The 72,089-nt window shown below is 35.3% G+C and overlaps 2 protein-coding genes and 1 non-coding gene across 3 annotated transcripts; all 3 read left to right on the top strand.

Moving 5' to 3' along the window:
* The first annotated feature begins 18,709 nt into the window (after positions 1–18,709).
* On the top strand, positions 18,710–24,671 carry BSK2 (BR-signaling kinase 2). The gene is made up of 10 exons (XM_016331221.3): positions 18,710–19,219; positions 19,410–19,639; positions 20,404–20,539; positions 20,900–21,033; positions 21,234–21,339; positions 21,848–21,933; positions 22,482–22,670; positions 22,766–22,927; positions 23,524–23,637; positions 24,161–24,671. Exons 1-10 carry the CDS (start codon positions 19,132–19,134, stop codon positions 24,410–24,412), a joined length of 1,497 nt encoding a protein of 498 aa, XP_016186707.1. The 5' UTR covers positions 18,710–19,131; the 3' UTR covers positions 24,413–24,671.
* A 16,088-nt stretch (positions 24,672–40,759) lies between these two features.
* On the top strand, positions 40,760–40,867 carry LOC148576211 (small nucleolar RNA R71). The gene has a single exon (XR_015904540.1). It is a non-coding gene; the product is annotated as a small nucleolar RNA R71 (small nucleolar RNA).
* Positions 40,868–66,927: 26,060 nt separating this feature from the next.
* Positions 66,928–68,145, top strand: LOC107605239 (uncharacterized). Its single transcript, XM_016307046.1, has one exon. It carries the CDS (start codon positions 66,928–66,930, stop codon positions 68,143–68,145), a length of 1,218 nt encoding a protein of 405 aa, XP_016162532.1.
* Positions 68,146–72,089: the final 3,944 nt, after the last annotated feature.

The following is a 72,089-nucleotide window of genomic DNA, read 5'->3' as shown; positions in this document are numbered from 1 at the left end:
TTTAACAAGTGGAGAGGACGGAGGTCATGAAGAAGAAGAAGTGATTGAAGATCTAGAAGAAGTTAAGTGTGAGGTGGATTCCAAGATTATTGAACCTTCTTCTATTGAGCTTGAAATTGACGTTGAGGAGGATAATGTACAACCTCCAAGGCATAGTATGAAGGATGAAAGATTGGAAGAGGTTAAGCAAGAAGCAAGCTCCACCATTGAAGATGATTCCGCACTAACCAATGTGCCTTTTGAAATTGTTGAACCTTTCTCATTGTGTTGTGAAATTGAGGATAAAAAGGACCATGCACAACCTCTAACACATGACTTGAGAATTGAGGAATCTATAGAAGAATTTGGTGAACAAGGAATTGAAATTGAAGATGCTTTCCAAGAGGTGGAGGTAGTCAAAGAAGAGCACAAGGGAGTGGAACTTGCAAGACCATTGGAGACATCTCTCCCTAAGCCATCACCATCTATTACATCATTCAAGTGAGTAAATTTCGTATCCCTAAGCTTTATTATCCCATTTGAATATAGTTTTCTTGAAACGGATGGTCAACTTAGGGCTCTTTGTGGCTTTAAGAGCAAAAGGGAGATGGTTAGTGGTTGGAAATACCATTCTAGGTTCATTGTGGTTACTTCATCAAAGTTCAAGTGCAATGGTTGGTGTTGTGCTACATTGAATGGGTATAGGAAGATGCTTTGGTGTTTACTTGAGAATTCGGATCACTTGCCACCCAATTGAAATTGTCATGATCAACTTGAAGACGGGTGTAAAAATAAGATTTGGGATCCTGGATTACAAGACGAAGAACAATTTTGGGAGCTCTTGACTTGTGTGGAACTCCATCAAAGTTTGGTGCATTTGGTTGGAAATTCTGACAATTAATGAAAGTCCAAGCATTGGTGAAAGTTCAAGGATGAATTCAAGCACAACCTTCCTAGATTAGAGCTCTCCATAAGTCCAACTTAAGGACAATAAACAAAAATGCTAGGTGGGAGACACCCCACCATGGTAACCTCTTTCCATTCTCTTGTATATATAGTTGATGAATGAATTGAGTTGCCATTGTTAGGTATTTTTCTCTCTTTATATTACTCTTGTACATATTGCCTTATGTGTTAGTTTGTTTGGTTAGATTTATGCCTTAAGTTGTAGGTTAGTTGTTTTGAATTTCATCTTTGTTTGATTCGTCTAGTGGAATATTTGTTGAAAATTTTTTCAAAAAGAGTTAAGGATTTTAATAAATTTGAATTTTGGTTAGTTTTTAGAAATATAAATAGTGGGTAGGAGAGCCATGTTTCTATTTTATGCTTCTTTAAAAAAAAGGCCCTACCACGCGTACGGTTGGCCCACGCGTACGCGTGACCCCCAGAATTTGAACGTGCCAAGATCGTGCGTGGACTGTACCATCACATGGTCCAAACAAGAAAATGTGCCAGGATCGTGCTGGCTGGAAGCGGGGCACGCAACCCTTCTCACGCGTATGTATGCCCTACGCGTACGCGTCACCCCATAAACCTGGATCATGATTTTTTTATGCTGGGATTGTACTGCCGCATGGTCCGGACAGAGAGTTGTGCCAGGACCATGCGGGTACTGTGCAAAGGGCACGATGTGCCCTCACGCGTACGAGTGACTGATGTGTGCACGTCACCCCCCATTTCTGCCACTCATGCGTACGCGTGAGTCACGCGTGACCGCCCCCTGTTCACATACTCTCCTTTTTTTCTTCTCTTCTCTCCATGTTTCTTCTTCTTCTTCTTTTCTTTTCTCCTATTTTCTTCTTTCAACCATCATCCATCACCACTATTTACCATCCACCATCATCTCCTTTAGTTAGTTAGTTAGTTACTTAGTTAATTAGTTAGTTAGTTAGTTAGTTTAATTTTCTATTTTGGTGCTAAGTGTTGGATTATTGATTTGATTTGTTGTGTATTGCTGCTGATTACTGGTATGATGCTATTTTGGCATCGTTTTTTTATTATTCATTGTTGGATTTCTTTATTGAGGTTACAATTTGTTACTTGGTTTTGAATTCTTCATGCTTGACATTTGTGAATACCAAGTGCATTTGAAATGCCTTCAAAGCACTCTAAATATTTTGAATTATATGATTTGGCCACCATGTATGTGATTTAAATTCTTTAACTTTGACTAGGCAATTTTTTATGGATGTTGTGTATTTATCTCAATGCATTGTGTTGCTTGATCATATGCATCCATATGTTATGCTTATGCCTCAATGACATGTTAATCCTTAATTGTTTCACTATGTGCTCTACACATACTTGAAACTAGTCATTTTAGCATAATGCTTCGTTTGTGAAATTGGATTGTAAGCTCACCTAAGGGCATATTTTTTGAAATTCTCAAACTATATGGACCATGCTTGCTATGTGATTGATTTTGCCTTATATCTCCCTTTTCCTAAATTGCATAGCAATCATGTGTCCCACTTTATCTCAATTAGGTGATGCGAACAAAAATTTAAAGTATGTCATTGATTGATGTGTGAGTTCCATACTTTCTTTGGTCCGTTAAATTCTCTTGCACATCAACTAATTTTCATTCATCATCCATTTCACAATTGCTTGATTCTTGCTTGAATGTTTTCTTGCATCTTTATTACTTGTTTGTTTGTCTTAACTAACAAGTTTCCCTAAAGCATTTCAAGCACACTAGAATGACTGAAGTGTATGCTTCTTTTGTGTAATTGTGGCATAGCCTTTCATGCTAATGTGTGTGTTTTAAACCGCCCGCAAACTTAGAATTCACACACTTATTTCATTCATGTCACACATTGATTAACTCACTTCATTTTAGTGATCATCACTTCATTCCAATAATCTATGCTTCCTTGCGTTTTCATTTACTCGTCTTACTATCCTATTTTCTATCTTTCAGGATGACCCACCATAAGCAAAAAGGGAAGCGAAAGAAAGAATATGCAGCAGCCGGTTGATCCACCATTTGAAGGTGGCAATCCGTGTAGTCGCCGTACCCCCTTGCTCATCTTTGAATGCCCGAGGACGGTGCAAACTTTTAAGTGTGGGAAGATCGTCCGACCAATCAGCCGAGTTTTGGGTGAAAATTTCTAATCCAAACACTTTTATATTTCATTTATTTTTCTTCTATTACCATGTCTTTTAGAATTTTTAGTTGCATTTTCTTAGTTTGCATATATATAATAAGCTTAGTCAAAATAATAAAATTTTCCAAAGAATTTATCTATAGGGCACCCCAATTGATTTGAGTAAAAAAATTAGGGTACTTGCTTGAATTATATATTGTGGAACATGTTTTTGAGCTAAGAACACATAAGCATGTGACTTTTGAGCCTAATTGTGTAGTTGCACCATATAACCACTATTTTCATTCTTGTGTATATTATTCTTTTTCTATGATTGTAATCTTTGATTTGTTTGATTCTTTATGTCCATTATTTGGTTTATGAATGCATTTATATGATTGAGACCTTTATTTCATTGAAGCTCACTTACCCAAATAGCCTTACCTTTTTATCTACTATTGTTAACCAATTTTGAGCCTATTTTAATCCCTTTGTTCTTTATATTAGCACATCACCACTCCTAAGTGAAAAATAATAAATGTCCCTTGTTTGGATCTTTGATTAGTTTAGACTAGTGAGAGTGTGTATCATTTAAGTATGGGAAGCTTGGAAACATTGGTTGAGATAAATGCGTATTTTTGTTGAAAATATTGGGAATTGGGTACATACTCATGCATTAAATGTTTAAACCATATGCATTGATACTTTTGTATATATTTTATTGTGAAAAAAAGAAGAGAAAAATAAAAAAAAGAAGAAAGAAAAAAAGAAAAAGAAAGAAAGCAATAAAAAGAGAACAAAATGCCCCAAAGTAAAGTAATAATAACAATGCATATGTGTTATGGTTGAAAAGAATACATGAGTATGTGGAAAAAGTGAGAATTATGGGTAGCTAGGTGTTGTATTAGAATTGTATAGGTTGTTATATGTGTTTGGTGAGAGCTTAGGTTAATCAAAGATGCAAATTTCAAGCTCACTTAGCCATATGCATCCTTACCTTTACCCTAACTCCATTACAACCCTGAAAAGTCCTCTTGATATTTGTATGCATGTATTGAATAATTGTTAATTGTTAGATGAAAAACAAATCTTAGAGATCATGATTAGAAGAGAATTGAGTGGATCAACCCTATACACTTGAGCGATTAGAGCGCATACACATATCCGGTAAGGGGTTCGATTGCTCAATTCTATGTTTCCATCTTTAATTATCTTTTCTATTGTAAGTTGTTAAATTCTTTTCAATAACTCAATTCAATTGTGGATTTGATTTGATTGTGATTGCTTTAACCCTTATGTTCATACATGCTTTCTTGGAAATTGATTTATTTTGACCAAGTAGTTGCATGCATTTAGATAGGTTGCATATAGATAGTTACTTCATTTGAATAAATGTTGATACCCCTCTCTTGTATCTTTCTTGGTTTAGCATGAGCATGAGGACATGTTTGGTTCAAGTGTAGGGAGGTTGATAAACCCTCAATTTTGTGGTTTATCTTGTGTTGAATTTAGTAGATTTTATCAACTTATTCCACATTTATTCAATAAAATAGCATGGTTTTGTGAATTTCTTCTAATTTATGCATAAGAGTAAAAACATGCTTTTTAGGCCGTTAAATTGCTAAATTTAATTCACTTTAATTCCATTCGATGCCTTGATGTGTTTGTTAAGTGCTTTCAGGCTTAGAAGGCAAAGATTGGATCAAAGAAGTGAAGGAAAAGCATGCAAAGTGGAGAATTCATGAAGAAATGGGGATTTGGTGAATGCAAGGCCACGCGTATGCGTGCCTCACGCATACGCGTGAGGAAGGAAATTCGCCAGGCCACGCATACACGTGACCCACGCGTACACGTGACCCACGCGTACGCGTGATACTTGTCATGTGACCTCATTAAGAAAATACGCTGGGGCAATTTCTGAGCTCATCCAAGCCTAAATCCAACTCATTTCTGAAGTATTTGAGGCCAAATTCAAGATGGAACAAGGGAGAAGCAATTAGATTAGTGTAGAAACATGTCTTAGGGTAATTTTCTAGAGAGAGAAGATCCTTCTTCTCTCTAGAATTAGGGTAGATTTAGATTAATTTCATCTTAGATTTAGGTTTTGCTCTTGCTTTAATTTAGTTTTCCTGTAATTTCTTGTTCTTACATCTTTGTCTCTTAGTCCTTCTTGTTAATTTCCCTCTTTATGTCACTTTTATGTTTATGAACTCTTTTTTATTTTCACTTTCTTTAATGCAATTGATGTTTTTTTATGTTTCTTATTGTTTAATTGAGTTCTTATTATTGTCATCTTGCATTTGGTAGTTTTAGATTTTATATTTCTTGCAATTTAATATGCTTTTCTTTTATTGCACACCAAGTGTTTGATAAAATACTTGGGTTAGTTTTAGAGTAGATTTTGAGCATTCTTAGCTTGAAAAGAGAAGTTTAGTAATCTTGAGTCATTGATACCCAATTTATATTGGTGATCTAGAATTGTTAGTTAATCTTATTTGCATTGATGCTACTTATGGATTGGGGTTAACTAGGCCTAGTTGACCTTCTTTCGATGTGAAGATAACGAAATGGGCTTAGCTCTTTTAATTATTGTGTTATAGTTAATGACTAGGATAGAAAACTTTGATTCTCAATCATTGCCATGAATGCCTCTTTAGTAGTTGTTATCTTTATTCCTTGTCATTTAAATTTTTTTCCATTTAATTTTGTGCTTTTTATCATCAACCGACTTGATCTCATAACCAATAATTGAGCACTCGATTGTAATTCCTAAGAAGAACGATCGAGAGCAATATTCTCGGTTATTTTTATTAGATTGAACTTGTGACAACCAAAATTAAACTTTGATTAAGGTTTGTTTGTTGGTTTAGATATATATTTCGACAAGATTATTTTTGTGTGAAAATTCTAAACCGGCGATAACCTTTACATCACATGCTCCCAAATAGAAATTGAGAGATTTGCTTTTGAGAATAGTGTATACTTACACTATCTACAAAGACAAATATCTTTTCTTTGTAAATTCATCATTTTCTTTCACAAGAAAGAATAAATAAAATGTGAAAATACAATTTAATGTATGATTTATCTTTAAAGTTAATTTTCTTATGAAGTTCATAACTCAATCATTTTATTAATACATTTATATGTAACGAGTTTAATCAATTTTGATCTTACTTGCATTCATATGATAACTATTTTATTTATTGTACATATATTATAATAGCACAAATTTATTTATTGATACTTTGAAGCTAGAAGGACAAACTTAAAAGTAAATACATTCAAATATAAATAAGTAAAAATATATATTAATATATTGAAAATCAAAACATGCAACAAGAAAATAAAATATTCAATATTTTTATTATTGATCAGATGACCAATATTTTTTTTAGCATCTTTAAAAAAATTAGATACATCGTAATGAATTGTGGTAAAAATATCTCCTGAGATAAAGTTAATTTCAATCTTTTGCAAAGATACTTGGTAAAATTCAACTAAGTGCTTTATAACAAGTATGTGCTTAATGACCTTTATCACCACAACAATGACATATGTTTTCTATATTCTTATTATCCCATTTTTTTCTTTATTATCCCACATTTTTTTCTTATTAAAGAATTTTTTCTTATCTTTATCATATTTGTTATCAAAATCAAGATCTTTATTATTTTTGGGATTACAAGTAGTTATACTCACTTCGAAAAATGAGACAAAGCCAAATGGGTGAGTTTCGTTATTTTTCATGAGCACACTACAAGATTTCTGCTTATTTATGGATTTTTTTGTGAAAATTTTAAAAAACCTTCCTAACATATTTCATTTATGAATATGAAACCCCCATTGATTAATGCTAGTTTAAATTCCTAAGCCCAATTGCCCAAACAAATAGTCAGTCCCTAACCTATTCTGATTAAACCTAAATAAATTTCACTCCAAATAAAAACTTATCCAAAAAAATTAGAAGAGGAAGAAGAGTGAAATCTAATGAAATCCTAGATCTACTCTCTTCCACCGTATTCATCTCTTCGGCATTGTCACCATCAAGTTCACTGTAGCGTCTGAGATCACAGGGAGAGTAAGCTCGTCGCTACTGCTATTCATCGTCGCTATTGTCATTCATGTCCTTGTTGTTGTCACCATCAAATTTCTACATTAATATGTTGTCTCCTTCATCTACATGCAATAACTTTAATTTTGAGATTAGAGAAAGAGTGTGTTCGTAGCCACAGCCAGTGCCACCATCAAGCTTATCCATAAACGCGTTTAGTTTTTTCTGCAATCACCCAAGGTCAATTTCTATATGTTCATTTTTTTTCATTGTTATTTATTTAACTCAGTTTGGATACTTTTGTTTTTCACTACATAGCATGGTTAGAATTTGATACGAAGAGAGATCGCGGCGGTGGTAGTATGACGGTAGTGAAGCAGAGAATAGTTTCTCAGAAGGTGCAGCAAGTGAAGAAGAGTTGGCAGGTTAAAATACACTTTAATTGTTTGATTTGATTCTAGTTGTGTGCAGGTTTAAGTGTTTTCTTTGTATTAAAAAAAATATAAAAAGCTTTAATGAAAGTTGTAGTCATATCATCTTTGATTGTTTTTATTCTGTTGCAAATGAGTAACTTCACAAAAGAAGAGATTCTTTCGAAAAAGTGAGAAACATTATTTGAATTCTGAAATAGCAATTATAGCAGAACCTAAGTACGTGTATTAATTATAGGTCTATAAGCTAGAAGGATATGTACTTAGTTAAAGCCCTTCTTCTTCCACTTGTAGCATACTCTAATGCTTTATGCTTACACACTTACATTATTATTGTTGTTGTTAATTTATTTTCTCTCTTTGTTTATGCAGTGAGAGAGAGTCTGCTGCTTGGAGGTGCTTTATTAAGAAGAATAGAAATAGAGAACAGAAAAAGTTTGTTGAGAAGAGCTTCTCAATAAGCTCAAATTTTTTAAATTAATTTATTTAAAAAATAGTGCATAAATTAATATTCAAACATTTTTTTTGGATAGGATCATACAAATTATCGGTGACCAATGAAATTGATAATGCTTCCATGCAGAAGAAGCATTATTCTGAGTATCATCAATTGATTTTGGATAAGATATCTGAGATACTGAATGTATTAAACATTTGATGCCTTTATTTGCTTCTTTATATTTGTCTTTTGATTGAAGCTAGTTGCAATAGATCATAAATAGTGTATAAACTTTTGTTTCAACAGATTTTAAAAAGTCTCTTTTTTGAAATTCATGTTCAAGAACTATTTTTCTCACAGCTCAAAGGTAGAAAATTCTATCATTCTCTAATCACTGCTAAGGTATTTGTTTTCTGTGAGAAGGAGAAGGAGAAGGAAAGGTGCTAGAAGAAGAAATAAAGCACGAAGGAAGGTTCCAAAGAATATGTGTCTTCTGCAGTAGTAGACCTGGATACAAATATGCATTTGGTGATGTTGCTCTTGAGCTTGGTAAATTGCTGGTAATTTTTATCATACTATATTGTTTACTAATTCATTATTATGAATATACTTGTTTTTTCTTCTCCTTTAAAGAACTTTTGCATGTGTTTTATTTATAGTTGTTGTATTCAAAGGTTGAAAAGAATATTGATTTGGTTTATGGTGAAAGAAAATTAGGACTAATGGCTTATATACTATTATATACTATTTTTATTGTAATTTTTTTTTAACTTTCTTAAACTTCATTTGTTTATCTTTCCTAAGTTAGAGTGATTCCTAAAGTTTTGTTGCATTATGAGGTACAATTCTATCTTTAGTTATTATAGGATCATGTATATGATTTTTTGATCCGAATTTTTGTTTATGAAAAGTTTATGCTGATCAAATCCCTCATTTAGATATCTAAAAAAACTTTTAAAAAAGTGAAAACAATTACAAACATGCATGAAAGAAAGTCAATAATGACTAAACATGCTGATGCATTCATAACTCTTCCTGATACATTCTTTATTAGCATAAATTACACTCTTCTTTTCTATTATAGAGATTTTCTAAAATTTAATCAAAGTTGTATACTAGTCAGGAGGTTATGGAACAATGGAAGAGTTGCTAGAGGTTATAGCTTGGTCCCAATTGGAAATACATGATAAACTAGTAAGACTATTTTCTTTATCTACTAGATGAACTAATATATCACTAAACTAAATGAAAAAACATGTTCAAATTCTTCTTTTTCAATAAAAGGATCCTTTCTTATTGAATTTGAGATGTGGATTTTTTAAGTTGTTATAGAATTCACATATTTAGCTTCAATAGTTATATTATATATGTCTGGTGTAGAATAATAGTGTAGGTACTATAAAATAATAGTCCAATTCCCTAGTCTTTTTTATAATGATATAATTGGAAGTAGTCTATTAAAGTGCATTAAGGCTAACTTAGTATTTATACACTACATGATTTTTATTTATTTGTGGAGGTTTTTTCTCCTATTTGTGGAGGTTTATAACCCCCACCAAATAGTTTGTGGGAGTTTCTAAAACCTCAAAAATTTGAGGTGCCACGAGGTCTTTTGTGGGGGTTTTTAAAAACCTCCACAATTTATTCAGTGGGGGGTTTTGTGTGTGTTTAGTGGGGTTTTATATTAGGCTTTTGTGACAGTCTTAAATCACTTTTGTGACAGTTTAAAACTCCCACAAATTAATTTTTTAATTTAAAAAAAATAAACTATTTTGTGAGATTTTCAAACCTCCACAAACCCTATAAGTATTTTCAAACCTCCAATAATGATGCAATCTTGACAATAAGGGAGAAGAAAATAGATGCACAAGGATGAGATTGATCCTAAGTTATCATTAAATAAAACACAAACAATTAACAGAGTGAAAAGTACATCTATTCGATGATATTCTAAACAATAAAGATGAGATAATTAAATAGGTAGAATTAGATCAAACTTGATTAAGCAACAACAATATAATACCATATTTTTTATACATCAACTAATAACTAACTGATACAAAATTTGATCTTTCTGAAAAAATTATGAAAATATATATATTCCAAAAAAAGGGTGTTAAAGCAAAAACTGGACATGATGCCCAAACTGACCTGAGAACTAAAAAAGAGAGTACTCCTTTATAAACTTTTCCAAATCCTCCTGTGCCAATTACATTGCTTTTGCTGAATTTTTTAGTCGCGTGTTGCAGTTCACGCTATGAAAATCTTCTCAGTTGCCAAAAGGAAATTTGGCTCTCATCTTCACCTGCAAATTTCATAAGGTACTTAACTTCTGTTATAAGTTTTCTAGATGCCATCACATTTATGATGCTTTGAAGGTATCTAAAATCATTCATATACATATAAGTATCATGTGCTTGTTTCATTTCTAATAACGTGGATCAAGAGCATGTAAGTAATTTTAGTATGTGAAAATTTCATTTCTAATAACGTGGATATGTGAAATTTTACAAAGAAGTTTCTTTCAAGTATCATGTGCTTGTTTCATTCTTTCAGGATGAAATTATCAGCATTTCAAACTTTATTAGCATATAAATTTGTGGTTTACTTATTATTAATGTGTGCTATAAGAAAAGAAACTTGCATTGAAGGGAATGCTTTTTTTTTCCTTACCTGAAACATAAAAAAAGACATCAGTTTTATGTCTGTGCATGTGATTGTATCTATATACAAAGATAGCCCCAAGAATTATCAGTGCAAATAAACCACAACTTGCAAAAGCAACAATCTTTACAAGTTTTGGTTTGTTGGTTGAACCTGCAATAAGTGGGAAAAATATAAGCACCTCTTCTTCTTTCTTAAACATTAGTTAAAGCTATGTGGACAAAACATAGCAGTTTATGCAAACAAACCAGGAAGTGAAGGTTTAGAAGCACAAGGCTGATCCAAGCTAGAGCCGCAACGAAGAAGTGTGTTCGAAAAACTGAAAATTAAAATACAATAAAAATGAAGATTAGAGGGACATTAAATACAGAAATGACAGAAATTATTGCAAAATCTAACCAAAAATTAGTTTAACCACAATGCCAATCATGCTCTGACAACAAAGAGCAATCAAAATTAATCAAAAACTCATTGTCATAAGTATAGTACTCCCTCTATATCCATGTACATTGAGTCACAGGTATACCAAAATCCAAAAGTGATAGAATTTTGGAATTCAGAGAGTAGCAACAAGCAAGTATTAACACAAATAATACATTCCAAGAGTGTTCCGAAATATTGTTGAACTAATAAGTCTTTTTTTCTTCATATTTTTTTATTAATTCACAACAACCAAAACCAACACCTAATATAAAGAGAACTAAGTGGCTAATCAACCAACTCTAATATTATTGAACACAAACTAACAATACATAATAAAACTCAGGATCAAGCTCTTCTAAAGTGAGGAAGTTAGTAAAATAAAAAAGTGATAGCCTAATTCCCCTTGAATCCAAGTAGTGAGACTCACACAGGATAGAAATTACAAATTTAACAATGATTAACCCCTTACTTTATCACGTTACGAATCTCTAGATGATCTACAATTGGCACAACTGCACAAGAAAGAATATAATGCAATACTAAAATTTAGTGACTCTAAGTTAACCCTAAAATCTAGCTCACTAGACCAGAGATTCTTCCATTCTTTTAAACCCTATTATCATGGCAATGTAGCACTTCTAACATAATAATAAGAATCTTAGAACAAAATAAAACAAAGCATAAGCTACAGTAATATAATTACATCACAACTAACAAGACTTATAAGAAAATAGAATACGAAGAATAGAAAATAATACGCATAGGAATACCTTGTGAATCTAGAGATAATTATTGTCAGATGCTTTAGACTTGAAAAGTACATATGCTTTAGACTTGAAAGTCGGCCCCAAGTAGCCGGGACAGAACCACTGAAATTATTGTCAGCAAGATTAAGATATTCGAGGCGCGTTAAGTTGGCGATGTAGTCAGGTAAAGGGCCTGCAAGATTGTTGTCCTGCAACTCCCTACATGTAGAAAGAGTATCCCACCAGGTTACTTTTATGTACCAATAAGTCACTAACATTTGATCAAACACTTGGTGAACACTTTATATATGAACAATAACATTTATAGCATACAGGAAAATGTACTTGAGATAAGCTATGGTAATCTGATTCTTGGATTCGTACAATATTAGAATTATCAAATCTCATAAAAAAATATGAATCTATGACAGTAACAACATATTAGTATTTCAATTTGGCAATTGAGGGAGAAAGTGTTCCAGAAAATCCTTTTGATGCCAAGTTCCTGCAAGAAGCAACTAATGCATTGTCAAGGGGACCAGCACATGCATGCCAAAGTTCCGAGTCTAGAACTGGCTTTTCCTCTGCAAAAAGACCACTAATAGGAGGCCGATGAGTGTGGCAAAAATCATTGAACTCAATAGCTTTCTCAAGACTAATATCTGTGAAAACAACAGCCTACAAAATAAAATATATACAAATACTAATATATCAAAATAAACTAGATAGAGATGCATTGATAATGGGAAATTCAAACAACAAACTTCAAATTAAATAAGAAAGAAACCACAATCAGTATTTATGTTTACTTGGCAACCAAGATCTCCTAGTCCTAATATACGCTCGTCATTAGTGACAACAAATTGAGTGCTCTTCTCTAGCCAGTTTTTCAGTACTTCAAGGATCTAGCCTCTGTAGAGTCTCAAACACTTAGTATCTCTTCTTATCTTTCTTTCTTTCTTTCTTTTTTTTCACCTCAAAGGCTAAATGATGAAACAAAACAATAAATACAAATAAAAAACCATACTTCACTTTCAATATGATGTATAGACACTGCGGTCGACGAAAAATACTTCCATATTTCTAGCAGGCTTCTCCAACAGTTGGAGTGTAAACAACAAGAAGCAGTTCCTCTGCAGTTCCTCTATGTTATCAATCAGAAGCTTATAAAATAGCCTCTCATTCCTCTCCTGAAAAATGACATCAGTGCAATGTCACATGTAAAATGGTGAAAAAGAATGATTGTTATAAATAAGAACCTTCTCATTAGTTCTTACAATATTATTACTGAATCTATTCATGAACACACTTTGAATTGATTATTTCAAGCAATTTAGTATCATACTAGTTATAAAAAACCTGCAGATAAATCACAAGTTTCAGTTAGCCGGTTGTACCTATTTTTCATGACAAATACAAGAGGATTTAAGGTAAAGTTATTCATGCTCACATGGATTTTCACTGTAGTCTAAGGTTCAAGCAACATAACTGTTTCTAAATAAAATCAATTTATCAGGATTTCAAATATATACATTAGTATCAAAGTAAAAGAGTGTAGCGAAATCAAAATTCAAAAATTAGCAAATCAATTTATCAGGATTTCAATTAAGAGAATAAACAATTCATCGAACACTTGGAGTGCTTGAGAATTTGAAACAATGTTATCAATCAATAGATAATAAAACTCATCGTATGTTATATCACATAACAAATCATGCAGAATATGAGAATTAAAAACAAAGAAAACAAATAAAAAAGAAAAAGAGAAGGAGAACCAGAAATTGAGAATGAGTGAAAAGAAGAACGTACAAAAAGGATAGAATGTCGATGGAGAACACGAGCATCATTGCCCAAGGAGAGTTAACTGAAGAAGCAGTTTCTCTCGATCTCAGAGGCTTGGGCGTTGCAGTTAGATCTGAAAACGCGTTGATGAAGGAAGCGCCTTGGCTCAATCTCAGTAGCTTTATAGCAAAAGCAGAATGGAGATTAACTTTAGCGGCGGTGACGGCGGCGATGGAGATGGCGGTCTAGATCGTGAGCTTAGGGGTTCGGTGACTCTCACCTTTCTCTTCTTTCTCTTCGAGTGTTTCTTGGATTTTGAAGAAATTTTAATTTTAATTATGTGGTAATAATTGATAACAGTAGGGTTTTATTGTTAGGTATTTGGTGGGAGTTTATGAAAATGCCACCTATAAAATAAATTGCAGAGGTTTTTAAAAACTCCCTCTAAAAAATACCCACAAATATATATAAATCTTGTAGTGATAGAGGTGTCAATCATGCCAAGGGCCTGATCATAAATTCTGGAAATGTCCAAGGAGAAAAGGTCGACACATTCATGAGGAAGTTTGTTTTTTTGAGGTTTGTACTTGTACTTTTTTCAATTTTAATATTAATTATACTTAGCTTTTTGTATTTATTTTCTTTATTAGTGTTTTTCAGTAGCTAAAATAGAAAATATGTAATCTGCAAATTCAAAAATGAATAGAAGAAATAGTTAGTACTGGTTTAAGCATTTTTACCTGAGATAATAAAGCTTTCAATCATAAAGCAGCACAAGATAGATGTATCCATAGTATTCTACTGTTATGGTGAGCTCTTGTAACAACATGCTTGTGTCATACAAACATAAATTTTTAGGTACATAATGTTCTCTAATTAAATGTTTAATACATGTTATTTTTAATATTTTGCTGTTGTAATTAATGTGATGATTGGAAAATGATGGTAGTGTATTATATTGATTTTGTTTTAAAGTATTTCTTTTATTCAAATATGTATATTTTAATTTTCTTCTACATTTCTAATGTCTTGCTTAAATATTTCTTTTAAATAGTAAATGATCAGAAGTGTAATAATATAATTCTAACATCTAAATTAATTTCTTAAAAATAATATTGATAGGTTTGTGAAGGTTTGAAACTCTCATAGAATAACCATTTTTTTAAAATAAAAAATTTCTTTTGTATGAATTTTGAATCGCCACAAATATTAACCGAAAATTACCACAACGCCAACACAAAAAGGGATAGAAAACCGCCATTGTGAGGGCTGTGGAACCTCAAATTTTGTGAGTTTTTGAAACTGCCACAACTTTTTTGTGGGGGGTTTGAAACCGCCACAAAAAGAAAAAAATCGCTACAAATAAACAAAAACTTTGTAGTGGCAATTCATTATTTTGTTCTGCCACAAAAGGCATAAAATTAATTCAGAATATTTTATAAATTTCTTTTTACAATATTACTCCTGCAGGAGCATATTTGAGGCATGAAAAGTCAAGAATATTTTTTTTAGCATATCTTTTTCAGTAACATTTTTCCTACACAATTTTAATTGCGAGGTTATTCTGAATATTGTGGGATTATATTCATTAATGAATTTAAAATTCTGCAACTACAAATGTGACTATTATTTAAAATTCTGCAACTACAAATGTGACTATTCATAACGTGCATTTGAAAGAATCACTTATTTTTGGTAATAATACCTCTTTCTAGACTCTTCTATAATTTTGCTAGATCTTTTATGATAAGATACTCATTTTTTAATATTTTGTCAAGACGACGACAAAAGAAAATTATTGCCGTAGCTCGATTCTTTAATGATGTATTATTGTTTGCTTTAATGGTATCACCAAGACACGTTGAATTAAAGTGAATTTCAGTATTTACAATTCATGATAAATAATTTTTTTCAAAAATATAAAGTGGTACAAATTTCAAACGAAAAAGATTTTATATAATTAAAATTTCTTATTTTAAAAATATTCATATTGATAATGTGTTGTAAAAATAATAAATAAAAAAAGAAAGTAATTATAAATTTAAAATAGATAACACATTCTCAATTATAATATATCACATACATAACCTCTCAAAGCTTTGGTTTGTGCTTCTAATGATGTTGTGTTTAAGATCTTTAGGAAACAGCCTATTTATATGTTTTTTTGATGGTTTAATTACTCTGTTGAACTCTATAGTTTTATAAAATTTTTAATTAGGTTTTTATATTTTTTTTCTTTTTAATTGGATTCTTGCACCAATTTTTTTTTAATTAGGTCCATGTTAGCAGTAATTGGCTTAATTTTATAAGGACCCAACTAAACAAAATTTAGTGTAGGAACCCAAATAAAAGGAAAAAAAAGTATAGAGACCCAATTAAAAAAAACTTTGGTACAAGAACTCAATTAAAAAAAAAAAGTATAAAGATCTAATTAAAAATTTCGCAAAACTATAAAGACCAACAGAGTAATTAAACATTTTTTGATTTAAAAATAACAATATATTAAAAGAACCATGGTTGACAATAATAGATGCATGGTTTCCAAAATTGACCAAGAATAACAATTTGGTTTGGTGTACAAAATGGACATCTACTTCGATAATAGAAGTTTTTTAATTTTTTTATAGTAATTTAAGAATGGGTATTATTATAAAAGTTCGGTTGATGTTGAGAATTTAAAAAAATATAAAAAATTGTTATATTTATATTATTTTTTGTTTTTTGTTTTTTTTTTGTGACTTTTTTATTTTTTGTTTAAATTATAATCAATTCACTTATATTTTTTGTTAAATTAATTTATATATTTTAAAAAAGTTGAGCAAACTAATTCGTGAATTTTCTAACTCGCTATAAAATGAGACAAATTAATATTTGAAATTTGTTTTATTTTGCTGGATCAAGTCCATTTCTTCCGATTTTGGATGAGACACGTTGAATAATCTTTTTTTTTGGGTGAATAATCTATTTTGATACCCCTGAATATTACTGACCTTTTTTTATATCTAAAATATGGAATTAAAAAAAATTAGAAATTGTGATTTAACAACCACTTGAGTCTCTCAAAATTTATCTTCGATATTTACAAGAAGAACTTGGTATTGTATAACCACTTCAACCCTTTCTTCATTTCTTTTTTCGTGTTTAATCATTTTTTCAATTTTTTTTGTAATATATATTTAATCACTGCATATGATACATAGTTAATGGGGTTTCACTAATATGGAAAAAAAAAAACTGAAATCTTAAACAAAAACAGAAAAACTATTTGCAAACACACTTCATAATTTTCTCAAAATTATATTATGGTTCATGGTCCATGGTATATGATCTTTTTCTATTATAAAATAAAAAAATTATTTCTCAAAAAAAATTATTAAAACTTGCACTTTGTTGGACCGCCGTGGGGAGCTCTCGACCACGATTAGGAGATTTAATAATAAATTAATAGGTCGCTCATCTTATAAACTCCTCACTCTTTCTTACTTTCTTTGACGTGAGACTAATTTCATACACCTCACACTTACAACATTAACACACCCCACCAAAAAAAAAAATAGATATCAGAAATTAAAGTTTTAATAATGTTTTTGAGAAATATGTTTTTTTTTTTTAATTTTACAATAGAAAAAATCCCCATGGTCCATGGTACATCCTTATTTGTTCGGCCAGTTAAAAAACCTGCCCAAAAGAAAAGATTGTTAAGATAACAAACTTTCCAACACTAGTCTTCAAAAATGATTGTGGTTGAAGTTGATATTACATGAGAGAAAGCAAAAGCACAATGACTTTTGCATCACCCTCATTTGTGACTGGATTGCACAATCTTACACTTGAAAATTGAAACGTGAGCAGAAACTAAAAGGGGACACAAGACCCTTGAAACATGGAACTGCTATTGTGCTGAGCAAATCAATTCTCACCATTGAAAAAAAAAAAAAGAAACTGTGTAATGATGTTCTTGATTTTGAGATGTGATTTGTCGTGCAATGGGTTTGTTCCAATCCAAGTTCTCACGGTTCTATTTCCCAAACTAATTCCCCCAAATTGAAAACAACAAAAACAATGACAATAATAAGAATGGGGAAAATTTTATAAATTTGTGAATGGAATGTAAAACAATGACAATAAGTGTGCTTCATTTTAATTATCAAAATTTTAAAGTAATTTGTTTAATTTTATAATTGTATTTGGTCATTTAATTAATTTCTGGGATGTTAATTATTTTTTGTCATTTTATCACTTTTACACATTTTATATAATAAAAGGTTAATATATTAAACATAAATAAATAATAATCAAAATTATTAAACCGATAATCATTAGTTCATTTGATAGATTACTAGTTGAATTACTTAATTTGAATTTTAGTTAAATGGGCATATAATACAAGTTAGACTTAAAGTAACATTAATTTATTTCTGTAATCATTATTTTTATGAAAATTTCTATATATGGATAGTTATTATTGTATGTAGTTATTATCTGCATTGTGAATTGTGATGGTGATTGGTGGGTTATTAAGGGATAAGAAAGGTAAATTTGATATCAAAATATCCAAATTTCTTTATAAATATTAGATAAATAATAGAAGTTAAAATAGATTCCAATTATAATACGAAAAAACAGATTAATTCACACGTAATAATAATAAAAATTTAAAATATTAATAAATTTATTCATAAATTAATAAAATTAACTTTGTATTTATGAAAGACAAAAAATTATTATTATTTTTTTTTACCAAAGATAGAGAAACTCGAATTCGCAACTTATATCATTTGAGTTATAACTCATTGGTCAAAAAATTATTATTTTTATTCTTGAAAATTTAAAATTTTAATAAATTTACATATAAATAAAATTAACTTTTACACATTTTTATTACATGAAAATTATTTTTCATGAATACAAAATTAATTTTATTCTTTAATAGATAAATTTATTAGCATCTTAAATTTTATGGTTAAAATAATTTACTGAAAAAAAAAAAAAAGGAAAGGAGAAAGAAGAAAGTGGCATTGGAAAGAAAAATGGTAGCAAGTCGTAACAGGGGGCAGCACGTGCTACATGAAGATTATGAAGTGACCATGTCATGTGACTCTTCTCTGCTTCCTTCATTGCTTATCATGCTTCTCTCTCTCTCTCTCTTCCCCTCTCTTCCCTTTCACACAGATAGATTCACATTCATTCATTTAATCATTTACTAACTCCCCCACTCCCTTTTTGGGTTTTGGCCTTTTCCCTCCTCTCTCTCTCTCTCTTACAAGAACTCTTTCCCTCTTTTGTGTGTTTCCGCCGCTGCAACAACCAACACCAACAGCAGCAGCAGTAGTAAGACTGAGTCACTCACTTGCAACATCATCATCATCATCATCATCAAGAATCTTTCACTCTTCTTCTTCATCTTCATCAGAATCAAGTGCTGTGTGTGTGTGCTACTTCAAGCAAAAGCACTTTCTAACTTGTTTCTATGTAGACACCGACAGCACCACCACATTCTCATATTGATCATAATAATAATAACAGAATGGGGTGTTTACATTCAAAAACCGCTCATCTTCAATCTCCTGAAGACCCTCCCACTGACTTACCAGACCCCAACAAGCCCGATCCAGGTACCCTTTTCCCATTCAACAATGTCCACTACGATTTTTTATTTTTATTTCTTTGTTTCTCTTTGCTCTGTTATCCTCACATTTATTTGTCAATCACTTCATTAAATCGTTTTATTTGCTTTTTTTTTTTAAAAAAAATGAAGTTTTTTTTTTCTTATTAATGTTGTTTATTTGGTTCTATTTTTTGAAGGTGATGGGGTTGGTGGTGATGATGGTGGAGAGAGTGAGGTTCCGGCATTCAAAGAGTATAATTTAAGTGAACTGAGAAGGGCGACAAACGAGTTCAACGCAAAGAACATAGTTTCAGAGAGTGGAGAGAAAGCTCCGAACGTTGTGTACAAAGGGAAGCTTGAGAACAATCGCTTTGTTGCTGTTAAGCGTTTCTCCAAACTTTCTTGGCCTGATGCTCAACAGTTCATGGTGAGAACCGAGAGAACCAACAAAACAAAATTGCAAAATACCCATTTTGTCCCTCAGGTTAATCACTGAGAAATGGACGCACTTAAGTATTTGATTTGGATTCCATTTTAGGCATTTTGGTTCTTTTAATTAGTTTTGGATTTCTCATCTCTTTGGAGGAAATGTCCTTTCTGGTGCTGACCATTTGTCTGAAGGAGTATAAAGCGCCTTCCCACCATTCAAAAATCCCTAATCGGTCCCAAAGCATTGAAGTAACCGGTTGAAGTGTTAGGGGCATTTAGAACAGTAACACAAGTTGCTTAGACAGTTATTTGGATGGTTGGAGACCGAATAAGGATTTTCAAATTGTGGAGGAGCGCTTTGTCCTTCCACCAAATGATAAGAGGCCACATTTACTTTACTCTTCTGTTTCTGAAAATAAAATAAACAAATAATAATAATAATAATAATAATAATAATAATAATAATAATAATGATCTTTCTTCTCTTGTGTTGTTTCTTATTCTAAAAACTGTACGTGTTTTCTTAACTAACTAACTAACTGTACTTGGAGAAAACACATTGATTTTTGTTTCTAGTATGCAGCTTTCAATCTAATTGGACCGATATTTTGAAATCAAGAAGGCATTATTTTGGTTATTTGGGGGATGTGAATGATTCCTCCCTTTCAAAATAATTGTCAGTTTGGACAAAATGGTAGATGAATGACAAGGACCGTTTGTCTAGAAATGCAAGAGTATTTACTAATGGTTTTGATTGGTCAGGTTGAGGCTGCTGGAGTTGGGAAAGTGAGGCACAAGAGACTGGTGAATCTAATTGGCTGTTGCGCCGAAGGAGATGAGCGGCTCTTGGTAGCCGAGTTTATGCCAAATGATACTTTGTCAAAGCATCTCTTTCATTGTATTGCACCATATCCTCTCCTTCAGCTTTTTTTCAAACATTATAAAGCTTCTCTCTTCTATTACTTGACAACTACATTGCGAATCCTCAACGAGTCTAGCGCTCTTTACCCTTTCAAAATACATATAAATATGAAACTGATCTTTTACTTTCTTGAAAGGTTCAACATTCTTCTTTTTATTATCCTTACAGAAAGACTCTCTAATTGAAAGACACATAAGACCTGAAAGGAAACTCATAACCAAAGAACAAGCAATTCATGATTAACAAGTAGCAAAAAACTGCATTCTATTTCACTTTTCAATGGTGTTTTTTATTGCATTATTTTGTATTGATGGATTCTGTTATTCTATGTTGTAGGGGATAAGCAACCGTTACCATGGGAAATGCGTGTTAGAGTTGCATACCATGTTGCTCAGGCATTGGATCATTGTAGCAACGAAAACCGGAAAATATATCATGATCTGAATGCCTATAGGATTCTCTTCGATGAGGTATGATTATGAACTCAACTAAGTCATTTGTGATGTATATTGTCTCACCATATTGTCTTGCAGAATATAATCCGCTCAAATGCATTTCCTAATTGCCATTATGATCATATGCTTTTACTTGAAAAAATTTATAAGTGCTACACACAAGTCATTGTTTTCATTGGTAGATGTACTCGTTACTAATTTTTCACTTATGTCAGGATGGTGATCCCCGTTTATCTAGTTTTGGGCTTATGAAAAATAGTCGAGATGGAAAAAGCTACAGTACTAACTTAGCATATACCCCACCTGAATTTTTGCGAACAGGTATCGCTTCGTTACATGTATTTTTTCCTGGATAACTGTTGTTTATTGAATACTTTGTTTTAGGTGAAAACTAAGTCACGTGAAGTTGATAGTTGAGAATCTTTAAATGATTTGACTAAATTTTTATCTAATGGCTCTCAGTTATCAACTTCACGTAAAGTTGACTGCACATGAATTTCCACCTTTGTTTTATGCTGCTTATGGAATTTTCAACATCAACAGTGGATGTGCGTTATGTACATTTGATGAAATGGGCGACTTATGTACATATATTACTGAATAGTGAGGCGCAACTTGGATTCACACATGGCTATTATTATTATAGGAAATAGGAATCTTTGTATTTTTTTTTTCACTTACCCTGTCGGCGCTTAGATTCGAGATATATTTGCTGAATACTTCAGAAATTTTGCTCTGCCTTGGCTTCCATAGATTGTGTACACTCTTTGATCATGAATTTTACTATTATTATTGACAAGGTGTGCTCACTACTGCACAAAATATGCAGGTAGGATAATCCCTGAGAGTGTGATTTACAGTTATGGAACTGTTCTTCTGGATCTATTGAGCGGCAAGCATATTCCTCCGAGCCATGTACGTTGCCATTATTCTGAAACCCCTTAACAGAGTTTTCGCCTTTTATCAAAATTCATTTGGAAACTATACTGATATGTACACACTACAGACATGTAAGAGAGCGCTTGGTGCATTATTTTGTTTTCTTTTTCAAGTATGCCGAGCACGGTATATTTCCCTCCTTATTTTGGACGCCTTCTAACAAGTTGTAGGATCTTTAGGCCTCCTTTGGTAACTGTCCCAGGACAGATATAAAACAATACTGGGAGACACAAACTTGTTTCAAGAAAGAGACCAATACAAACATGAACAAAATGTCTCTTTGCTGGGGATTGAAACAAGAACACAATATTTATGTCTATCCCTCTCGGTATTTGTATTTTTAGTCCTGAAACACTTGCCAAACACAACTTTAGGTATCAATGGTTATAATATCACTTTGCATAAAAGTTGAATGGTCTTATCTGTAACCTGTTGATGACATATTGACATGATATACAGATGCCTATGAATGCTGCATAGTTATTAATCACACGATGTTGAATATGCAATATATTGTTCTTCAGGCACTAGACCTAATTAGAGGGAAAAACGTATTGATGTTGATGGACTCGTCCCTCGAAGGGCAATATGCAAATGATGATGCTACAAAGTTGGTTGAGCTTGCTTCCAAGTGTCTTCAGTTTGAGGCTAGAGAACGACCCGATATCAATTTTCTTCTAACTGCAGTTACACCCCTTCAGAAGCAGAAAGAGGTTTTCATCAGATTTCGCTTTTGCATTTGATTTCAACCTTGAATTTCATATGCTCTCCTATTTCTCCTTTTTTTGATGGCCCTCTTTTTTTACAGGTAGCATCACATGTGTTAATGGGCCTTACAGTGAATAATACACCGGTGCTTCCGACCATACTTTCTCCCCTTGGAAAGGCATGTGCGAGAATGGATCTTACTGCGGTGCATGATATATTGTTAAAAACTGGTTATAAAGACGAAGAAGGTGCAGAAAATGAGGTGTGTCAGATCGCCAAACTTTACCCTACTATGATAGTTTAATTAGTACATTCTGCAAAATCTATATTCTCATTGGGATATATGGATTCAAATAGATGAGGTTGGTTCATTTCTCTCAAGTATTTTTATGGTAACTGGTGCCATGATGAATATTATTACTTTTACTATTAATTGACATTCAAGTTGTTCTCTATTTGTGGTTTTCTCATTACTTGTTACCCTTACACATTCAAGTTGGTTTATTTCTTAATTTATGCTGTAGTTGCAGTGCTAGAGAATGCAGTATGCACTGTCCCCTATTTAAGTTTGGATCAATGAATCTGAATATAATTGGTGTTTCGATATATCGATTCTGATTCAAGGATTTATCAAAAAGCAACAGTAATAAGATAAAACGGAATTGAAGGATCAAATAAAAAAGAAAATAGATATATGCCTAAATATATGGGAATCTAACAAAGCAATCGATTGTTCTTTCATTTAGGATGTTTTTGGTAATTTCTCAGAATACTATGATTGTATACCTGACTTGACAAGTTCTGTTCTGTCAACTTCTTTTGTGGTTTCTTGTCTATTAACCGAGAATGTTGTTGCAGCTTTCTTTCCAAGAGTGGACACAACAAGTGCAAGATATATTGAACACAAAAAAGTTTGGGGATATTGCATTTAGAGACAAGGACTTCAAAAATGCAATTGAGTATTATTCTAAGGTACTAATGCACTTTTTCACCTCTAATGTGATTAAGAATAATTATAATCTTATAAACCGCAGATGCATTTAGGACGGCTCCGTACAATATTTTCTTTTTTAGATATGACACTAGACATCCTATATTTGTCACATTTACTCAAATCTTTCCTAGCAGGTTATATATATATTGATGCAATGACCGCAAAATGTTTTACATAATCGTGTAATCACATTTGTTCTTTTGGATGACCATTAAAGTGGTCAATGTAAAAGTAGTTATTTTTGCTGATATGATATTATGTGATTGGATGCACATATAAAACTATTTCACACGGACAGGCATCAAAATTATATATATATATAAAGGTGAAAACTCAGGTGCAGTCAACTTCACCTAAAGTTGACTGCACCTGAGTTTCCATCAAACCCCTATTAATATGCTTATGCTTATGCTTATATGTTCAAGACTGTTGAGTTAATATCCTAAAATTGGGTATAGACTTAATTCATGATGGGGCATTTCTTTTTCTCCCCCTCGACAGTTGGTGGTTATGATGTCGGTTCCTTCTGCAACCGTCTTTGCAAGGAGATCCTTCTCCTACTTAATGAACGATCAGGCGGAACTTGCGTTACGCGACGCCATGCAGGCGCAGGTGTGCATATGTGATTGGCCAACTGCGTTCTACCTGCAGGCTCTCGCGCTCTCAAAGCTGGGAATGGACACAGATGCTCAGGACATGCTTAATGATGGAGCAGCCTTTGAAGCCAAGAGGTCTAACAGTTGGCGTGGCTAGTAAAATGCTAATTTTGCTGTTCTTTGCTCATTAAACTAGAAGAGTGGCATCACCAGAAAGACAGACAAAAGTGATGTTTTGATGTAATTTGTACTTTGGTAGAATAGAGAATATGTAGGGTGCTAATTTAGGGTGGCCAAGAAAACGAATTCCTTTATAAGATTTTATCAAGGGATGTTAGAGTATAGATTTTCCCATACAAATGAATCCTGTAGCATGAATTTTCTCCATATGAAAATAAGTTCTTTTATGTCATCTAAGCCTTTTGGTTGTTAAGTCTTGTTGGAAACATATTTCTTTTAATAACAATGGGGGAGAGGGGGGGGGGGGTGGTTCCTTTTACATAACCTGATGGTGTCTAGCACTTATTTTTTCATTTTCAAAGAAAGTAAACATGATTTTTTCTTCAGTTCCAATGGTATATCCTTATCTAGTGGATTGAAGCTCTATTTGTCTAATAAATTACTGTATGCAAGATATGATTCGAATAATCTAATATTTGTTTAAATGTATTAGTGAACTAATTATTAAGTCAATTCAAATTGGTTAAGTAAATATAAATTTTAATAATATATGATAAGGTTGTACAAAAATTTTAAACCATAAGATTCATATCTAAATCTTTTCTTCTCCAGGTTTCTTAATAAGTGCTAAAGTTTGAATAGTACTATTTAATTTCCAATTAGAAATGCGTGATACATTATTGTATTGTCAGTGGGTTCAGTAGACATCTTATTGAAGTTGGATTGCTTAGGTAGTGTGCTGTGGCCGTTGTTGTGAGCTTGTCTTGGCGAATTGGTAGAAGAGATAAAAGAAGATACCTGTTAAAAAGTGTATGTTTGGAAGAGAAAAATGTTATTAATTTTAGAAGAGAAAAAAGAAGATACCTGTTCAAAAGTGTATGTTTGGAAGAGAAAAATGTTATTAATGTTAGCAGAAACGCAAAATTGAAACTTTAAACAGAGAGTATTTAATATACTTTTTTACTTGGAAATAATATATTCTCATATTTATTTCAAGAAATATAAAATAATAATTTAATATTTGATGATACTGCTAAAGATTTTATATATTAATGTGTGCTACAGTGGTTATCATCATGGTTATATTAAAATGAATCAACTCATTAACGACAAATTCATAAATTTTTAAATAGAATTTAATATTATAATGAATTAGTCTTTAGTCTATCAGATTGGAGATTATTGTGAAAAATTAAAAAAAATCATCATATTTTAATTACGATATCTTTTTTTAATTAAAAAATGTATTTAAATATTTAAAAAATAATATTTTAATTTTAGTAACACTTTTTAAGTATTATCAAAATTATAAACTCACTGTAGCTACTATAATGACAATCAATATAGACTCCATATTTTATATTTCTATATTTTTTAACATTTTATTCTCACCATATAAATTGGGTATAGGATTTTATATGTAAAAATAGTACGAAGCACGGATATTTCTTTGATTTTTTATGTCCACATGTCGAACACATTTTAGATGTAACACTGTCTAACCGTGTCTTAGTAAAAAAATAAAATTTTTTTTCTGAACACGCTTGAATACACCTAAATACTATTAGTTGTAAGCGTGTCCAACTTTATTCTTAACATTTATTGTTAAGATGAGTTTAGAAATCATATATATTATTAATTATTAAAATAAAAAAATATTTTAAATACTTTATATAATTAAAAAAAGACATAAAAAAGTAATTAAAAAATTAATTTATATTTTAGTATCAATAAAATACCAAAATATCATTATAATTTATTTAAGGGTAAAGTATATTTTTTGTCCCTGAAGTTTGATAAAAGTTTCAAAAATATCCCTAAGTTTTATTTTGTTTCAATTTTGTCCCAAAAGTTTTCGATTTGCATCAAATATATCCCTGATGGCTAATTTTTCAAAAAATTTAAGACCAATTCAACAACAATTTCATAAGAACAATCCTCAACACAAACAAATCAAGTATAATTTTCATGCATTATTGTTAAATTGGTCTTAAATTTTTTTAAATTTAGCCGTCGATGGTATATTTAATGCAAATCGAAAACTTTTGGGACAAAATTGAAATAAAATAAAACTTAGGGGTATTTTTGAAACTTTTACCAAACTTTAGAGACAAAAAATATACTTTACCCTTTATTTAAAAAAGACTTTATATTTTATATATATATGCCAAGTCCCCATATCTTATAAGAATTTCAAATTCGTATGTCCAAATGTCCTATGTTATGTCATATCCTGTATTCGTGTCAATGTCTATACATCATAAAAAAAATACAAAAGAGTCCTTGAAAATAAATAATAAAAATTTATAAGTAAATAGTCTCACATTATTTGACCAATGCGAAAGAATAGATGAACAAAAATGTAGACAATGTGTAAATAAATAGTACAAACTTATAATTAATCACACTAGAATAGTTAAATTTATTATACTAAAATAATCAAACTTATAATAGATATATAATCACATTCATTTATAGTAGGATAATAGAACCTTTTATAAAGTATTAAATATGTATCTTTTATATGTGGTAGTTATTAAATAGTGATAACTTTTTTTTTTTTTTTTTGCATGTAATTGAATTTTTGTCGAAAATACATATTTTACTTATAAAAATATGAGTTAATACTCAAAATGATCTTCAGAATTTGACCACTGACTCAATCTGATTCTCTAATTTTTAATTGATCCAATTTATACCCTAAAATTTTAAGGCGTGGCTTAGATTGGCTCTCCCGTCTAATTCCGTCACCGGAATGATGACATGGCACCCAAACCTTACCACATGTCTCTCCTTCTTTCTCTTATCATCGCCATCACCACTTCCCCTCTACCAACACCCTCCCTCCCCCAACAAACAACAACATTCACAATTCACCAACACCCACACATTTCTACCGCCATTTATGAAGGACCTTTCTATTATTTGATCCTTCTCTTTCTCACCATTACTATCACCATCTTTCCTCTACTAACGTCTTTTCTCCCCGGCAAACAACATTAACAATCACTAATATTAACAAATTAAAGAGAAATAGAAAAAGAAAAAAAAAACACAACACTACACTTTAGATTCCTCTTAATAGGAACACAAAGATGGGTGCAATGGGTGAGGGTGTTTTGAATTTGGGGCAATGGATGGTGTGATCTTGTGATTGATGGTAACATTGAGAATGCATTGTTCAACATGTATGTTAAGTGTGGTTATATGAAAACGGGATTCAAGATTTTCAACATAAGAATGTTATTTCTTGGGGTGCCGTTATTTGCGGCATGGCAATGAATGGTTACGGTAAGCAAGCATTGCACCTCTTTTCACAAATGGTGGTTAGTTCATGGTGTTGCCTCTAACGATGTCACATTCATTGGTTTGCTGTCTGCTTGCAGTCATGAAGGAATAATGAGTATAGGTGTTATGCTCTTCAAAGCTATGGCGGTGGAAATGTGTGGGTGTTGGTGGGTTGTGAATGTTGTTGTTTGTTGGAGGAGAGAGAGTGTTGGTAGAAGGGAGGTGGTGATGACGATGGTAAGAGGAAGAAGGAGAGACATGTGGTGAGGTTTGGGTGCCACATCATCACTCCAGTGACGGAGTTGAACGAAATGGTCAATTTGAGGCACACTTTAAAATTTCAGGGTATAAATTGGGTCAATTGAAAATTAGATGGTCAAATTGAGTTGGTGGTCAAATTTTAAAAATCATTTTGAGTATTAATTCTAAAAATATTTAAGACATAATAAAAATCAGTTAAAAGTAGTTCATGTTTTTTTTATTATATACTTTTTAATTGTTACTAAAATAAATAAATAATTTTAAATATAATAAATATATAATTATTTACATATATTTATAAAATTATAAATATTAAATTTAATAAAATAACTTTGAGTTATTATGCTAACATTACTCTCTCACAATTTACAATTACACGAAGCAGTATATATAGATGTATAGGCATAACAGCTACTGCACATGCAATTTCATTAGCAATTTAAATGCAGTAGTAAATGGCCCACTTTTGATCTTGCTTATTCACGGTTCTCGCCGTCAAAGTTATAAAGTGACCACATAATTTTCAAAAGGTTGGTTCATCGTCATTCACGGTCATGGTTTATGCGAAGTTATTGTTCTTCTCCATTTTTTAAATTTTGCCGGAAGGAGGAATATTTGCGACTTTGCGACTTTGGTTTACAAAGAGTTTCAGAGACATTAACTTTAATCATGAATTTAAATTTAGAAAAAAAGAAATTGGGATATTTTTTAATCGGTTAAAGCTCTATATTTTGATTTTGAAATAGAGAAATGTTAATCTAGTTCTTTTTATTCCAATTATAATATTATAATATTATTTATTTGTATATATACTTTAGTTATATATTAGAATCAAACTGGTAATTAATCTAATCAAAATATTAGATTAACGAATTACTAGTTTAACGATTGGATAATTAGTTGAACCGACAAATTTGATCATAATTAAATAATTATATAAAATTATATTTTTTTCACATAATAAGTATCTTTTATTTTATTTATTAAGTTCATATTTATTTTATATTTAAATAATTTATTAATTAATTTATATTCATTATATTTTAGGTTTTTATTGAAAAAATAATATAATAAATATAATATAATTATAAATAAAAAATATGTTATAATTAATAAAAGTAAAACTAAAATTATATATATATATATATATTAGCGCATATCATAAGGATTTTTTTTTGTTTATAAAATAAAATATATAATTATATTCTCTGAAAAGATTTTCCAACTTTATTTTTAAGGATACGATTTTTTTTTTTTGGAATTAGAGCAAGTTCGCTGCACCCCCGGCGAACTCTATGATGAGTTCGGCAGACTATATAAATTGGTGGGAGAGTAAATTCTCAAAATGGTCCTTCAGATTGGGCCCGTGCACCAATATTGCCCTCAGTTTTCAAATGCTCTAAATGCACTCTCCAATTTGAGCTCCGTGCGAATTGAGTGACCTTGAGTCATTGAGTCTCATTGAATTGGTGATTTGAGAACCCTTGGTGGTCAATTTGATAACCATTGACTCTAGCCTATTACTAAGTTGATTAGTAGCTAGGATGGGACTTATGGATTGATGTTGATCAAGCCATTTGACGTACTTCAAGCCTAGGAGTAGATATTACGTACTTAAGGCTTTTGGAAGTAGACTTAATGAGCTCGATTCCTCATGATTGTCAACATATAGTTTGTTGACAAGGATGGTGATATCAATTTCTCATGTCTTAGCCAAGAGTTCATTTTCTTTATTTTATTGGTTCTTGTCATTTATTTTCTTACCCTTTTATCAATCAAACCCCTTGCATCTTCATAGCCAACAATTGACCACTTCATTGCAATTCCTTATGAGACGACCCGAGGTTTAAATACTTCGGTTAATTTTTATTGGGGTTTGTACTTGTGACAAAACCAAATTTTTTATTTGAGTATTGTTAGTTGGTTGGGATCTATACTATCAACGAGAATCATTTTGTGTGAAATCCCTAACCATACGACAATATCTCATTATCAAAATGGCGCCGTTGCTGGGGAATTGTAATGGTGCTATGTTATTGGCTATTGTATATATTGTGAATAGCTTGATTTTTGGTTTGTTTGTTGGTTTTAGCTAGTTGTAGGGTTTTGCTCTCTTTGTCCTTGTTAGAATTTGTTTTTTTTTCTCTTATCACCATAAATTCTCATCACTTTGGCTATGAGTGTGGTTCAAACTATGTTGTAGAAGATGGAAGCTTTAATGACAACATGCATCAAGGATTTGAAGATCAATTGTGGGAGGAGCCCGAAACTTATGAACAACCTTCTTGGCAACAACCTCCTTCCGAATCGAGTTTGACAAGAGTGCTTGGGGACATGACTACTCTCCTCACGGAGATGCGCACGGAACAAAAGGTATTTTATTCCATCCGAGCCGTTCAAGCGCCATCCCAACATGACTACTCTTCGGATTCTTATGGGTATAATCCAAATCCTAATATATACCAATCTAATGTGTGTGACGACCCTTATTGTGATTGTCAACCACAACCATCATATGCATATGAACCCCTCCTCAATATAGCCCTCAACAACCATACTCACAAGTCTCATACCACCATTCACCTTCATATGATCCCAACCCATATCCACCATACCAACCACCATATGAACCATATCTAGAGCCACCACCATTCCAACACCAATACTCCCAAGAACCACAAATTCCATATACACCACCTCAAGACTTTCACCAATATGAACCACCTTCCAACTACAATGCCTTTCCCTTAAACAATGAACCCTCTCTTCCACCACCGCCCCCTAATGAAGCCATCACGCAAGAACTAAGAGATCTTAACTCTCATATCCAAAGGCAACAAGAGGGGACGAAAAAGGAGTTTAAGGAGCTAGAAGCCAAGATGGCTATCATGGTAGAAGCCATTAACCACATAGCCTCCCATCTAAGCTCATGCATTCCAAGTACTCCCATTGTTGAATGTGGAGAAGCACCCAAAGAGCTTAGCAAGGAAGTGAATTTGGAGCTTTAAGGAGAAGAAGAGGAGTTAAAGCAAGAAGCACAACAAGAAGAGGAAGTAATGATTGGATGTTTAGGATATGTTGAGCACATAGAGGAATCTCAAGCTGAAGAGCCTTCTTCCATAGAGTTTGGAAGGGATGTTAAAGAGGAGAGTGATGTTAAGGAAACAGATAGAGAGTTGAAGGAAATTGACCAAGAAGTGGATTCCATCATTAGTGATTTTTTGTCCACAGTGATCAATCCCCTTAATGATCTTGTTGAGCCTTCTTCCATTGGATTAGAAAGCAATGTTGAGGAGGATGTGCAACCTCCAAGACATATTGTGAGTGAAGAGTTGGAAGAAATGTTCCAAACAACAAGCCCTCCTATCTATGATGATTCCGCATAAACATATGATCTTTTTGAGCATGATGAGTCCTTCCCCAATATGCTTGAAATTGATGATGAGGTAGACTTCACTGAACCTCCTATCTATGATTTGAGTGATGGGGAAGAGATAGAAGAATTTAGTGAAGAAGAATGTGAACTTGAGGAAGCTTGGCAAGAGGTAGAGCTTGAAGAACCTTGCCAAGTGGTGGACGCCTCTAGAAAAGGGTGGACGGGAGTGGAGCATACTTTGTCAAGACAATTGGGAAATCCTCCACCTAGGTTGTCATCCAATCCTTCATTTGAGTGGGTAAAATTTCTAACTCTTAGCTTTATTATCCCACTTGAATTTGGTTTGCTTGAAACGGATGGCCAACTTAGGGCGCTTTGTGGAATTAAGCGTAAGAGGAGGATGTTCAGTGGTTGGCATTGTAAGTCTAGGCTCATTATGGTTGGAAGCTCGAAATTGAGGAGCATGGATTGGTGTAATGCTCAATTGAATGGGTCTAGGAGGATCATTTGGTGCCTTCATAAGAATTCGGCTTCTTTACCACCCGAAGAGGATTACCATGATCAACTTGAAGACGGGTGTGAAAACAAAGTGTGGGATCCCGGATTACAAGGGAAGGATCAACTTTGGGAGCCCATGGGTTGTGAAGAACTCCATCAAAGCTTGGAGTTATTAACTTTGGATGATGAAGCACAATGGAAGTCCAAGCATTGGTGGATGTTCAAGGATGGATTCAAGCACAAGCCACCTTGATGAGGAGCTCCCCATAAGTCCAACTTAAAGACAATAAACAAAAGTGCTAGGTGGGAGACACCCCACCATGGTAAACTCTTTTCACTTTCTCTTTTTGTAAATATTAGTAAAATAGGTTTAATTCCTTGTTTTGATTGCTTAGTTGAGTTTATTTGGTAGTCTAGTATGTTAAATAAGGTTTTATGATATTTTGGTAGTTGTTTGGAGGTTTGGAATGCTTGGTATGATGCAAAAACATTGAAAATTTTTGAAAAACAGAGCACCATCTACGCGTATGCGCCATGCACGCGTACGCGTGTATCAAGCGTTTCCAACCATCCACGCGCACGCGTACGCGTGGATTGCAAATTTTCACCACCAAGCTATTTTCCCGAGAGTTGCGCGAACACTGTGCCTTTCGCGCAAGGCTACCCACGCGTACGTGTCGCTCTTGAAATAACCCATCGACGCGCATGCGTACGCGTCGCTCCCATTTCACCATTTTCACGCGCACGCGTCATGCACGTGTACGCGTGGATGCCCTTCTTTCACACACTTCTTTTCTCATCTATCCATTTCTTTCCTTCTTCTCTCTTCTCCTCTTTTCTTTCCACCTTTCAAACATCATCCAACACTATCAAACACCATATAACACCATTTCTTTTAGTTAGTTAGTTAGTTAGTTTAATTTTTGTTTAAATTTTGTTTTCCATTATAAGTGTTGGATTACTAGTCTTGTTTACTGTTCACTGCTGCTGATCACTAATAGGATGTTATCTTAACATCAATTTTGTTTATATTCCTTGTTGGATTCTTTGTTGAGGTTATATTTGGTTACTTGGTTTGGAACTTTTCATGCTTAATATTTTTGAATACCAAGTACATGGTACATTGCCTTCATGCATCTTAACTCTTTGAAGTGCATGTTTTGGCCACCATGCGTTCATCATCCATTGTTAGGCAATTGTACATTATCAATGCATTTTTTAGGTGATGCTTGTTTATGATTGACCCTTATTCATACCACCTATTTCAACATTGAGATTTTGAAATTGTGAAATTGGATTGAAAGCTTACCTAGTGACATATGTTTGAGCTTCCTAAGCTTTGTGGACCATACTTGCTATGTGATTGATCTTAACTCTTATATCTCTTTTCTTAAGTTCCATAGCACCCATGTGTTCCACTTTTATGTCACTTAGGTGTTGTAACAACCTCGATATGTGTCATTGTTTAACGTGTGAGCTCTCTATTCCATTTTGTTCACTAAGTTTACTTACACACCAATCAATGGCTATTCATTATCCAATTTCACAATTGCTTAATTTTTTCTTGAATGCCTTCGTGCTTCTTTACTGCTTGTTAGGTTGTCTTAACCTACAAGTTTAAAGCATCTTAAGCACACTAGAATGAGTGAAGTGTATACTTTCTTTGTGTAATTGTGACATAACTTTTTATGCTAATGTGTGTGTAATCTAAAGGGCGCTTAATTTAGAACTCACACACCTATCTTTCATCAATGTCACACTAATTCACTCACTTCATTCTAGTGATTTACCTCACTCCAACAATTCACGCTTCCTTGCTTTTGTATGTTCTTATCTTACGGTGTTATTTTCTATTTTTCATGACTGATGCACCATAAGCAAAAATAGAAGTGGGAATAAAGAACACGCAGTAACCGGTTGACCTACCAGCTGAAGGTGGCAACTCGAAGAGTCGCCGTACCCCCTTGCTCGTCTTTGAATGCACCGAGGATGGTGCAAACTTCTAATTGTGGGGAGGTCGTCCGACCAGTCGGCGTTCTTGGGTGACAAATTTCTAATCCCAACACTTTTGCATCTCATTTTAGGTCTTCTAGGATTTTTTTAGTTGCATTTTATTATTTTGCATATATATACATAATAAGCTTAGTCAAAATAATGAGATTTTTCAAGAAATTTATCTATAGGGCACCCTATAGGGCAACCCAATTGATTGAAAAAAGAAAAAAAAATTTTAGAGCTTGCTTGAACTATATGTTGTGGAACATGATTTTTGAGCTAAGAACACAAGCATGTGAGTTTTGAGCCTAATTGTGCGGTGGTATGCGAAATTGCTACTCAGGTTGTGAATTGTTGTTCGAAATTGATTCCCTGGTAATGGCACCAAAAACGGATGCACAGGACCATGGTCTAAACATATCTTCACAACTTCGCATAACTAACTAGCAAGTGCACTGGGTCGTCCAAGTAATACCTTACGTGAGTAAGGGTCGAATCCCACGGAGATTATCGGTATGAAGCAAGCTATGGTCACCTTGTAAATCTCAGTCAGGTGGATATAAAACAGTAATGGGTTTTCGAAAATAAATAATAGAATAGGGATAGAGGTACTTATGTAAATCATTGGTAGGAATTTCAGATAAGCGAATGGAGATGCTTTTCGTTCCTCTGAACCTCTACTTTCCTGCTATCTTCATCCAATCAGTCTTACTCCTTTCCATGGCTGGCTTTATGTGATACATCACCATTGTCAATGGCTACTTTCGGTCTTCTCTCAGGAAAATGATCCAAATACCCTGTCACGGCACGGCTAATCGTCTGGAGGCATTACCCTTGTCAATGGTTTCATCTTATCCTCTCAGTGAAAATGGTCAACGCACCCTGTCACAGCACGGCTATTCATCTGTCGGTTCTCGATCATGCTGGAATAGGATTTACTATCCTTTTGCGTCTGTCACTACGCCCGGCAATCGCGAGTTTGAAGCTCGTCACAGTCATTCAATCATTGAATCCTACTCGGAATACCACAGACAAGGTTTAGACCTTCCGGATTCTCTTGAATGCCACCATCATTCTAGCTTACACCACGAAGATTTTGGTTAGGAGATCTAAGAGATACTCATTCAGTCTAAGGTAGAACGGAAGTGGTTGTCAGGCACGCGTTCATAGGGAATGATGATGATTGTCACGTTCATCACATTCAGATTGAAGTACGAATGAATATCTTAGAAGCGAAACAAGATGAATTGAATAGAAAACAGTAGTACTTTGCATTAATCTTTGAGGAACAGCAGAGCTCCACACCTTAATCTATGGAGTGTAGAAACTCTACCGTTAAAAATACATAAGTGAAAGTCCAGGCATGGCCGAGAGGCCAGCCCTCAAACGTGATCTAAGATAGCATACAACTGATCAAAGATACCTAATACAATAGTAAAAGGTCCTATTTATAATAAACTAGCTACTAGGGTTTACAAAAGTAAGTAATTGATGCATAAATCTACTTCCGGGGCCCACTAGGTGTGTGCTTGGGCTGAGCTTGAGTGTTGCACGTGTAGAGGTCCTTCCTGGAGTTGAACACCAGCTTTTGTGCCAGTTTGGGTGTTCAACTCTGGTTTTGGCTCCTTTTCTGGCGCTGGACGCCAGATTTGGGCAGGAAGCTGGCATTGAACGCCAGTTTACGTCGTCTATTCTTGGCCAAAGTATGGACTATTATATAGTGCTGGAAAGCCCTGGATGTCTACTTTCCAACGCAATTGGAAGCGCGCCATTTCGAGTTCTGTAGCTCCAGAAAATCCACTTTGAGTGCAGGGAGGTCAGAATCCAACAGCATCAGCAGTCCTTCTTCAACCTCTGAATCTGATTTCTGCTCAAGTCCCTCAATTTTAGCCAGAAAATACCTGAAATCACAGAAAAACACACAAACTCATAGTAAAGTCCAGAAATGTGAATTTAACATAAAAACTAATGAAAACATCCCTAAAAGTAACTAGATCCTACTAAAAACATATGAAAAACAATGCCAAAAAGCGTATAAATTATCCGCTCATCACAACACCAAACTTAAATTGTTGCTTGTCCCCAAGCAACTGAAAATCAAATAGGATAAAAAGAAGAGAATATACTATAAATTCCAAACTATCAATGAAACATAGCTCCAATCAAATGAGCGGGACTTATAGCTTTTTGCCTCTTGAATAGTTTTGGCATCTCACTCTATCCATTGAGGTTCAGAATGATTGGCATCTATAGGAATTCAGAGTTCAGATAGTGTTATTGATTCTCCTAGTTTAGTATGATGATTCTTGAACACAGCTTCTTTATGAGTCTTGGCCGTGGCCCTAAGCACTTTGTTTTCCAGTATTACCACCGGATACATAAATGCCACAGACACATAATTGGGTGAACCTTTTTAGATTGTGACTCAGCTTTGCTAAAGTCTCCAATTAGAGGTGTCCAGGGTTCTTAAGCACACTCTTTTTTTTTCTTTGGACCTTGACTTTAACCGCTCAGTCTCAAGTTTTCACTTGACACCTACACGCCACAAGCACATGGTTAGGGACAACTTGGTTTAGCCGCTTAGACCAGGATTTTATTCCTTTAGGCCCTCCTATCCACTGATGCTCAAAGCCTTGGGATCCTTTTTATTTGCCCTTGCCTTTTGGTTTTAAGGGTTATTGGCTTTTTCTACTTGCTTTTTCTTTCTATTTTTTTTTCGCCTATTCTTTTTTTCTGCAAGCTTTGTTCCTTGCTGCTTTTTCTTGCTTCAAGAATCATTTTTATGATTTTTCAGATTATCAAATAACATGTTTCCTAGTCATCATTCTTTCAAGAGCCAACATATTTAACATTCCTAAACAGCAACTTCAAAAGACATATGCACTGTTCAAGCATACATTCAGAAAACAAGAAGCATTGTCACCACATCAATATAATTAAGCTAAGTTCAAGGATAAATTTGAAACTCATGTACTTCTTGTTCTTTTGAATTAAAACATTTTTCATTTAAGAGAGGTGATGGATTCATAGGACATTTATAACTTTAAGACAAAGTTACTAACTACTAATGATCATGTAATGAAGACACAAACATAGATAGGCACATAACATAGAAAACGAAAAACAGAAAAAATAAGAACAAGGAATGAATCCACCTTAGTGATGGTGGCGTTTCCTTCTTGAGGAACCAATGATGTCCTTGAGCTCTTCTATGTCTCTTCCTTGTCTTTGTTGCTCCTCCCTCATTGCTTTTTGATCTTCTCTTATTTCATGAAGCATGATGGAGTGCTCTTGATGTTCCATCCTTAGTTGTCCCATATTGGAACTCAATTCTCCTAGGAAGGTATTGATTTGCTCCCAATAATTTTGTGGAGGAAAGTGCATTTGAGGCATCTCCGGGATCTCATGGTGATGAGCTTCATGCGCCTCTTGAGCTCCATGAATGGGCTCTCTTGCTTGCTCCATCTTTTTCTTAGTGATGGGCTTATCCTCTTTAATGAGGATATCTCCCTCTATGTCAATCCCAGCTGAATTGCATAGGTGGCAAATGAGGTGAGGAAAGGCTAACCTTGCCATAGTGGAGGACTTGTCAGCCACCTTGTAGAGTTCTTGAGGTATAATCTCATGAACTTCCACCCCTTGTCCAATCATGATGCTATGGATCATGATGGCCCGGTCTATAGTAACTTCAGACCGGTTGCTAGTGGGAATGATTGAGCATTGAATGAACTCCAACCATCCTCTAGCTACAGGCTTGAGGTCCAATCTTCTTAGTTGAACCGGCTTGCCTTTGGAGTCAATCTTCCATTGAGCTCCTTCTACACATATGTCCATAAGGACTTGGTCCAACCTTTGATCAAAGTTGACTCTCCTTGTGTAGCGGCGTGCGTTCTCTTCCATGTTTGGCAAGTTGAACGCCAACCTCACATTTTTCGGACTAAAATCCAAGTATTTTCCCCGAACCATTGTAACATAGTTCTTTGGATCCGGGTTCTTACTTTGATCATGGTTCTTGGTGATCCATGCATTAGCATAGAACTCTTGAACCATTAGGATGCCGACTTGTTGGATGGGATTTGTTAGAACTTCCCAACCTCTTCTTTGAATTTCATGTCGGATCTCCGGATACTCATTTCTTTTGAGTTTGAAAGGGACCTCAGGGATCACCTTCTTCTTGGCCACAACATCATAGAAGTGGTCTTGATGGGCTTTGGAGATGAACCTTTCCATCTCCCATGACTCGGATGTGGAAGCTTTTGTCTTCCCTTTCCCCTTTCTAGAGGATTCTCCGGTCTTAGGTGCCATCAATGGTAATGGAAAAACAAAAAGCTTATGCTTTTACCACACCAAACTTAGAATTTTGCTCGCCCTCGAGCAATAAAAGAAAGAATAGATGAAGAAGAAGAAGAAATGGAGGAGAGGGAGAGTGGGAGAGTGGGAAGTGTTTCGGCCAAGAAGGGTGTAGAGGGGTGTGTTGTGTGAATTTGATGAAGAATGGAGGGCTTTATATAGGGAAGGGAGGGGGGAAAGGTTTCGGCCATATGGGTGGGTTTGGGTGGGAAATTGGTTTTGAATTTTGAAGGTAGGTGGAGTTTATGAGGTAGGTTTATGGGGAAGAGTGGATGGATGTGAGTGGTGAAGAGGTGATGGGGAAGAGAGATTGAGGTGATTGGTGAAGGATTTTTTTTTGGGGAAGAGTGTTTATGGGGTTGTGTGAAAGAGAGCGGTGAGAAGAAGTGAGTGGAGGTAGGTGGGGATCCTGTGGGGTCCACAGATCCTGGGGTGTCAAGGATTTGCATCCCTGCACCAATTAGGCATGTAAAATGCCTTTACACACAACTCTGGGCGTTCAGCGCCAGGTTGGTGCCCATTTTGGGCGTTCAACGCCCATTTACTAGCCATTTCTGGCGTTGAACGCCAGAACCATGCTTGTTCTGGGCGTTCAGCGCCAGAATGCTGCCCATTTCGGGCGTTCAGCGCCAGAACCATGCTCTGTTCTGGCGTTGAACGCCAGGCAGATGCTCCTCTAGGGTGTGATTTTTCTTCTGCTGTTTTTTTATTCCGTTTTCAATTTTTATATTTATTTTGTGACTCCTCATGATCATGAACCTATAAAGACATATAACTAAGAAAAATATAGTCAGGAAAATAAAAATTGGGTTGCCTCCCAACAAGCGCTTCTTTAATGTCAATAGCTTGACAGTGGGCTCTCATGGAGCCTCACAGATGTTCAGAGCATTGTTGAGACTCTCCAACACCAAACTTAGAGTTTGGATATGGGAGTTCAACACCAAACTTAGAGTTTGGTTGTGGCCTCCCAACACCAAACTTAGAGTTTGACTGTAGGGGCTTGGGTTGACTCTGCTTTGAGAGAAGCTTTTCATGCTTCCTCTCCATGGTTGCAGAGGGAGATCCTTGAGTTTTAAATACAAGGGAGTCCTCATTCCATTGAAGGACTAGTTCACCTCTGTCAACATCAATCACAGCTCTTACTGTGGCCAGGAAAGGTCTTCCTAAGATGATGGATTCATCCTCTTCCTTTCCAGTATCCAGGACTATGAAATCAGCAGGGATGTAAAGGCCTTCAACCTTTACTAACACGTTCTCTACTTGTCCATATGCCTATTTTCTTGAATTGTCTGCCATCTCTAATGAGATTTTAGCAGCTTGCACCCTATAGATTCCCAGTTTCTCTATTACAGAGAGGGGCATGAGGTTTATTCCTGAACCAAGGTCACACAGGGCCTTAAAGATCATGGTGTCTATGGTACAAGGTATTATGAACTTTCCAGGATCCTGTCTCTTCTGAGACAATGTCAGTTGATCCAGATCACTTAGTTCATTGATGAACAAGGGAGGTTCAACTTTCCAAGTATCAATGCCAAATAATTTGGCATTCAGCTTCATGATTGCACCAAGAAACTTGGCAGTTTGCTCTTCAGTAACATCCTCATTCTCTTCAGAAGAGGAATACTCATCAGAGCTCATGAAGGGCATAAAAAGGTTCAATAGAATCTCTATGGTCTCTAGATGAGCCTCAGAGTCCTTTGGTTCCTCAGGGGGAAGCTCCTTATTGGTCACTAGACGTCCCAGGAGGTCTTCCTCCTTGGGATTCATGTCCTCCTCTCCCTCTTTGGGTTCGGCCATTTTGCTTATGTCAATGGCCTTGCACTCTCCTTTTGGATTCTCTTTTGTATTGCTTGGGAGAGTACTGGGAGGGATTTTAGTGATCCTTTTACTCAGCTGGCCCACTTGTGCTTCCAAATTTCTAATGGAAGACCTTGTTTCATTCATGAAACTTACAGTGGCCTTAGATAGATCAGAGACTAAGTTTGCTAAATTAGAAGTATTTTGTTCAGAGTTCTCTGTCTGTTGCTGAGTGGATGATGGAAAAGGTTTATTATTGTTAAACCTGTTTTTTCCACCATTATTAAAGCCTTGTTGAGGCTTTTGATCCTTCCATGAGAAATTTGGATGATTTCTCCATGATGAGTTATAGGTGTTTCCATAAGGTTCACCTAAGTAATTCACCTCTGCTATTGCAGGGTTCTCAGGATCATAAGCTTCTTCTTCATAAGAAGCCTCTTGAGTACTGTTGGATGCAGCTTGCATTCCATTCAGAATCTGAGAGATCATATTGACTTGCTGAGTCAATATTTTATTCTGAGCCAATATGGCATTTAGAGTATCAACTTCAAGAACTCCCTTCTTCATAGGCGTCCCATTACTCACAGGATTCCTCTCAGAAGTGTACATGAACTGGTTATTTGCAACCATGTCAATGAGTTCTTGAGCTTCTGCAGGCGTTTTCTTTAGGTGAATGGATCCACCTGCAGAAGTATCCAATGACATCTTTGATAACTCAGACAGACCATCATAGAATATATCCAGGATGGTCCATTCTGAAAGCATGTCAGAAGGACACTTTTTGGTCAGTCCTTTGTATCTCTCCCAAGCTTCATAGAGGGATTCACCTTCTTTCTGTCTGAAGGTTTGAACATCCACTCTAAGCTTGCTCAGCTTTTGAGGAGGAAAGAACTTGGCTAAGAATGTAACACCCTAATATTCAAATCCTTATGCTCGAGTCATAAGTCAATGATATTACGGTGGTACGACTCTCAGGTGGATTTTTAATATATAAATATAGGTAATTTCGAAAGGAGTATTAATCGAGAAGCCTGAAAAGAGTAGAAATAAAATCGCGAAGACGTATCACTCACGTTTCGACAACGAAAAGATAAACTGCTAAGCCAAACGCGATATACGGACAAGGCATAAAGGAGATTAAGAGATAGATAACAGATAGATATTTATAGCATAAGTAAATATCCACTAGTCGCGACCCGCGAAGTTTAGGCTGGCTAGGGTACAGTATGAAAGTAGTTGACAACAGTATATCCTAATCTCTCCCGAAGGAAACATGAGAGCCTCTATAGGCAAATTCAAAGAGTTCAATACATAATATAATCTTTCCAAAACAAAGGTGGAGAGATTCTAATCAAAACACAAAATAGAGGAAACAAAGATCTTCGCCGTCTCTCAGACGACCCACAACTCACTTCTGAGCACCTGGACCTGTATCTGAAAAACAAGAGATATATACGGAATGAGAACCCCGGGCCCATGGGTTCCCAGTACGGTAAAAGTGCCAAATAAATACAATGCACTGCAATAAAAACTCACTAAGCATCCTAAACTTCTTCGCCAATTATTCATCCTGGGTTCTTGCTAATCCATGAATAGGCAACTGTCGTAAGGGGATACTAAATCTAGTTCCTGTTACACATGTTTCCCAACTCGCTGACTCTTCCACGAATCAGACTCAAAATTATAAGCAAAACCATCACCAGTTGTTCTACCTCAGCAATTTTGTATCAATACATCATACTCTCACCTGGAGCCAGTGAAACCACATCACTGCGTCTTCCCAGGGGGCTCAAATTATCTTATTCAATAATCACCATCATCATGCAATCGCATCATCAATTCATCCCATCAAGAACAGCCCTCACACCCACCGACACCAACATGAGGGGCCCCTCAATTGTACAAACACAAGCAATACAGGCAAGTAATACACAAATATGGTACAAGTAGAACAAGTAGCAAATAGTCAGATAACATGGCATATATGATGTAGAAATCCAAAACAAATGGCAAACCCAAACAATTCAAACATATGCAAATGATGAATGCCTGCCCTATGGCTGATGATATCATCTGTCGGTTATATAGCCAACCCAACATGTCCTGGTAGCTAACCAATGGACCGAAACACCCCTTGCGGAGCAAGTAGGTTTGAGCTACAACCCACTTGCTACTACCCGCTCAACCCAGAGCCAGTGGAATAACCACTACTGCGGCTACTACCCAGGCGGGTGTTTAAAAGCTCAACCTGGAGCGAGTGGATTCACCACTACTGCCGCTACTACCCAGGCGTCACCATCTCTGACCTGGAGCAAGTGGGACAAACCACAACCCTTGCTACTACCCAGGTATCTTAAGCATTGACCCGGAGCAAGCGGGACGAACCACAACCCTTGCTACTGCCCAGGTATCTCAAACATATATTCATTCAATCTCAATTCATATTATAAATCCTCATTGTTATCAAATCTCAAACATTAACCTGGAGCAAGTGGGAGAAACCACAACCCTTACTACTACCCAGGTATCACAAATACACATTTATTCAAAACTCCATAATTAAACTCATTTATCATAAACATCCTTTCCCGTCTCATACCCGGAGCAAGTGGACAACGCCACTGCTTACTACCCGGGGTCACACATCACATTTCAACCTTTTTCATTATTATCCATTTAACACATTCATTCATTAATCATATATGCATTTATACTCAGCCATAAACAATAATGGCTTTGCCGTAACCCGGCAATAACTCAGCCATCCGGCCCATGGTTCAATCAAGAACCGGCCATTTATCAATAATTATAGCCTTTCGGCTCATGACATACACAGTACTTCCACCGTCATCCTCCATATCTCATATAATCATATCTGATCATCATTGATCATAACCTTTTCCCTTGCTTCACTCGCAAGTTACCACATCCCCTAGCTCATTCCTCATTGCTAGGCATACCATAATGATTTAATACATAAGGGGTGAGATCGGAGGCTTAGAAGTATGAGATTTGGCTTTAAAAACTCAAAAATCAACTTTGGCATGAAAACAGGGCCACGCGTACGCGCACTCCACGCGCACGTGTGGATGACCAAAAACTCATCGACGCGCATGCGTCATACGCGCGGACGCGCGGGTTGAAAAATAGCCAATCGACGCGCAAGCGTCAGCCACGCATACGCGTGGGTGCTCTTGCGCCCCAGGCACAAAACTGGCACAACTCTGGCACAACTCTTTGGAAAATGGCTGGGCATTTGGTGCAGCGCATCGACGCGCTCGCGCATACCACGCGTACGCGTGGATGGTGCTTTCTCGAAGAACGGCGCGCACGCGCCAGGTGCGCCTACGCGCGTAGGGTCGTTCTGCTAAAAATTTTCTAAGTTAAAAGCTGCAGAATTTATAGATCCAACCCCCAATCTTCCGACGGAAACTCTCTCATTTTAAATCGTTTTTCACCCGTTCTTCGAACGGCATGGACATCCCGGATCCAATTTCATTTCTAAACAGATTTGGCAGAAAATAGAGATTTGTGGTCCAGGTTATGTCCCGTCAAAGTATGCCCAAAAACCATGTTTTCATACAAAACCACAAAGTGCCATTTTCGAAACAAGCCATTTTCAACTATTTTCAAAATCAACCAAAACATGCCAATTTCAACCCTTTTTGAAATCAATCAAAATGTACCAAAATCAACATCAAGCCATCCTCAACTCATACATTGACACTTTACCAAAATTCCCAAAACCACATCCAACCATTTAAACACTTCTCAATCAAATGGCTAAGGGATAAACACAATATCATGTCGTACATCCTTCTTCCTCCCAATTTCCAATAATATCATTTCCAATCAACCATCATTATACCTAATCAACATCATACTCATTATCACATGGTTTCACCCACAAATCAACTTTAATCATTCCTCAAGCATATATCACAACATACATATCTCTAATGCATCATCATACCATCAAGGCATCAATAATCATAATCACGTATATGATCACATAATATATCTCAACCAAATCAAACATACCTCATCTACATAATTTCACCCAAAATTACCAAATTCCACACTTCAACTCCTCAAACCTTATTATTTAATAACTAACCTAATCATTCATATATTCATTATCTGAAATTCATCCAATCACTTGTGTCATCATACAATGCACACATCGACTTACCTTTCTTACCTCTTTCCGGCCTCCGGCCCAAAATTCACGGCCTCTGGCCCAATTTTCACAATTTAAATGCATAAACCACAAATCAATACTCATTAACCAGTACATTAAATTCTCAATACACCAAGCATACAAGACCACACAATTCTTAACCCAAATCATTAATTCACATTACATACCAACTATGCATATTAGCACCAACCATTTACGCAAATCCAAACTTAATCCTAGGGGCATCTAGCCTAGGAATTCTCATTACAACACACGGTACTTAAATGAAACTTAAACCGTACCTCTTATAGCCAAACCAATTGAGCCTCTTCTTTGGAAGTCTTCACCAACCTTAGCTCCAAGCCTCACCAAAGCTCCTCAAGCAATACCAATCTCCCAATTGTGCACCAAGATCATCAAATACACTAACATAACCAATATCACATACATACATCAACCTAGGGCTCATAAAAATGACAAATCACAAGGGTTTGAGCACTTCTTACCTCAGCCCATATGAAGTAGGGATAAAACTCACTTGGAATCCATGTTGGAGTATCCCTAAACACCCAAAATCACAAGATTTCAACACTAACTACCCAAAAACGTGTAACAGTGGAGAATTTCGAAAATTGGGCAGAGATGAATGGAATACTCACCACAAAACTTAGATAGAATTGTAGAGAATGAGAAGAGCGATGTGTGGCCGCAAACGGCTCGTCAATCGGAGCTCCGTAGCTCAAGTTATGGTGGTTTGAAGATCAAAGAGAGTTAGGTTTTCTCTCTTCTCTTCTCTCTTCTCAAATCAGCGCCCAACACCCCTTCTTTAGGGCAAAATGAGCTGAAATGCTCACAACTAGTGTTTATATATGTTGGGTCTTGGGCCCACTTAGGTCCGGTTCACTTATTTTTGCCCATTGGCCCAATTTTGGGCCAAAACCTTTAAGATTAGCGCTCTAAATTGCACTTTAAATATTTCTACCTTCCCCAATTATAATTCCTCATTTATTAATCTTATTTACCCATAATCGATTTTCTCAGCTGTAGTACCAGACAGATCTCAGCCGGTACTGCCGGTCAAAATTCCACTGCGCGCTTTTGTGCAGAAAACTATATTTTCCGACTCGGAAAAATTCACTGAATCTAAATATCATATTTAGATGATCAATTTCCAATTGCCGAATCTTCCAACCATATTCGCTCCCATTTAACTTATTATTTAATCAATTTCGGTTAGACCGGGTATTACATTCTACCCCCCTAACAGAAATTTTCGCCCTCGAAAATTCCATCCATCACTGCGAGTACGCGAGCATAGTCTGCCTCTATATCCAACGCATAACAGTCCCAAGGTCCTTTTATTCTGCGCGCTTCCGTTGCCGCCCTCTGATTTCTCTATATTCGAGGTTCTCAGTCATTTGTCCAACGCCGACCAATAGTCTCGTTCCTTACTTTTATCGTCTCATCAACTCACCCTATTAAATCTCAAATCATGTCATCAATAATATTTCCATCGTCGTTAATCACAGCCATCGTCCCACATCACTATAATCAATCAAAGATCATCACCACACCTTAATGATACTCCATCACTATCCTCTCTCTCTACCAAGCCAATTACCACTAATCACAGCTCAACTCCAAGCATAACCTCTAAACTTACTTTCTTATTCTCAAATCCTCGAATTTCTACATGATGTGCTGTTATAAAGTCTCTGACTCATCAATCAGAAACCCCTTTCATTTCTAGAAAGCAAATGAGTTTGAAATAACAATTTAACAAAATCATAAGAATCCACTTTCCTTTAATAATCTATAAAAGCATTCGAGACACATCTCTTTTGTTAAAGTTACTCATATCAAAAATCATCCTCAAAACCATAACCAATGCTCTTTCAATTTTTTTTTTGGGGAATAATTTTCAACAGTACCTCCCCAAAAATTGGAGTTTACCATCCGTCACGGGTTCCCTTAAACCAATCTCAGTACCGCATTAACATTTCAATTTAATGGTTTTCACATTCGTCTTTCAAAACCAATCATTATGAATCTCAATCTAATCCTAAGGTCACTATGACCAAACATCATGGTACTCATCTCTCAAACACGACAACTTGCACTCTCTCATCATCTAAATCCAATTATGCATCAATGATAATTTCCTCATCCGCTTTAGAACCATCAAAGCTCGCAGCCGCAATCAATTCCAACTATTGGGGATCATTACTTGCAGTAACCCATTTACCCCTTCTAGTATTCGAACTTAAGATATTATAGTAAACTTTCACAGCTCCTATTCGTAGCTATCCTGTGTTACTGCTTCCGCAAGCTTCTGCTGCTTTATTCTGATCTCTCGTCTAGTACGAGCTCTATCACTTACTTCCTCAAGTACTCAACCACAACCTAGCATGACTGACATTTCAAATCAACGTTTCCAAATCCATCATTTAGGACCATTCTTTATCTATTTAAATCAAAGGAACTAAAAGTCACGGGTTCAATCCGTTTCACCAAAAATCCAAAAATCAACCAACTACATAACAAACACAACGCATCATTCTCAACAGAAAATCATTTACATCTCAGGCATTTATCCATTTGTATTAAGGCAAATCCTTACTCGGACAATCCGGTTTGCTTCTCAGTCTAATATTAAACTCAACATTCCCAGTTTTATTGTACAGGCGGTATTATAAAATCATGCACTATCCTTTAAGCCTGATTATTGCAATTACCTCAATCTTACTGTCGGAATCGGCCCGCATCCTGACTCTCTCCTTGTTGGCAATTTCTTGATACATGCCCTGGTAACCCGCACTTGTAACATATACCTAACCCCAATCGGCACGGCCCATTTGGGTGATGACTCCCACATCTCTGACAGCTCGAAACATCAGAAGCAGCCGCTGCCCGTTTTCCCTTACCATTCCTTTGGGACTCCTCACTCATCGCAAAGTTAGTCTGTCCTTGGGGAAAGTGTTGTACGTATCCTCTCTCCTTAAACTCTCGACCCCTTGGTGCGAATCCTTGGTTGTGCTTTCTATGACTTCCTTTCTCTGCAACCCTCCTTTTCACACACTCTTCAGCAATTCTGCTCTTATTCTCTAACTTTGAAAAAGTTCGGATCTCTATTGGTCCCACTGAACTTAAGATGTCGCTCCGGATCCCTCCTTCATACTTAATGCATTTCCATTCCTCGAAGTCTCCTGGAGCTCCTTGACACACGCGGAAAAACCTGAATAGCTCCTCAAATTTGTCTGTATACTCAGATACGGACATAGCACCTTGCTTCAGCTGCAGTAACTCCAATTCCTTGGCTGTCCTGGCAGAATTCGGAAAGTACTTCTTATAGAATTCCACCTGGAAGGCATCCCAAGTGATAAGATCATTCCCCTGTTGCAGGAGACGTCGAGCCCCTTGCCACCAATGCGATGCTTCCCCCGTGAGCAGATAGGTAGCAAATTCAACACACTGCTCTTCAGGCACCAACTGTGCTTGCAGTGCTCGCTCCATGGCCTGAAACCAAGTATCAGCTTCAGTCGGATTGCTGGTTCCCTTGAACATAGGTGGATTAACCTTTAAGAAAGTTGCCAGTGTCATCGGGCCCTGAGCTTCCCTTCTGCCATTGCCATTATTGTTTATCTGTTGCCCAAGAGCCTCCCCAGTGGCCTGCATAGCCGCAGCCATATTCTCCAACGCCGCCATAAGGTTTACCGGGTTATTCGGGTTAATTTCCGGTTCCTGCGTATTAGTACGATCTCTTTCACGTCTACGATCGGGTCCACGAGGCGCCATCTGGTTCCTATACACACTAAACAATCGATATTAAGTTGATCAGACTCAATATCGGAAGTATAGTGCTTCAAAGTACCAAAGGTACACTCATGGACTTCATGCTAGATGTATCGGTTAGATACCCTAACTAGCACAGGCACAGACTCAGAGTATGCATTGAAGCAAAAGCAGTTCCCTCCCTCAGGCTCACGAGGACGAACTGCTCTGATACCATAATGTAACACCCTAATATTCAAATCCTTATGCTCGAGTCATAAGTCAATGATATTACGGTGGTACGACTCTCAGGTGGATTTTTAATATATAAATATAGGTAATTTCGAAAGGAGTATTAATCGAGAAGCCTGAAAAGAGTAGAAATAAAATCGCGAAGACGTATCACTCACGTTTCGACAACGAAAAGATAAACTGCTAAGCAAAACGCGATATACGGACAAGGCATAAAGGAGATTAAGAGATAGATAACAGATAGATATTTATAGCATAAGTAAATATCCACTAGTCGCGACCCGCGAAGTTTAGGCTGGCTAGGGTACAGTATGAAAGTAGTTGACAACAGTATATCCTAATCTCTCCCGAAGGAAACATGAGAGCCTCTATAGGCAAATTCAAAGAGTTCAATACATAATATAATCTTTCCAAAACAAAGGTGGAGAGATTCTAATCAAAACACAAAATAGAGGAAACAAAGATCTTCGCCGTCTCTCAGACGACCCACAACTCACTTCTGAGCACCTGGACCTGTATCTGAAAAACAAGAGATATATACGGAATGAGAACCCCGGGCCCATGGGTTCCCAGTACGGTAAAAGTGCCAAATAAATACAATACACTGCAATAAAACCTCACTAAGCGTCCTAAACTTCTTCGCCAATTATTCATCCTAGGTTCTCGCTAATCCATGAATAGGCAACTGTCGTAAGGGGATACTAAATCTAGTTCCTATTACACATGTTTCCCAACTCGCTGACTCTTCCACGAATCAGACTCAAAATTATAAGCAAAACCATCACCAGTTGTTCTACCTCAGCAATTTTGTATCAATACATCATACTCTCACCTGGAGCCAGTGAAACCACATCACTGCGTCTTCCCAGGGGGCTCAAATTATCTTATTCAATAATCACCATCATCATGCAATTGCATCATCAATTCATCCCATCAAGAACAGCCCTCACACCCACCGACACCAACATGAGGGGCCCCTCAATTGTACAAACACAAGCAATACAGGCAAGTAATACACAAATATGGTACAAGTAGAACAAGTAGCAAATAGTCAGATAACATGGCATATATGATGTAGAAATCCAAAACAAATGGCAAACCCAAACAATTCAAACATATGCAAATGATGAATGCCTGCCCTATGGCTGATGATATCATCTGTCGGTTATATAGCCAACCCGACATGTCCTGGTAGTTAACCAATGGACCGAAACACCCCTTGCGGAGCAAGTAGGTTTGAGCTACAATCCACTTGCTACTACCCGCTCAACCCAGAGCCAGTGGAATAACCACTACTGCGGCTACTACCCAGGCGGGTGTTTAAAAGCTCAACCTGGAGCGAGTGGATTCACCACTACTGCCGCTACTACCCAGGCGTCACCATCTCTGACCTGGAGCAAGTGGGACAAACCACAACCCTTGCTACTACCCAGGTATCTTAAGCATTGACCCGGAGCAAGCGGGACGAACCACAACCCTTGCTACTGCCCAGGTATCTCAAACATATATTCATTCAATCTCAATTCATATTATAAATCCTCATTGTTATCAAATCTCAAACATTAACCTGGAGCAAGTGGGAGAAACCACAACCCTTACTACTACCCAGGTATGACAAATACACATTTATTCAAAACTCCATAATTAAATTCATTTATCATAAACATCCTTTCCCATCTCATACCCGGAGCAAGTGGACAACGCCACTGCTTACTACCCGGGGTCACACATCACATTTCAACATTTTTCATTATTATCCATTTAACACATTCATTCATTAATCATATATGCATTTATACTCAGCCATAAACAATAATGGCTTTGCCGTAACCCGGCAATAACTCAGCCATCCGGCCCATGGTTCAATCAAGAACCGGCCATTTATCAATAATTATAGCCTTTCGGCTCATGACATACACGGTACTTCCACCGTCATCCTCCATATCTCATATAATCATATCTGATCATCATTGATCATAACCTTTTCCCTTGCTTCACTCGCAAGTTACCACATCCCCTAGCTCATTCCTCATTGCTAGGCATACCATAATGATTTAATACATAAGGGGTGAGATCGGAGGCTTAGAAGTATGAGATTTGGCTTTAAAAACTCAAAAATCAACTTTGGCATGAAAACAGGGCCACGCGTACGCACACTCCACGCGCACACGTGGATGACCAAAAACTCATCGACGCGCAAGCGTCATACGCGCGGGTTGAAAAATAGCCAATCGACGCGCAAGCGTCAGCCACACATACGCGTGGGTGCTCTTGCGCCCCAGGCACAAAACTGGCACAACTCTGGCACAACTCTTTGGAAAATGGCTGGGCATTTGGTGCAGCGCATCGACACGCTCGCGCATACCACGCGTACGCTTGGATGGTGCTTTCTCGAAGAACGGCACGCGCGGGCCAGGTGCGCCTACGCGCGTAGGGTCGTTCTGCTAAAAATTTTTTAAAAGCTGCAGAATTTATAGATCCAACCCCCAATCTTCCGACGGACATAACTCTCTCATTTTAAATCGTTTTTCACCCGTTCTTCGAACGGCATGGACATCCCGGATCCAATTTCATTTCTAAACAGATTTGGCAGAAAACAGAGATTTGTGGTCCAGGTTATGTCCCGTCAAAGTATGCCCAAAAATCATGTTTTCATACAAAACCACAAAGTGCCATTTTTGAAACAAGCCATTTTCAACTATTTTCAAAATCAACCAAAACATGCCAATTTCAACCCTTTTTGAAATCAATCAAAATGTACCAAAATCAACATCAAGCCATCCTCAACTCATACATTGACACTTTACCAAAATTCCCAAAACCACATCCAACCATTTAAACACTTCTCAATCAAATGGCTAAGGGATAAACACAATATCATGTCGTACATCCTTCCTCCTCCCAATTTCCAATAATATCATTTCCAATCAACCATCATTATACCTAATCAACATCATACTCATTATCACATGGTTTCACCCACAAATCAACCTTAATCATTCCTCAAGCATATATCACAACATACATATCTCTAATGCATCATCATACCATCAAGGCATCAATAATCATAATCACATATATGATCACATAATATATCTCAACCAAATCAAACATACCTCATCTACATAATTTCACCCAAAATTACCAAATTCCACACTTCAACTCCTCAAACCTTATTATTTAATAACCAACCTAATCATTCATATATTCATTATCTGAAATTCATCCAATCACTTGTGTCATCATACAATGCACACATCGACTTACCTTTCTTATCTCTTTCCGGCCTCCGGCCCAAAATTCACGGCCTCTGGCCCAATTTTCACAATTTAAATGCATAAACCACAAATCAATACTCATTAACCAGTACATCAAATTCTCAATACACCAAGCATACAAGACCACACAATTCTTAACCCAAATCATTAATTCACATTACATACCAACTATGCATATTAACACCAACCATTTACGCAAATCCAAACTTAATCCTAGGGGCATCTAGCCTAGGAATTCTCATCACAACACACGGTACTTAAATGAAACTTAAACCGTACCTCTTATAGCCAAACCAATTGAGCCTCTTCTTTGGAAGTCTTCACCAACCTTAGCTCCAAGCCTCACCAAAGCTCCTCAAGCAATACCAATCTCCCAATTGTGCACCAAGATCATCAAATACACTAACATAACCAATATCACATACATACATCAACCTAGGGCTCATAAAAATGACAAATCACAAGGGTTTGAGCACTTCTTACCTCAGCCCATATGAAGTAGGGATAAAACCCACTTGGAATCCATGTTGGAGTATCCCTAAACACCCAAAATCACAAGATTTCAACACTAACTACCCAAAAACGTGTAACAGTGGGGAATTTCGAAAACTGGGCAGAGATGAATGGAATACTCACCACAAAACTTAGATAGAATTGTAGAGAATGAGAAGAGCGACGCGTGGCCGCAAACGGCTCGTCAATCGGAGCTTCGTAGCTCAAGTTATGGTGGTTTGAAGATCAAAGAGAGTTAGGTTTTCTCTCTTCTCTTCTCTCTTCTCAAATCAGCGCCCAACACCCCTTCTTTAGGGCAAAATGAGCTGAAATGCTCACAACTAGTGTTTATATATGTTGGGTCTTGGGCCCACTTAGGCCCGGTTCACTTATTTTTACCCATTGGCCCAATTTTGGGCCAAAACCTTTAAGATTAGCGCTCTAAATTGCACTTTAAATATTTCTACCTTCCCCAATTATAATTCCTCATTTATTAATCTTATTTACCCATAATCAATTTTCTCAGCTGTAGTACCAGACAGATCTCAGCCGGTACTGCCGGTCAAAATTCCACTGCGCGCTTTTGCGCAGAAAACTATATTTTCCGACTCGAAAAAATTCGCTGAATCTAAATATCATATTTAGATGATCAATTTCCAATTGCCGAATCTTCCAACCATATTCGCTCCCATTTAACTTATTATTTAATCAATTTCGGTTAGACCGGATATTACAAAGAAAGCCTTGACCAGCTTATCCCAAGAGTTCAGGCTATCCTTAGGTTGAGAGTCAAACCATATTCTAGCTCTGTCTCTTACAGCAAAAGGGAAAAGCATGAGCCTGTAGACTTCAGGATCTACTCCATTAGTCTTAACAGTATCACATATCTGCAAGAATTCAGTTAAGAACTGAAAAGGATCTTCAGAAGGAAGTCCATGAAACTTGCGGTTTTGCTGCATCAGAGAAACTAATTGAGGTTTCAGCTCAAAATTGTTTGCTCCAATGGCAGGAATGGAGATGCTTCTTCCATGTAAATTGGAATTAGGTGCAGTAAAGTCACCAAGCATCCTCCTTGCATTATTATTATTTTCGGCTGCCATCTCCTCTTCCTGTTCGAAAATTTCTGAAAGGTTATCTCTGGATTGTTGTAATTTAGCTTCTCTTAATTTTCTCTTCAGAGTCCTTTCAGGTTCTGGATCTGCTTCAACAAGAATGTTCTTGTCCTTGCTCCTGCTCATATGACAAAGAAGAGGGCACAGAAAAAATAATAATAATAATAATATAGATCCTTTATACCACAGTATAGGGATCCCTTTGTGAGTGGAAGAAAAGAGGGAGACAAAGAATGTGATGTAAAGAAAGAAACACAACTGTGAGGAGGGCAGAGATGTGAGATGAGATGTTAGTAAATGAATAAATAAATAGAATAAGATGGGAGAGGGAGAATTTTCGAAAATAATTTTTGAAAAAGAGTTAGTGATTTTTGAAAAATAGTTTTTGAAAAAGGTTAGTATTTTTTTCAAAAATTTTTTTTTAAAATCAAAAATAAAAATAATTAGTTAATAAAAAAGAAATTTTTGAAAAAGAGGGAAGATATTTTCAAAAATTAGAGAGAGAGAGAGTTAGTTAGGTAGTTTTGAAAAGGATAAGAAACAAACAAAAAGTTAGTTAGTTAGTTGAAACAAATTTTGAAAAGATAAGAAGTTAGGAAGTTAGAAAAGATATTTTGAAATTAGATTTTTGAGAAAGATAAGATGAGAAGATATTTTTGAAAAGATATGATAGAAATTAGTTTTGAAAAAGATTTTATTTTTAAAATCACAATTAATGACTTGATTCACAAGAAATCACAAGATATGATTCTAGAACTTAAAGTTTGAATCTTTCTTAACAAGCAAGTAACAAACTTGAAATTTTTGAATCAAAACATTAATTGTTATTGTTATTTTCGAAAAATTTGATATAAAAAATAAGAAAAAGATTTTTGAAAAATATTTTTGGAATTTTTGAAAATAACTAAGAATTTTGAAAAAGATTTGATTTTTGAAAAAGATTTTGAAAAAGATAAGATTTTCAAATTGAAAATTTGATTTGACTCATGAGAAACAATTTGATTTTAAAAATTTTTGAAAAAGTCAATCCAAATTTTCGAATTTGATGAGAGAAAAAGGGAAAGATATTTTTTTGATTTTTTGAATTTTTATGATGAGAGAGAAAAACAAAAAAAAGACTCAATGCATGAAAATTTTGAATCAAAACAATGAATGCATGCATGAATGATATGAATGTCAAGATGAACACCAAGAACACTTTGAATGTCAAGATGAACATCAAGAACATATTTTTGAAAAAATTTTTATGCAAAGAAAACATGTCAGACACCAAATTTAGAAATCTTTCATGTTTAGACTCTAAGAAACGAAAAATGCACATGTAAAACAAGAAAAGACACAAAACATGAAAACATCAAGATCAAACAAGAAGACTTACCAAGAACAACTTGAAGATCATGAAGAACACTATGAGTGCATGATATTTTCGAAAAATGCAAGATGCATATGCAAGTGACACCAAACTTATGATATGACTCAAGACTCAAACAAGAAACAAAATATTTTTTGATTTTTATGATTTTCTAATTTTTTTGGATTTTTATTTTATATTTTTCGAAAATTATTTAGAAAGAAAGAAAAATAAGGATTCCAAAATTTTTAATATGAATTCCAGGAATCTTGCCATGTTAGTCTAAAGCTTCAGTCCAGGAATTGGACATGGCTCACTAGCCAGCCAAGCTTTCAATGAAAGCTCCGGTCCAAAACACTAGACATGGCCAATGGCCAGCCAAGCTTCAGCATGTAATTCAGACATGACATGCCTGACATACCCTACAGTCGTATAACAGCTGATGGTTGGAAGCCTCAGTCCAAAAGAATTTAGACATGGCTTTACAGCCAGCCAGGCTTCACATGCTTCATGAAACACTAGAATTCATTCTTAAAAATTTTGAATCTAAAATTTTTTTTCGAAAACAGGTGAGAAATTTTTGAAATATTTTTGAAAAATTTTTTGAAAAGAAAACAAAAAAGAAAATTACCTAATCTGAGCAACAGGATGAACCGTTAGTTGTCCAAACTCAAACAATCCCCGGCAACAGCACCAAAAACTTGGTATGCAAAATTGCTACTCATGTTGTGAATTGTTGTTCGAAATTGATTCCTTGGTAATGGCACCAAAAACGGATGCACAGGACCATGGTCTAAACATATCTTCACAACTTCGCATAACTAACCAGCAAGTGCACTGGGTCGTCCAAGTAATACCTTACGTGAGTAAGGGTCGAATCCCACGGAGATTGTCGGTATGAAGCAAGCTATGGTCACCTTGTAAATCTCAGTCAGGCGGATATAAAACAGTAATGGGTTTTCGAAAATAAATAATAGAATAGGGATAGAGGTACTTATGTAAATCATTGGTAGGAATTTCAGATAAGCGAATGGAGATGCTTTTCGTTCCTCTGAACCTCTGCTTTCCTGCTATCTTCATCCAATCAGTCTTACTCCTTTCCATGGCTGGCTTTATGTGATACATCACCATTGTCAATGGCTACTTTCGGTCTTCTCTCGGGAAAATGATCCAAATGCCCTGTCACGGCACGGCTAATCGTCTGGAGGCATCACCCTTGTCAATGGTTTCATCTTATCCTCTCAGTGAAAATGGTCAACGCACCCTGTCACGGCACGGCTATTTATCTGTCGGTTCTCGATCATGCTGGACTAGGATTTACTATCCTTTTGCGTCTGTCACTACGCCCGGCAATCGCGAGTTTGAAGCTCGTCATAGTCATTCAATCATTGAATCCTACTCGGAATATCACAGACAAGGTTTAGACCTTCCAGATTCTCTTGAATGCCGCCATCATTCTAGCTTACACCACGAAGATTCTGGTTAGGAGATCTAAGAGATACTCATTCAGTCTAAGGTAGAACGGAAGTGGTTGTCAGGCACGCGTTCATAGGGAATGATGATGATTGTCACGTTCATCACATTCAGATTGAAGTACGAATGAATATCTTAGAAGCTAAACAAGATGAATTGAATAGAAAACAGTAGTACTTTGCATTCATCTTTGAGGAACAGCAGAGCTCCACACCTTAATCTGTGGAGTGTAGAAACTCTACCGTTAAAAATACATAAGTGAAAGTCCAGGCATGGCCGAGAGGCCAGCCCTCAAACGTGATCTAAGATAGCATACAACTGATCAAAGATACCTAATACAATAGTAAAAGGTCCTATTTATAATAAACTAGCTACTAGGGTTTACAGAAGTAAGTAATTGATGCATAAATCTACTTCCGGGGCCCACTAAGTGTGTGCTTGGGCTGAGCTTGAGTGTTGCACGTGTAGAGGTCCTTCCTGGAGTTGAACGCCAGCTTTTGTGCCAGTTTGGGCGTTCAACTCTGGTTTTGGCTCCTTTTCTGGCGCTGGACGCCAGATTTGGGCAGGAAGCTGGCGTTGAACGCCAGTTTACGTTGTCTATTCTTGGCCAAAGTATAGACTATTATATAGTGCTGGAAAGCCCTGGATGTCCACTTTCCAACTCAATTGGAAGCGCGCCATTTCGAGTTCTGTAGCTCCAGAAAATCCACTTTGAGTGCAGGGAGGTCAGAATCCAACAGCATCAGCAGTCCTTCTTCAACCTCTGAATCTGATTTCTGCTCAAGTCCCTCAATTTCAGCCAGAAAATACCTGAAATCACAGAAAAACACACAAACTCATAGTAAAGTCCAGAAATGTGAATTTAACATAAAAACTAATGAAAACATCCCTAAAAGTAACTAGATCCTACTAAAAACATACTAAAAACAATGCCAAAAAGCGTATAAATTATCCGCTCATCATGCGGTCACATCATATGACCACTTATTGTCATTCTTGTGTGCATTATTCTCTTTCTATGATTGCAATCTTTGATTTGTTTGATTCTTTATGCCCATTATTTTGTGTATACATGCACTTATATGATTGAGGCCATTGTTTCAATTAGCTCACTTACTCAAATAGCCTACCTTTTATCTTCCATTGTTAGCCAATTTTGAGCCTATGCTCAACCAACTTATTCTTAATTTTAGCACATTACAAGCCTAAAGAGAAAAATAATAAATGTCCCTTGTTTGGATCTTTGATTAGCTTAGCTTAGGCTAGTGAGAGTACTTATCATTTGATTTTGGGAGAGTTGGGAACATTGGGTAGAGGTAAAAGTGTATTTTGTGATTTTGTTGAAAATCATGGGAATTTGGTACATACTCATGCATTGAATGTTAAACCACCATATGCATTGATATTCTTGTATATATTTTTGTTTGAAAAGAAAAAAATGAGAAAAACAAAAAGAGAATATATATATATATATATATATATATATATATATATATATATATATATATATATATATATATATATATATATAAAAGGAAAAAAATAATAGAAAAGAAAGAAAAAGAAAAGCAATAAGAAGGGGACAAAATGCCCCAAAGTTAAAGTTCAATAAAAATCAATGTATATGTGTGGTGATTAAAAAGAGAATGCATGAGTGTGTGAAAAAATGAAGAATGGGTAGTTAAGTTTGTTTAGAATTGTATAGGTTGTTATATAGGTTAGGTGAAAAGTTTAAGCTCATCAAAGATTCAAATTCTAGTCTACTTAACCATATGCATCCTTACCTTGACCCTAGCTCCATTACAACCTATGGAAAAGTCCTCATGATATTTGTATGCATGCATGAGATAATTGTTGATTGTTAGATGAAAAACAAATCTTGGAAAGCATGATTAGTGGAGAATTGAGTGAAACAACCCCATACACTTGAGTGACTAGAGCGGATACACATCCGGTGAGGGTTCGATCGCTCAATTACATGCTTCCACCCATGATTATCCCTTTTCTTGCAAGTTCGTTAAAAATCATTCTAATAATTCAATTCAATTGTGGGTTTGCTTTGATTGCTAGTACTTTAGTCCTTGTACTTGTATATGCTTTCTTGGGAAATGATTTATTTTGACCGAGTACTTGTATTCATTTAGATAGATTGTATATAGGTAGTTGCATTTAGGTAGTTTACATTGAATAAATGTTGATACCCTTTGCTTCTTTCTTGATTTTAGCATGAGGACATGCTTAGTTTAAGTGTGGAGAGGTTTGATAAACCCCAAATTTGTGGTTTATCTTGTCCTTATTTTAGGGGATTTTATCACCTTTTCCCATATTTATTCAATGAAATAGCATGGTTTTGTAATTCTCCCGTAATTTGTGCTTAAGTGTAAAAATATGCTTTTTAGGCCCTTAAATTGGCAATTTTAATTCACTTTAATTCCATTCGATGCCTTGATGTGTTTGTTGAGTGATTTCAGGTTTATAAGGCAAGTATTTGATGGAAAAAATGAAGAGGAAAGCATGCAAGTGGAGAATTCATGAAGAAATTAGCAAAATGGAGAATTGAGGACCATGCGCACGCGTCATGTATGCGTACGCGTGCATTGAAGATTCACAAGCCACGTGCACGCGTCAAGCACGCGTATGTGTGAGTAGAGGTTTTGCCAGCGACGCGCACGCGTCAAGTACGCGCACGCGTCGATGTTCGCACGTGACCCACTTAAAGTGAAATTGCTGGGGGCGATTTCTGAGCTGCCCAGGCCCAATTCCAACTCGTTTCTGAGGGTATTTGATGCAGAATTGAAGTTTGAGCAAATGGGGAGCACTTAGTTAGTCATGATGAGCCTTTAGTTAGTTTTCTAGAGAGAGAAGCTCCCTTTTCTCTCTAGAATTAGGTTAGGATTAGGTTAAATTCTCTTGGATCTAGATTTGATTACTTGATTTCATCTTGTTTCCTCTACAATTCCTTGTTATAATACTTTCATTCTCTTAGTTTGTGATGTTAATTTTATTTTTATGCCTCTTTTATGTTTATAAATGCTCATGTTGGATTTGAATCTCTTTTAATGAAATTAAATATTTGATGTTCTTTTGATTGTTGATTTGAGTTGTGATCTTACTTTCCTTGAAATTGGTATTTAGTAGATTTTACTATTTCTTGCAATTTATTATGCTTTTCTTTTATGCCTTCCAAGTGTTTGATGAAATGTTTTCTCTAGTTTTTGAATAGTTTTCTTGATTCTTAGCCTAGGCTAAGGGAATTGAGTGACCTTGAGTCATTGGGTCTCATTGAATTGGTGATTTGAGAACCCTTGGTGGTCAATTTGATAACCAATGAGTCTAGCCTACTACTAAGTTGATTAGTAGCTAGGATGGGACTTATAGATTGATGTTGATCAAGCCATTTGACGTACTTCAAGCCTAGGAGTAGATATTACGTACTTAAGGCTTTTGGAAGTAGACTTAATGAGCTCGGTTCTTCATGATTGTCAATATATGATTTGTTGACAAGGATGGTGATCTCAATTTCCCATGTCTTAGCCAAGAGTTTCTTTCCTTTATTTTATTGGTTCTTGTCATTTACTTTTCTTGTCATTTATTTTCTTGCCCTTTTATCAATCAAACCCCCATTTTCATAGCCAATAATTGACCACTTCATTGCAATTTCTTGTGAGATGACCCGAGATTTAAATACTTCGATTAATTTTTATTGGGGTTTGTACTTGTGACAAAACTAAATTTTTTATTTGAGTATTGTTAGTTGGTTGGGATCTATACTATCAATGAGAATCATTTTGTGTGAAATTCCTAACCATACAACAATATCTCATTATCAGTTATCAGCTAAGCAGCAGCAACAACAACAACAACAATAACAAAAGATTTTGTTTGTACCAATCAATGACATCAAGAATTTTGGATTTTCCATCTGAGATAACCTGCAATCCAGCAGCGGCCGGGTCTATGCCAGAATACATGCAGATCGAATAATTGAACAAACTTACACTACATACGAAACTGTACAAATAACATCAAAACATACAAGTACACCAGAACATGCACACCAAAATACATTTTAAAACTAAAAAACTAGATCCCACAAATTCAGTAGCTAAAAATTAGATTGCCACCAAAACAACTTTACATTGTTACTAGTATGTAAAATTCATCATCTAATATAAGAAAACAGGATAGATGAATCTGATCATGAAGACAATAGGAAAAAGAATAAGAGCAACAATAATGCAAGCTTAGTAGTGCATTGTAGCATGGCTCATGAAGTACACAGCACGGAAAGCCAAATTAAGGCAAGATTAAGCATGTAAAAATATGTCACAAGTATGTAAAAATATATTTTTGTCAGATCCAAGCCAAATTAAGCATGTAAAAATATGTCACAAGCTTAAACTCTTTATTGAGGCAAATTATCAAATACGTTGTTTGCATGCAACATAATCACAGAGAGTATATAAGAAATCAAGAAAAATAAAAAATAACTAATCAAATTAGCCGTCTATTGTAGGAAATTAGTGTAATATGATGTAGAAAGCATAAAAAAATCCAAACCTTAATGAGAGATTCGAAGAGAATTCACAGAGAGAAGCAATGTGAACATGAACTCAAAGAAGAGAGGGAGACCAGTCTTCTGTTTAAGGTAACGGTGGCACTGGCGCAGCTCCGGTGGCGGTGACATTGGTGAAGCCTCCACTAATTTGGGAAAAACTCAAACCTTAATGTGAGATTCGAATAAAATTCACAGAGAGAAGCAGTGCGAACATGAATTGGAGAAGAGAAGGAGACGAATCTTCTGTTTAGAGTAACGGCGGCGCCGGTGTGCCGGCTTCAGTGGTAGTGGCGTTGGTGAAGCCTCACTAATTTGGGAAAAAAAACACTCTGCTAGGGTTTCATTTTTCAGAGAGAAATGAAGAAGAAGGTGAAACCTAGAATAAAATTAGTAGGAGTAATTTAGTCTTTTTCTTCTATTATACACATTCCATTTCCATTGGAATTAAAGATAATTAGGGGAAAGATGGGAATAAAATTGGTGGTAATTTAATTCTTTGGAATAAAATATATCCCCGAATAATTTTTTAAACCTTGAACCAAACATGGGAATAAGATATTCCCATCTCAAAACTCCTAGGAATACATTTGTATTCCCTCCAACCACACACACCCTTAGTGTTTTTCTTCGTTGGAATGTTATGATCATTCATGATAATTTTCTAGAGATTGTAATCAATAGACTGCACAAAGATTTTCATTATTTCCTTTCAGAGGTGACATGTTGTCGGATTCTCCTTTAGTTAGCGTATGTGCTACAATGTTTGTCATGAATCTTTTACTCTAAGTTGTTAAGCTTAATTCCTTAAGTCTAAACTCTGATACCAATTGATGGTTTTCATATGCCTTGAGAAGTGGTATTGAATCAAAGAAACAAAGAAATTGTAACTTAAAAGTCGTTAATGTAAAATTATCAAAATTCAGGAGATTTTTTCTCTTTTTTCTTGCCTGAAAAATTTAATAAAATAGATAAGGACGAAGATGACACATTGATATATATATATTGATTCAGTCTCGCAATGTAATGACACTTATATTCAGTCTCAACTACAAACTATGATAGAATTTTCACTATAATAATAAACTTGATTACAATCACCACTCCAGGAGTTCAAATTAAACTCTTAACACTTAAGTTCAATTTAGCTTATAATTTTCTCTAAGTGCTCATCCAACTTAAAAAAAAGAGGCTACATAAACTCCACTTGAATTCACACCTCTCCAACACTACTAAATTTAAACCAAATTTAACAACTTTAAGTGCTAACCTAACTTAAAAAAAAAAAACTAATTTTAGTTTAAGCAACCAAAAATTTTATTACAGAGAAATAAATATTATTACTTTTCTCAAACCTATCTCTCTTGCTTTTTTCTTCTCATGGTTCTACTTTGATTCCTCACATAATCAAAGTCAACCTTTTACTTTTACATAAAGAAACAAAATAAAAAAGATAAAAATAAAATTATTCAAGCAAGCTCTTGCACAAAAAAAAAAAAAAAATGAAATATGAGTGATGTATGCTTGCTTCCTTTTCTGAGTTTATTTTTGGAGAATTATCATCTATATAATGATGGCCAATCTTCAAGAATGAATCTTCCTTCTTCAATTTCAAATTTGCTATAGCAAAGGGATACTTTCTACTTTTATTCTTCATACCATTGCAGTCTTAGTGCTGTGACTATTTGCATTGATTGAGGATTCCAAATTGATTGATCTTCTCTCTTCTGAATTTTCATATCCGTTGCTGTTGTAAATACTTTGACCATTCGCAATCAATGGAAAAATTCCTTCTTGTTTGGATTGATATGATTGCATAGCATATTTTCTTGTTAGTCACAAACGGGTAAATGAATGATTTTCCTCATTCAATGCTGATATGGTCTCTAATTGAATGGTTAATATAGTGCTGAGTTATGAGCTATTGAGATAGAATTTATTTCATGAAATATTTGTCATCATCAAGATTGTTGGTTGTTCTCCAAACTCAATAATAATATTTATATTCAATGAAATATTTTTATTGGTCATTATTATTTATTTCCACATACAATTTATATTATATATATAAATAGATGTAGCTGGATTAAATTGCCAACCTTTTTTCAAAATTGTCATCCTATATAGCTGTCGAACATTTCATGATTTTCATTCCCGTACATCACGGGTTTTGCACTAGTATGTACACTAAAATCAGTTACCAAAATCAGTCATCAGTATAAAATATATACTAAAATATAAATACATATTAAAAATAAATTAAATTACACATGTATTTAACTATTTATACACAAATACATTAGTGACTGATTTTAGTAGCAGATTTTGGTGTACGAATAGCATTTTTAATCCTAAAAATAATGTAAATATAGATAGGATAACATAAAGAGCTTTTTCTATATCCATTTAGAGCAAATTTATTCGATTGCTACTCAGTACTCTACCATTTAAAGTTGGTTTAAGAAATTGAAAACAAAAAAATTCAAAGCGAAGAGATACCTCTTGCAATCATGGGTAATTGAGTTTCTAACTAAACTATTTTTCACACGAAATAAAAAATTAAGGATTTACAAATAGTTTAACCATGGTTATTAATTATATTTATTTGGTAAATTTTTTAAATTTAACTTATAATAGGTGGCCCGCAATAGCCAACAGAGGAGAAAATTAGTGGATGAGCTAAAGAGATGTGTTAATAATAGAGCACATACACAAGAATTTTTCATAGATAAGATATATACAATACAATCTAATTATCTAAGTATAAATTAAAATGGCATATTATTAGTAGGGCAAATAACATGCATGTTTCTCGCAAAACCATCTGCTTGGACTTGAATAAGAACAAAGAAGAAGAGGCTCATAATTTTCTTATCATTTATCCCTTAAATTTCGAAACATTTTCAAAATTCATGATCTTCAAATGCAATTCGATTTTCAAAGCATTGCGGGAAAATCTAGATTTGTTGGCAAAAAGGGTTTTGAAGTCATCTTCGTAAACCTCCAGTACAACTTCAAAAGGTACGAAACAAAATAATATTAACATAATGATGTTTTCACCTTGATTTTTTGGTTAAGAACCAAGATATTTGTGTTTTGATTTGAACTATTTGGAATCAAAATCAATTTTTTGTAGCTTTTATTCGGAGTTTATTTTTGTTGCATGCAACAAATTTTGCATGTATTGTCAGAAATTGTCTTCTTTTAAAGTAATATTTCACTTTCGGTAATATTAAAGAAACAAAAAAAAAAATAGTGACAACTTATCTTATTTAATATTTATTAATTGTTATTGTAACCATTAGTAAATGTTAAATAAAAAAATTTTTAACTACTTTTGATTAATTTATTTTGGTTATTAAATATTTTTATTTTATTTTATTCATGTAGCAATATACTAATTCAGGGATTAAGACATAAAACGAAAAAGAAAAGGGTATTTAAGTGATATTCATTGATAGCAATATTAATTAACTTTTTTTCTGTAAAATTATTTCTTTAACTTCCATTATTTTCAAGGGTTTAGGGTTTAGCATTTAAAATTTAATTCTAAAATATAAAATTTAAGATAAAAAACAATCTAAAAAATTATCTACTCTCCAGTCGAACTAAAAAATGTATTAGTCACTTTTTTTTTATTATCACAATTTTCCGTTTGCATTATTGATGAGCTGCTTTTTTAGGTAAATGAGAACAAATGATTTTGTAGGAAGTTATAGATTTTGTGACAAACTCAATTCTTTATAATCTTCCCTTCATGGAGCTGATTAATTAACTATCTAAAACAATTGAAATTAAAAGTCTTCTTGGTTAATAATTTCATCGCACTTTATTCATTTAACAATCATATTTCAATTAAAAGGAACTTAGAAAGCAAGGTGACTAATTAATGAATATTAAATTTACAAATAATAATAATAATAATAATAATAATAATAATAATAATAATAATAATAATTAAACATCCATTTTCTCATTTCATCAAATTTTTTAGTTTAGTGTTCTTCATTCAGCAGCTAGTATACATTTTTCCCCCACTAAACTTCCTATTCCGTATAGTAGATGAAATTGTTCTATCTTCTTTTAGGACCCAAGCCAGGGAGACTTCTTACATTTTCATTAGAGGAGTGGTAGAGATCGATAAATTTTGTAATTTGTAGTTAGCAATTATTATTATTATTATTATTATTATTATTATTATCAATTTTAATAAAAGTGCTGTCTTCTAAATTTTTTCTTTTTGATAAACAAAAATATCAAATCAACGAACTACTAATAAACGAAAAATGTGAGAATACCCATGATTCAATATCTCTCTGACTTATTAATCTAATTGCCACTATTTAAAAGTTAATTAGTTAAATGCCATAATTACATATTATCAATATACCACTAATTTTTTTTATAACAATAAAGTATTGTATTTTGTGAAAAAATTCTTTATATTTTGTTGGGGCTTTAAAATTTCGAAACCAATTTTCGAGATTTCCCCATAAAGAAAACCCTCCCAAAAAAATATTATACAAAAAAATGGAATATTGGTAATAGTTTTAAAGGATGATATTTACATAATTAGTGGAATAATTAACTACGTACCTTATCTTTAATGATTTATATTGTTACTACTTCAAATATAACATAATAAATAATTAAAAAATAGATTAATAGACATACACTAGCAAGAAAGTTATAATAAATATTGGATAATTATAATTAGAGCATAAAAATATTGCTCTGATAATTTCTTAGATTATGATCTGAAGAACAATTTTGGGTTTCAGTTTGTAGGAAGTAACACATCAAATTTTATCGTAGATGATGGAAAAGCCTAAGGAGGTAGAAACACGTGAGTCGCTTATTGCTATCTCTAACTTCTTACCTGATGATAAAAATATTCTGGATTATTCTATTGTATTCGATCACAGCAAGAAATCAGATGAAGTTGCAATTGCAAATAATAATGGTGATACTGATGATGGCAATGACAAGTATATATCTGAACTGATTTCAATCTCCTATTTTGAATCTCCTGATGCCAAAATCTCAATTTAATTAAGCATAGTATATGAATTTACTACCATAGTCCATAACTACTATTTTGGTTTTTATGAGATTATTATGTGTATTCGTTTTTCATGTGTAATATATAGGTTGTAATAATTTATGTAAAAATTGTGTTGGAAAAAAATGATCTATAAATAGCAAATAAAACAAGTGTAAGGACATGAATGTGGGTGTCCTAAACAAGAATAAGGAAAAAATAATAAATACAAAGAGAAAGGAAATTAAACATGGGAGCTTATTATTAGAACACAAGGCTTTTAGTTACGTCAATGATCCATTACAAGACAAGCAATCATATAATTTCTTTTTTTTTTTTTACTTTTTTTTTAATCTATGAATACCTTAAAAAAAAAAAAAAAAAAAAAAAAAAAAAAAAAAAAGCTTCAAAAGTTAAGTATCAGCATCAAAAGGAATCTCTGTAACTACTAACAAGCCATCATTCAGCACAATCCATTCATTGAAGCTCGCCGAGTTATGTGTGCACCTCTTTTGGTTAGAATATTCAATACTAAATTAACATATCTTTGAATCAAGTCGACGCAAACATCCCAATTTACTTACACTAAAATCACTTGGGCTTATGTGATATATTATGTTTGACATATTTTTAATTTACTATGTACTACTTTTGCTAAAATAATAGCTTAATATCATATTTATAAATTAAAGGAGATTAAAATCTGTTATATGTGTTTTACCTAAAAATTTAGATATTTGTTTGGTTTGTATTTTTCTTTTTAAGATTTTGTAAAATAAAAATCAAAAATCAAAAAATAAAAAATAAAATTTATTTTTTGATTATTTTTATTTATAAAATTTTAAAAACAAAAATATTAAAAATGAAAATAAAAAACTTAAAAGCATGGTATGAGAGTAAATGATGTTACTTTTGGTCATATGATTTGGTGCTCCAAACTTCTCTAGAATTTTAGAACGCACTAATTAAAAGAAAGAGAAAAAGAGTGTTTCTGAAATTTTAAAAATCTTTTATATATATATATATATATATATATATATATATATATATATATATATATATATTATTTTAAAAATCTAAATGAGTGAAAGTTTTACGTGATTCCATCAACTGAAAGTAGCTTATGTGCATGTGCAATTTTATTATTATGTAATCCGTAGGAGCTAACCACGGTTTTGAAAATACATGTAAACCGTGCTAACCTGCAACGGTTTACGTAGGAGAAGGTTTGAGGGTAAATCGTGGTGGGCCACCACGGTTTATGTACAAAACAATAAGAGCGAAAACTCCTCTAGGCAGCCACAGTTTATAAAAGGTTTATTAAAGTCATAAACTCTTGTAGGCTGCCACGGTTTATGAGGAGAAGATTTTCTATATATATATGAGCGAGGTTGAAGTTGTTGAAGAGTTCATTTTCACACAATGGCAAGTGAGGAAGAGAGCTTTCTTGTTTTAGTGCATTGTTCTGGAAAAATTAAGAGAAGCAAAAAATATGGTGTGAAGTTCACTGACAGAGAACCATTGAGTGTATTCATCAGTTCATTCAGCACTTTGTCAGATGTAAAGAACAGCATCTTGCAGAAGCTTGAGGTATGTGGTAGCAAGTGGGTGAAGAAGCTATTCTACAAGATTCCCATCTCAATTGTCTCCACCGGTGTTAAGTATGATACGTTTGTGCTAGCGGCTGATGAAGATATTCGGGTTCTGTTTCATTGTGTTAGGAGTTTTCCGGAGGTCAGAATACACGAGCTGTATGCGAAGTTGGAGGTTGGTGTGGAGAGTTCTGGGGCATCAGCTCCAGTTCATAGCTCGACTGCCGCAGGCGGTGCGTCCAGTTCGATGCCTGTGGCAGGACCATCTGTTCCGCAGGTCGCATCCCCTTCCTTCGCTACTGATTTAGATCGAACCGAGGCAGTGGGTTCTGTGCCGTTGGAGAATCTTGGGGTCTGGCAGCAGGCATTTGAGGTGGATACCGGTGGTGGCATGATACATGATGTTCAAGCCTTCGGAGAACCTGATAGAGTAGAGAATGCAATGCGGGACGATGACTCTGAGGGGGAGCCTGTAGATATCATTGGGGACAGTGATGATGACACAGGTTCCAATCCACATGCACAGCACGAGCCTTCAAGTTTTGGCACACAGCAGTACCCTCCACACTTCTCCACTCTAAACTTGGAGGCTCTGGGTCAACAGGCGAACGGAGGTGCTACAATTGGCGATTCTTCTACAGAATTTCAGATTGGGCAATCATTCCAGAATAAAGATGAGGCTATTCTGAGTGTGAAGGACTATAGCATCCGTCGAGGTGTTGAGTACAGAGTCATGGAATCGGATCATCTGAAGTATCATGGAAGATGCAAGGAGTTCGGCAAGGGTTGTACTTGGTTGATTCGCATATCGCTTTGTGCACGAAAGGGCACTTGGGAGGTTAGGAGGTACAACGGTCCACACACTTGCTTGGCCACCTCTATTTCCAGTGATCACCGTCAGCTTGATTACAACGTTATCTGTGCGAGGATTTTTCCGTTGGTTAGGGCGGATGCTGCGGTTACGATCAAGGTCTTGCAACAAGCAACAGAAGCCGATTACGGGTTCAGGCCTAGTTATAGGAAGGTTTGGACCGACAGTCATTCCTGATCCTAACATGAGGCGTGCCAGGGAAGGACGTCCGAAGGCAACCAGGATTCGCGGGAGCATGGATCAGTCTGTTGAGAACCACCCGAAGCGCTGTGGCCTCTGCCGGCAGCCTGGTCATATGTGCAGGAACTGTGACTAGAGAAGACATACTACTGGAGGGGATGGTTAGATGTTATGACCTTTATGGTCTTGTTGTTGTTGTCTATGTTGTTCTAGGATAGCTTAACTTGAGTAATGTGAGGTCTTGTTGTTATGACGTTGATAGTGGTGTTGTTGTTGTCTAAGTTGTATAAGCAAATCTTTATTTGAGTAATGTAAGGTTGTTTGAGTCAGCTAATGTCGTGAATCTGTTATGTGTATTAACTTCGTCGATTTATCTCCTATTATTTTAGGTGTTTAATTGAAACACTTTGGTACGCATATGAATGCGCGTAACATTCCTATATAATTATCACATACATATCAAATAACATACAACCGCTGTCTGAAACATGAAACCATAAAAATTATGCTACGAACATAATCAAACGTAGTTCCAACCATATGTAAAAAGATCCCATAACTAATCAGAATCATCGATGGTGTCACTGTCATCATCGTTGAACTGACCAAGCAGGTGACCTCCGGTGCCACACAAAGGAGGATGCCTCACCCTCCTCGGTCACTGATGTGCCTCTGGTGCGGATGTTTGTGGCGGAACGGCGCTGAATGCTGATGCTGGGGTCCCTCCTAAGGCGAACCACGGGTAAGATGGAGAAGCTGCAGGCTCATTGAGGTCAACCGGTAACTGAGGTTGAACATCATGACTCGGTGGCTAGTACTCGGCAAACTGGGAATGATCCTCAAGCATCTGTGGCCTATAATGGGTCGCATCGTCGTCCCTCAGCATGTCTGCTATATCCCTAAAGAACTCTGACTGACTAACAGGATCATCGTTGTCCATGCCGACGGCCGCGGTAGTAAAGTCAGCGAATACCTGTGGCTCGACACTCCCGAACACCTGAGAGCTACCCCCTACATCGTAGGTGGGTTAATCCATCCCAGTGTCTAATCCCCCAACATCCTCACCCACAGCGTGCTAAGCACCGCCATCGGAACCGGATGGTCCTGCATCCCGATCCCGACCACGACCATCTCGTCCACGCTGTCGTCTGGCTCTACGTCGAGGAATACGATAATCCATGACACCTTTATCATCAGCAACACCTAGGTCCTCATCCAAACAGTCGTCGAGCCATTGCCACTCTCGATTGGTGGTACGTGTGCCTATACGCCGATGCCGATCCACTCGCCTGTTGTCCGGTCTGTCGTAAACCTGCACCCTGGGAGGTGCCTGCGACGACCCTCTGTGACGAGCCTCCTCGGTCAAAACAATCAGCCTCAGATCATGAAATGCAAAGTTTGGGGATAGAAATCTGTGGGCCACACGGCACCACCAGTCCAAGTACTCAATTGATGGACCGGGGTCAACTACTCGAGCGACTGGTATGACTGAATCAACCCGGTTCTCCCAATGCTGATGCCACCCCTTCCATCCTTCGCATGGAGCCAATCTATGTTCAGAGCAAACTGAGGGAGATGATGAACACTGCCGAACTGCGGTACCACCCTATCCACCTGATGCCACTCAATCGCAGTAAAATATATCAGGCTAGTGACCGCCGTCCATAGCCTACAGTGCTCGTCAACTAGTATCTCCGGATGAACAACAGCAGCAACCTCGGGAGAAGAATAAGGCTCCCACGCAAACTGGATCGAATAAGTTATAGTTAGGTAAGACCATAACATTAAACATGAAGAAGTATTTGTAAGAGCAATAACTAAACGACTCACATCGTGGACACGCAATCTATCCAAAGAAAAGCGTGCAGACACGACTCTTTGATCCACTGCATCATTTCTCGGTAGATATGTATCTCACCTACAATTTTTATTGAAAGCATTTCATCACAAACAAGAACACATGAAATTGAACAAGTTATGGACCGAAAGTAATAAACCGTACCTAGATGCAAGTGGAACCCAAACACATCAAAACCACTAGGTCTCAAACTGGAAAACCTCCAGAAAATCCAAGACTGTAAAAGCTGTAGTGGCCCGGCCAAGTTAACCACATTTCTGTTTGTCCCATGACAAAGATATCTATACAACCAGGCTAGTGCAGCCGAGCCCCAGCTATATCTGCCCAAATTGTCCAGCGATGCCAAATAAGGCTACCAGCGAAGGTGAACCCGGTTTGCGTTCTTGTCCGCAAATAGCTGAGATGATAATAACATCAGAATATAAGCACGCGCGTATATACGTACCATCTCTTCACTCGCGTCTGCTGGGAGAACACGGAACCTCTCATGCAACCATGTGTAGCACACCGTCATCTGCTTGACTTTAGTATGCGGCGGTAACTCCCCAAACAACTCCCGAAACCACACCCATGCTGGTCTTCCGTTCTCCATTAGATTCTCAAAGTCAGTCAGGCACCCACTAATGGCCTCCCCATCTGTGGACAAACCCAGCTGATATGCCATGTCTTGCAAAGTGATGGTGCACTCCCTAAACGGCATGTGGAAGGTGTGCATTTCAGGACGCCACCTCTCAACAAATGCACTAAGTAGAGGCTCATCAACCCAGAACCACTGACTGTTCCGCCTAGCGAGGTGATACAACCCAGCGGTCTCTAGATATGGTATAATTCGGTCGTGTAAAGGCATATTCTGTTGTCTCCTTATACCGTTAATAACCCTAGTAGGCTGCAAAATGTGGGTAAGGAAATCCTCAACATACGACTAATACTAATAAAATCAAACATAAGTTAAAAAATTTATTAGATACCCACATTGCTGTTCTATTTTCTCTAATGCTAGTAATAACAATAATGAAACAATAAGAATAATAACAATACCGACAGGAATAATTGTACTAACAGTAACCATAATAATAATACTAACAGCTCCCAATACTAATAAAAATAAAATTAATAATAATACTACTACTACTACTAGCAACTCAGAATAATAATAATAATAATGATGATGATGATAATGATAATAATAATGATGATGATGATAATGATGATGATGATAATGATAATGATAATGATAATGATAATGATAATGATAATGATAATGATAATGATAATGATAATGATAATGATAATGATAATAATAATAATAATAATAATAATAATAATAATAATAATAATAACAACAACTACAACAACTAACCTCTTGATCGATGTATCCAGCCACGTGCGCAACGCTATTTAGCCGGTACATGTGAGCTTCGTCCTCCATGGCTCCACCACCCAAATGAAACCCTAAACCTTCAAACCTCTCCCTCAAACTCTCTCAACTACCAACCTACAACAATTTTGGTTTGCCCCAAATGACATCCGTGAGGACTCTCCACGGATTATGTATTTATAGTTCACTCAACGTAAACCGTGGTAGCCAGGGGGGTTTATGTTTCAGAGTTGTTTCTTCATAAACCGTGGTCACCAGGCACAGTTTATGGCTAGCTATTTTCTCTCATAATCCGTGGTGAGCAGCCACGGTTTATGCTCAACCTTTTTCAACTGGAATCTGCTGAAGCCTTCCACAGTTTATGAAACAATGAGAAACCGTGGCTAGCTCCATGGTTTACATAGTAATCCAAAAAAACACACTCATATAAGGACTTTCCAAATGTTGTATATAGGTAAATGTTTTTCTCATTTTATTTATTTAAGTACATTACCCTTTCTTTTATGTTCTTTTTGGGCTAGATAAAAAATTGTTAAGGTTTGGATAGTCAAATTAAAGCCCATCTTACTAGAATTTAAAATTTATTGCATTTAAAAAAAATAACAACAGGATAATAAAAAAATATATTACTAAATGTATTCAAAAAAACATATATATTTAGAAAAACCTAATGATGTTATATATATATATAATGTCCCAATTTTC

The sequence above is a fragment of the Arachis ipaensis genome, chromosome B1 (genome assembly GCF_059453495.1).
Source record: "Arachis ipaensis isolate K30076 ecotype BB chromosome B1, ASM5945349v1, whole genome shotgun sequence".
Classification (NCBI taxonomy): Eukaryota; Viridiplantae; Streptophyta; class Magnoliopsida; order Fabales; family Fabaceae; genus Arachis; species Arachis ipaensis.
Note: the sequence above shows the minus strand (reverse complement) of the source record. Positions and strands in the feature narration are given on the sequence as shown.

What these genes read in the sequence shown, in the direction of transcription:
- BSK2 (XM_016331221.3), top strand. Translation starts at nt 19,132, where the DNA reads ATGGGGTGTTTACATTCAAAAACCGCTCATCTTCAATCTCCTGAAGAC. An exon ending in ACCTGAATTTTTGCGAACAG is followed by an intron (nt 21,340 to 21,847) that starts GTATCGCTTCGT and finishes CAAAATATGCAG; the next exon opens with GTAGGATAATCCCTGAGAGT. An exon ending in AAGAAGGTGCAGAAAATGAG is followed by an intron (nt 22,928 to 23,523) that starts GTGTGTCAGATC and finishes ATGTTGTTGCAG; the next exon opens with CTTTCTTTCCAAGAGTGGAC.
- LOC107605239 (XM_016307046.1), top strand. Translation starts at nt 66,928, where the DNA reads ATGGCAAGTGAGGAAGAGAGCTTTCTTGTTTTAGTGCATTGTTCTGGA.